The sequence below is a fragment of the Sapajus apella genome, unplaced genomic scaffold (genome assembly GCF_009761245.1).
Source record: "Sapajus apella isolate SASKATOON/1434 unplaced genomic scaffold, GSC_monkey_1.0 scaffold2, whole genome shotgun sequence".
NCBI lineage: Eukaryota > Metazoa > Chordata > Mammalia > Primates > Cebidae > Sapajus > Sapajus apella.
In genome coordinates, this window is record NW_022436942.1 from 48,963,827 (window position 1) to 49,035,915 (window position 72,089).

General features: G+C 35.3%; 1 long non-coding RNA gene and 1 pseudogene across 2 annotated transcripts; both read right to left on the bottom strand.

Moving 5' to 3' along the window:
* Window positions 1-23,100: 23,100 nt before the first annotated feature.
* On the bottom strand, window positions 23,101-43,395 carry LOC116564370. The gene is made up of 4 exons (XR_004274866.1): window positions 43,253-43,395; window positions 35,952-35,955; window positions 23,220-23,225; window positions 23,101-23,112 (listed from the first exon to the last, which is right to left on the bottom strand). It is a non-coding gene; the product is annotated as an uncharacterized LOC116564370 (long non-coding RNA).
* Window positions 43,396-71,428: 28,033 nt separating this feature from the next.
* LOC116564375 lies at window positions 71,429-71,995 on the bottom strand (annotated as a pseudogene). Its single transcript, XR_004274868.1, has one exon. The product of XR_004274868.1 is annotated as a cytochrome c oxidase subunit 6A1, mitochondrial pseudogene (transcript).
* Between the last annotated feature and the right edge of the window lie 94 nt (window positions 71,996-72,089).

The window sequence follows — 72,089 nt, forward strand, 5'->3', positions numbered from 1 at the left end:
TGTCTGTTTATTTTGTTGATAGTTTCCTTTGCTGTGCAGAAGCTGCCTAATTTAATTGGTTCTCACTTGTCAATATTTGTTTTGATACAATTGCTCTTGAGGACTTAGTTATAAATTCTTCACCAAGGCTGGAATTCAGAATGTTTCCTAGTCTTTCTTTTAGGATTCTTATAGTTTGAAGTCTTACAGTTAAATATTTATTCTATCTTGAGTTACTTTTTGTATATGGTGAGATGTAGGGGTTCAATTTCATTCTTCTGTATATAGCTAGCCAGTTTTCCCAGAATTATTTATTGAATAGGAAGTCTTTTCCCCATTGCTTATTCTTGTCAACTTTACTGAAAATCAGATGCATGTATGTATATGCCTTTATTTCTGGGTTCTCTATTCTGTTACATCCTTCTATGTGTCTGTTTCTGTATCACTACCATGCATTTTGGTTATTGTAACCTTATAGAATAGTTTGAATTTGGGCAATGTTATGACTCCAGATTTGTTCTTTTTGCTTAGGATTGCTTTGCCTATTTGGGCTGTTTGGTTCCATTTGAATTTTGGAATAGTTTCTTTTCCAATTCTGTGAAAAATAATATTGATAGTTTTATTTAAATAGCATTGAATCTGTAGGCTGCGTTGGGCATCATGGTCATTTTAACAATATTGCTTCTTCCAAACCATGAGCATGAAATATTTTTCCACTTGTTTATGTCATCTATCTTCCTTTTATCAGTGTTTTGTAGTTCACCTTGTAGAGACATTTCACCTCCTTGTTTAGATGTATTCCTAGCTATTTTAATTTTTTTGTGGCTATTGTAAATGGGATTGCATTCTTGATTTGGCTCTGAGCTTGAATTGTTGGTTATTGGCATATATATACGCTACTGATTTTTGTTCTCTGAAACTTTACTGAAGTTTTTTTTATCAGTTCCAGGAGTCTTTTAGCAGAATCTTTAAGGTTTTCTAGGTATAGAATTATATCATCCATGAAGAGAGGTCGTTGACTTCTTTTCCTATTTAGATGCCTTTCATTTTTTTCTCTTGCCTGATTGCTCTTGCTAGCACTTCTAGTACTATGTTAAATAGGATTGGCAAGAGTGTATATCCTTGTCTAGTTCTTAAAGGGAATGCTTCTTGTTTTTGCTCATTCAGTATGTGTTAGGTTTGTCATAAATGGTCCTTATTATATTGAGATATGTTCCTTTGATGCCTAGTTCCTTGAAGGCTTTTATCATGAAATGATGTTAGATTTTATTGAAAGCTTTTTCCCATGCCTGTTCAGATGATCATAAATTTTTGTTTTTTAATTTTGTTTATGTGGTAAATAACATTTACTGATTTGCATATGTTGTGGCATCTTTGCATCTCAGGAATGCAGACTACTTGATCACGGTGAATTAACTTTTTTTTTCCCTGCTCTCAGGATATGCTTAAAGTGAGTTAAATTTTTGATGTGCTGTTGAGTTTGGTTTATTAATATTTTGTTGAAGGTTTTTGTATTTATGTTCATCAGGGATATTGGCCTATAGTTTTCCTTGTTTGTTGTTTCTTTGCCAGGATTTATGTCAGGGTGATGTTGGCTTCATAAAATGAATTAGGGAGGAATATCTCTTGATCTTTTGGAGTAGTTTCAGTGAAATTGGTACCAGCTTTTTTTTTTTTTTACACATCTGATAAAATTTGGCTATGAATTCATCTGGTCTGGGGCTTTCTTTGGTGTTAGGTTTTTTATTACTGATTCAATTTCAGAACTCAATATTGCTTTGTCCTGTTTTCAATTTCTTCTTGATTCGATCTTGAGAGAATTTGTGTTCCTATTAATTGGTACATTTCCTGACAGCATTAAACAGATAATTGAGACACAAAACTAAGAAATTCTGTACTTAAACTCAGCACTTGACCAATTAGACCTGGTAGACATCTACAGAACACTTCATCTGTCAACCACAGAATATACATTTGCATATGGGACATACTCCAAGATTGACCACATGACATGCTTGGCCATAAAGCATGCCTCAGTAAATTTCTAAAAACTCAAAATTATACTAACCGTATTCTCAGACCACAATAAAATAAAAATTGACACCAAAAAAGATTTCTTTAAACCACACAATTACATGGAAATTAAAAAATTTGCTCCTGAATTACTTTTGGTCAAACGAAATCAAGACAGAAATAAAAAAAATTATTTGAAATAAATGATAACAGAGACACAACATGTTAAAACATTTGGGATGCAGCAGCAGAAGTACTAAGAGGAAAGTTTATAGCACTAAATGCCTACCTATCTCAAAATATTAGAAATATCTCAAAATTAATGATCAAACATCACTCCTAGAGGAATTAGAAAAACAAGAACACACCAACCCCAAAGTTCAACCATCACACCCAGAGGAATAAGAGAAACAAGAGTACACTAACTCAAAACTAACAGAAGAAAATAAATAGCCAAAATCAGAGGGGAAATGAATAAAAGTGAGACCTCCAAATCCATACAAAGAATCAACAAATCTAAAAGTTAGTTATTTGCAAGGATTAAGAAGATCCATGAGCTGCTAGCTATATTAATAAAGAAAAAAAGAGAGAACGTCCAAATAAGCACAATTAGGAATGATGAGGGTGACATTACAACCAATACCACAGAAATATGAAAGATTCTGAGGGACTATAATGAACACCTCTGTAAATACAAACTAGAAAAACTTCTAGTTAAATTTTTTTTAATTTATTTATTTTACTTTAGGTGCATACTCTATCTGGCATTTCTCCCCATGTTATCCCTCCCCACCCTCCCCTCCCTACCCACTCCCCCTCACCCCCGCTGTCTCTCCCCTACCCCCTCCAACTGCCCCCTGTGTGTGATGCTCCTCTCCCTGAGTCCGCATGTTCTCATTGTTCAACACCCACCTATGAGTGAGAACAATTTTTTTTAATGTATAAATCCATCAGCCCAGCAGTTTCACTTTGGACTTCCGGTCTTCTGTTCTATAAAAACAAAAATGCTGGTATGTAAACACACACCATCAAAGATGTATATTTCGGCATTGTTCAGAATGGCCAGGATATAAAATAATAACAAGAATAAATTAAAAATCAACTTTCAACAATGTAAATGCCTTTAGTAGGAGAATGAATGGTTGAATAAATTTTGGGATGTTAGGCAATCCTTAAAAATAATAAATTTTGAACTAATTATCTCATTGGTGTCTTTCATGTATTGAGTGAAGAAAAAAAAAGAGATGCAGAAAAATGTGTTTTTTTTATGATCACATTTTTGTGAAAAAGAACTTGTGCCCTTAAATCTATGTGTGCATTTACGGACATACATAGGAGGTATGTAATTATGGGAGTGGGAAAATAAATATGAAAATGATACATTAGGTTGCTAACATGGGTTATTTGTGATGGTTGGGGAGGGGAATAATGTGAGCAGAGTAAGGAGAGAGAAAGAGACAGCAAACAAAGCAGAAATAAATATATAAAATCACAATTTTGAATTTAGGTAAAAATTTTATGTTAATATACTATATTAAGGAGATAAAAACAAAACAAATTGCAGAGCTCTGAATTTCAATAGAAAAACAAATGAAACCAGAATCCCAAGGAATAAATTTGTTAGCTAATATTCTCACGCAGAAAGTGAACTTCCGTCATTCTTGTCAGTGGAAAAGAATTAATAATATAACAAATGAGCCAGGCAGAATCAATATCAGATTTAATCACAAGGCATAATTATAATTGAAGATACAAAACCCAAATAATGAAACATAATGTAGAGTTGGCTTCACTTTTGAATCTTCCTAGGGCTTAAAATTTTCTAGAATAAATTTTCCATAGCAAAGGATTTGTTTGTCCATAACTATTAAGCCACAGAGAAAAATAAAATGCTTTAATTAATCAGTGTTTGATGCTTTGGTGGTGTTTTCGTCATCATCAAATAGACTATCTTTCTGTTATGATTAATTGATTTCTGAAGCCACAACACCCAGACTGAAAGAGCATGAAAGATGAACAGGATATATTCGTGCTTATGTCTGTAGACAGAAATTCTTGCTCCAACGAAGTACTTATCAAAGTGTGGTCCAGGTATCTTTGGGGATTTCCGAGTCTTTTTCAGGTACACATGGTTAAAAACTTCTTTTGTAATAATACTAAAACATTATTTGACCTTTATACTGTCATTATCTCACAAGATTATCTTGGAATTTTCCAGAGGCTACATAATATTTTATAACTCAATAGATTAACTCAGAAGCAGATATTGGAATTTAACTCTTTTCTATTTTTAAAATATAATAAACTGATAATTGTAAGTAGAATGCTTCCCTGAATTCTATGAGCTGTTCTAGCAAATTACTTGAACCTAAGAAAAGGGTTGTGGGAACCCTAATTTAAAATCAGTCAGCCAGAAGCATGGGCTACAACCTGGGGCTTGCCTAGGCATCTAAATTGGGAATCTATCTTTAAGAAATGAACCCTTGGTCTAAAAGATCTGACACTGTCTCTAGTAGATAGTATGGGACTGAATTGGAGGATACTCAGCTGGTGTTGCTGCAGAATTTCTTGGTTGGTATATGAGGAAAAACCTCACATACCTAGTGAAGTGTTGTGTTGAGTGGTGTGTAACACAGAGACGAAAACGCTTTTGGTTTTGTTTTTTCTGTATTTTTGGTACCATATTACATTTTTATCTTACTTAAAGGATATACAAGATTACAAAGGATTTTACAAAGTACACAGATTAACAGCCAGATTGAAGGGATGCATAGAGCAAGGTATGGGAGAAGTTTCTGCCCTGTCTGGGTGCACCACCCTCAGTAACCTCTGTGTGTTCACTTATCAGAAAGCTCACTGAAGCCTGTCCTTTTGGAATTTTCAGAGGTTTTATTAAGCAGATATGATTGATTAAAACTTTGGCCGTCAACTTGCTAATCAACTTAATCTTCAGTCCCCCTTTTTTCCCAGAGGACTTTCTAAACCAGCTCCTATCCTGAAACTTTCTAAAGTCCCCCAGCCACCAGTCCTCTCAGTACCATACAAAAAGCACTCAGTAAGTACTCCAGAGATACCAAGGACTTTAGGCTTTGTATGCCAGAAAACAGGAACCACCACCAAATATACATTTCACACTATTATGTTACCATTTTAACTTTTCCAAGTATAAGATTGATACTCTCACACTCTATTTTTGGGAGTGTAAACTAGTCAAACCTTTGGGAAACACAGCCTATTCAAAATCAAAAGCTATTTTACTATAACTGAAGTATGCCTCCTTTTCTGAATGCAATCTATGGATGTATTAATGTTGGCTCAAATCTGCAATAATAGAAGGATAGCCACATTCACTGAAGCACAGTTTGTACCACACAAAAAGTGAGAACAATCAAAGTGTTTATAAATAGAAGAATTCTGCAATAAGTTATGGAATGTCTCTTCAATGACATTCTCCGAAAGCAATAAAAATGAATGATGTTGCTTCTAGGATGCTTGTATGAGAAGCTGTCCAACATACAATTATTCTGATTATCATTAATGCATTTCAGATTTGTAAGTAAGTTACAGAACAGTACGGATGGTATATGCTTCATATATATATATATAAAATACATGTATACATAGACATTCTAGTACATGTATACGTGTGCATGGAGGGAGTATAAGACTATGGCATGTGTGTATTTCTATATCTGTTTTCTGGAAGGCTATACAAGAACCAACTAATAGAATTTCTAATAGCTGTCAAAAGTAGACTAATGGGGGCTTTTTGAGTTTTGCTTCGTGTTTATCCATCTTCTTTGAATTTTTTTAAATTACAATATGTGTTAGTTTTAGTAATACTTTTTTGTTTGAGATGGAGTCTTGCTCTGTTGCACAGGCTGGAGGGCAGTGGCACAATCTCAGCTCACTGCAACCTCTGCCTCTCCATCCATTCAAGAGATTCTCCTGCCTCAGCCTCCTGAGTAGCTGGGATTACACACTTGCACCACCACACCAGGCTGATTTTTGTATTTTTAGTAGAGATGGGGTTTCACCATGTTGGTCAGAATGGTCTCGAACTCCTGACCTCGTGATCTGCCCCCCTTGGCCTCCCAAAGTGCTGGGATTACAGTCTTGAGCCACTGTGCCCAGCCAATAATATATTTTTAAAATAATATTTTAGTTACCAAAAAAAATCAATGTAAATATTATCTTCTTTTAGGAGTTTGCCTTCAGGAAAACATAATTATGTTAGACACAAAGAGCTTTTTGAAAAAGAATAAAAAAGATAATACAGGTGGATTTGTTCTATGATAAATTCCAGCCAATAAGCATTTTTAATCATGTACTGAATGAACAGACATTACTCTATGCTGCTGCAAGGACCTGAAGATGAACTAACATGGAGAGTACCAACCCAACAATTTGCCAATATGAGCTCAAGTGTCCTTAGTCCAGGCAGATCTGCACCAAGAATAGTATAAGGTGGAAGAAAGAGGTATTCACAGTTGCTTGGAAAATCAGGAGCAAGAAAAGCCCTAGAAAAAACTTCCCCTTAGGGAACTGCTTAATATTTCATAGTTCTGACATATGCCTGGAGACAGAAGTGACAGGCAAGAAGGGGAAAACCAGACAGAGAATAAAGAAGACAGAGGAAAGAAGCAGCAACTTCACATAAGTGACAGTAACAGCATTTTCTCTGTCTAAAGAGTAAGGCTTAATACTTATTGAGAATTCACTCTGGGCTTTGGCCAAAAGAAATAAAGAATTATTACAAAATGACAGACTAATATTATATATCTATGTGCATATATTACATTATGTCTATTATACATTATATAATATATATCATGTTCTATCATCTAGATCACATATTATTATCAAATAGCTAATGTACATTTAGAGCATCATATTATTACCGTTTCAAATCTGTCCAAGCTGTTACCTAACAACTGTTTCAGAGAGATGTGATTTTTTTTCTGAGGGGGAAACACTATTTCTGAGAGACTGAGAGCCTGTTCAAAGTTTCATGGCTGGGAAGAGGTACAATGGGATTCTTGATGTTAAAGTCCTTAAACATTTCAGGTTTTTTTTTTTTTTTGAGACAGAATCTCGCTCTGTTGCCCAGGCTGGAGTGCAATGGCGTGTTCTCAGCTCATTGCAACCTCCGCCTCCCAGGTTCAAGTGATTCTCTCTGTCTCAGCCTCCCAAGTAGAACTCACCACCACGCTCAGCTAATTTTTTGTATTTTCAGTAGAGAAGGGGTTTCGCCATGTTGACCAGGCTGGTCTTGAACTCCTGACCTCAGGTAATCCACCTGCCTTGGCTTCCCAAAGTACTGGGATTATAGGCATGAGCCACCATTCGTAGCCCACTGTACTTTTTATTTAAAAATAATATATCTTTGCATACCCTACAACTTATGCAGCAGAGAGACCTATTTCTCTATTATATCCACCAAACTTACACAACAACTTCAAATTTTGCATCTCATAACTGTCACACTTTAAATATTATTTATCTAATATTTTCATTGGTTTGAGCTCTTATGTCATCACCAACAAAAGTTTCCTGAGCACCTACTGTGTCCAGGGCATTATTTTAGAGGCAATAGATATAAATTGAAAAGGAAAACAATCTATGCTTTAAAGAGATTTAATAAGATTTCATGAAATGGGAAACATATAGAAAAAGTTGATAGTGACATAATTCAAGAAATGGCAAACGGTAGGCAATCAGAAGCTGAAATGAAAGGTCAGAGAAAGGAAACTTTTACTAAGCTTTGTAGTCTTGGGCAACTTCCTTAATTTTTTTAGCTTCAGTTTCCTCATCTGTAAGGTAGGACCACAGAGACCATTTAATAAACAGACACTATTACTAATATTTTCTACTCTTCTTCCCCTTATCCTCTCTTTTTCATTTTCTCCATCATCTTTCCTGAGTTCCCAGACTAAATAACATGGAAAACCTCAGCTACTCTCTAAGGAAGAGAGAGAGAACTGGAAATCACAGGGAGGGAATTTTTGACACAGGAGAAATGGCAAGAGATATATTGCTAATATCAAATTTAGAATATGCTGTAGTAAAATACTTAACAGAATGACTCCATTTATATAAAATTCCATGAACACATTCTGTATTGGAGTTTATATGTGTTATTTGAGTCATAAAAATGCTCAATAATTAGCACATCCTTTCTACCTTCTTTCTACTCTGGCTTTGAAGCAAATGAGAAGCAAAGCAAAGCAAAACAAAACAAAACAGCAAGACAGATGAAGACCTTGGCTATTGCCATTATTGCTGAGAAAGGCCAGGTTGCAAGATTAAGTTCAGTATAGCAGCCAAATGGACTTGCTACCTATACCCTCGAAGAAAAGAAACTTCCCACCCTTATTCAGGGTCATGTTGCCTAGGACAAAGAGGCTGAGAAAAAGAAAGAGCCATGTTCTGTGTAGGATGGGAAACCCAGAGAGGAAGAGAACAGAGGAAGTGTCTGGGTAACCCAAGCCTTGCTCTTCTTTCAGTCTGACCAATCAGATCTACCTCTACCTAATGGGTACAGAAGAATGGGGGATGTAAGAGGAAGGAAGGATTTTAGAAAATGCCTTCGCAACAAAACCAGGGGGGTTGCTGAAGAGGTACACTCAGGTACACCTGCACATACACACAGGCAGACACTGAAGACAGCAGTAGCAAAACCCAGGACATGCACCGACATCCAGCTGAACTGTCCACCTATCAGGGGAGTTGATTGGGAGCAAAGAAAGAAAAATCAGATAAGCTAAAAAGAAGGGAATATCAGGTGTTCAGTCATCCTCCCAAGAGGGGTTTCCCTTGTCTTGAGCCTATATCACCAGCCTACTGGACAGCTTAATACCTTTTCTAATTTTTTAAAAAGAAATTAAAACACAATATTTAGATTTAAATGTTCATTAATTTAGTTGTGCTTAAAGTTATTGGGAACCTTGTAGTGTCTCTTATTTTTTTAAATGTTTAGAATTAACATATAACATCTGTATAGAAAAGTGTTCATAAATGTTTAGCTCAACATAGTTGTAAAAAGCAAATGGCCTTGAAACTATCACCAAGGTCAAGAAAGAATTTATATAGGCCCTTCCTCCTGCCCCTGCCTCTCCCTCAAGTAACCACAACCCTGATTTCTAACCATATTCAGCTTTTGTCTTTGGATCTGTTTTGAACTTCACAAATACTGTCATGTTGATTTTTTATTTTGCTTAATATTTTGTTTGTGACAGTTTATTATTATTTCTTCATATTCATTCTGGGTAGTATTCTACCAGTTAAAATATACAATAGTCACAGGAATTCCATTCCATGTTGATGTTTTTGGGAAAGTTTCCAGCTGGAACTTTTATAAATAATTCTGACACATTCTTATTTGTGCCTTTTGTTGTACATCAATACTCATTTCTGTAGATTGTAAATAAATAGTGATAATGGTTGTATAAAATTGTTTCATATCCACAGTTACACTTTGCAAGAGTGCAGTGGTACAATCTCAGCTCACTGCAACCTCTGTCTCCCAGGTTCAATTAATTCTCCTTCCTCAGCTTTCTGAGTAGCCTGGGTTACAGGTGCTTGCCACTGTGCCCAGCTATTTTTTGTATTTTCAGTAGAGATGGGGTTTCACCATCTTAGCCAGGCTGGTCTTGAGCTCCTGAGCTTTTGATCCACCCTCCTCAGCCTCCCAAAGTGCTGGGATTACAGGCGTGAGCCTCCGCACCCGGCTGCTTTATCAGACATTTAAGTTAACTATCCTGGAGTATGAATGTTGAAGTATTGAATTGTGAATCTCATTTGCATTGCTCTGATAACTAAAAAGATTGGGCCCATATTCATAAATTTGTTTATCATTGGTTGTCTTCTTTCCTAAGTTGCTTGTTCAGGTTTCTTGCCCATTTTTCCCTCTTAGACTGTCTGCTCTTTTCTAATTGATTATGCAAAAGTGAAGTCTGGATATAAAATTTCTGTTAGTCATATATGTTATATATATATATAATAAGTCACTCTAGGAATTGCCTGTTTCACTCTTTTACTGATGTCTTTGATAACCAAATTTCTTCTTTTTAATATAGTTTAAAATTATTACAGTTAATACATTTAATATTTTAAAGTCTACTAAAATTCCAATAAAATTTTTCTTTAGGGTTATTCCAAATTCTACTAAAAAATATTTGGCACAATTTACAATCCACTGCTAACTTTTGTATATATAATAAGAAAAAAAAATTTTTTTTTCTTTATGGAGAGTCAATTGATCCAACACAATTTATTTAAAAAGTAAGGATTTTTGCCCAAGGGCAATGAAAACTTGTGTTCACATAAAAACATGAATGTATATGTTTATAGAAATTTTATTCCTAACTTCCCAAACTGGAAACAACTCAGTTGTCTTTCAAATGACAGTGGTTATAAAAGGCTGTGGTACATTCATATAATATAAAACTGCTATCAATAAAAGACATTGAATTATTGATAGATACAACAACATGGATGAATCTCAAATGCCTTTTGTTGAGAAAGAAGCCAGGTACAAAAGATAACATACTGTATGTCTCTATTTACATGATTTCTGGTATATATGCATACACACACACACACACACACACACACGTGTATATATACACACACACATATACATATATATACACAAATGTATATGTATGTGTATATATAGTCTATAAAAGGCTATAAAAGTCTCTAAAGAATTGGCTTTCTGTAAACCCCAACCAGCAATACGTAACTATTTTGAAGCCTCCACAGAACTCTTGAGGATTTGCTACAAACCAGCCAGCAATCTCTTCCCATACAAGTTTTTCAGTGTATAAACTCCAATCTCTTTGCAAAGTGCCATACTGCTCCACAAAGAGTAAACTAGTTATTGATTATGTATTTGCTTTCTATACACTCCAATCAAGCCGTTTCCTTCTCTGTAGTGTGATGTGAACCCATATCATAGGCTTTTACTTATGATATGACTATATTATTAAAATAGAGCTTCTCTCATCTCTAAGCCCTTCCTTATGAAGACATTTGTAAATAAATTTATTAATAAATTATCCCTTTTTTTTACTGAAAATAAATCGGGTAACCTATAGATGTCTGAAGCCTCACTTGCATCTCAGTAATAATAAATTTGGTGGCTTTGAAATGAATTCTAAAAATCTCAAAATTACAAGTATTTATTCTTTTCATGTCTTATTCTCAGACTGGAATTGGCTTACTATTGACAGTAGAAGTAATATAAACACCCCTTTTCAAGATGATGGTATTCATGAATTGTATCGTCTAAGCCCAGATTACATACTTTTCTAGGTTAGAAAAGGTTTTTGTGTATCTCATTCCTGTAGCATTCAAATGTATCAGCAACTTTACTGAGATTTTTAGATTTTAAATACTTTAATTTTGTTAAAAAAAATCAGACGCATGTAAACTTAGACTTTCAATTTAGCAAGAATAAAGCTTAATATTTCAATAAGACTTTTACCTTGAAGAGAAACAATAATATAAAATAAAATAATTAGAATGTCTTTGTTATCTATTAGAATGGTGAAAATACAAAAACAAAACAAAACATAAAAACAACAATACCAAGTGCTGGCGAGAATACAGAGTAACAGGACCTCTCATTCATTGCTGGTAGGGGTGAAAATGAAATAGCCACTTTGGAAAACAGTTTCTTGAAAAACTAAATGTAGCCTTACAAGCGGGCCAGCTATCCATTTTCTAGGCATTTACTCAAAGAAGTTGAAAATTTAGGCTCACCCCAAAATCTGCACACAAATGTATACAGGTTTATTTATAATCCTCCCAAAATGGAAATAACAAAAATGTCTCTCAAACAGTGAATTGATAAACAAACTATATGTAGTATATCTATATAATAAAATATAATTCAACAATAAGAAGCCATGTGCTGTCAAGCCACAAAAAAAATTAAAGTATTATATATATACTTTACTAAGCAATGTGCATGCTAGGTTTCTACACACACATACCACACACACATTGTGTGGTATGTGTGTGTTTCTATATACATATATGTGTGTTTCTACATATATATGTAGAAACCTAACATGCACATATGTGTGTGTGTGTGTGTGTGTGTGTGTGTGTGTGTAGAAACCTAACATGCATATTGCTTAGTAAAAAAGCCAGTCTGATAAGGCTACATACTGTATGATTCTAAATATACAGCATTCTGAAAAAGGCAAAATTATAGAGATGATAAAATATTTGTGGTTTTTGGGATTTGCGGGGAAAGAGGAAGGTTGAGCAAGTGCTACACAGGGGAACATTAGGGCAGTGACAGTATTCTGCATGATATTATAATGGTGGATTCATGATACTATGTATTGGTTAAAACCTATACAACTGTAACACAAGGAATGAAGCCAAATGTGAACTATGGACTTTGTTAATAATAATATATCAATATTGGCTCATCAGTTGTAACAAGTTCACCAAACTAAACCAAGATGTTAATAATGAGGATAACTGTGAAGTAATAAAGAGGGTATATATAGGGATTCTCTGTACTGTGTTCTCAATTATTATACACCTCAAACTTCTGTAAAAATCTATTAATAAGAAAAAAAGGGATATATATATGTATATTTATATACATATAATCTTACCACCTTAAAAATATTTGCCACTGTTAATTTAAATTATCTAATATTTTAATACAGCTATGAGATATACATTTTTATTATCTTAGAAACCTTGAGTTGGGGTTTCTACATAGTAGAAATTTAATAATTGCCCAATGTGAATGGCAAAATGTTTGACTTATGACACTTGAGGGGGGTCAGAAATTCTCCAAATTCAATTTATTATTTTATTCAATTCTTATCTCAACTTCTAAGTAAAATGTCATCCTTGTTTTTATTGGAGAGTGTCGTAGATCAGGAATAGGAAACAGAAGGGTTATAGCTGATGGGGTTGGATGGGCAGGGAAAGGAGAGGGATGTCTTTAGGTGCAACTTAAGAAGGGAAGTCTGAAGGTAAATCCAACCTGCAGTCCCTGGAGGTATACCAGATGGAGCAGGAAGCATAGGTCAACCCACTAATGAGAAGTCAGTATGAAACTGGCAATAGTGTAATGATTTAGAATATAAGTGGTGAATTTGGAAAGCACACAGTGCTCTTTTATCAAGCTAGTCTAACCAGAGTGCATAGAATATATCTATGTTTTAGTTTTCAGATGTATAAGAAATTCCTAAATTGGGGAGTAATTATGATACTCTTTGACCTGGGATTTTAAGAAAAGAGTGTGAACTGAAGTTTGGGTTCACTCTGGAGGACTGTATTATGGAAAGAGATGAAAAGAAAGAAAGGGGCTTCACGACCTTCATACAAAAAGTAATTCTTGCCTAACTTTTCCAAATAGTAGCCTGACATGAGAAAAGAGTAAATAAACACCCAGGGGGCATGGGGACAGAATCAAAAACAACAACAACAGAAACACCAATTTAAGAAATATCTCTGAAGTTCTTTTCCTTTAATTATTCATTTGATTTTTGCATCTTGTATGTATTTGCAATTGTTTTAGTATAAGAAAATTGTGGTATGGTGCTCATTATGAAGTAAAATGAATACTCTGAAAGGTGTGTTTTGTTTATCCTACAATTTCATACACATTCATGGGCAATGGCTTTGGGGTATAAGAACTCCAATTTGAGAATAATCTACCTAGAAATCCCTGAGTTGCACTTAACTTGCGTTAAGACGAAGTCTCATGGCTCCAATGGTTATTAGCTATTTGATATTATACCATTAAGACTATTTCTTATCCATAAATTGGTAAAATCTACTACATAAATCTACTTTGCAAGGCTTGCTGAAGGACCAGTCACTTTATGGGATGATTTCTATGTGTCTGAAATCTATAAAATTTTAACATTGTCATTTTAAAATTAAGATTCCTTGGCTCTTATTAGTTCATGGAGATCCAATTTTAAAGGTATATTTATGGATGAGTGAAGGTAATATTTTCTAGTGAATAAAAACTTCAGAAAACCAGTCATAAAATTTTAGTTTTATACCTAGGTTGATCATGTAGTAGCTACATAACTTTGGACCAATAACTTAATGTTTCTTAGACTCAGTTTCTCATCCACAAAAGGCAGAAATTTTGTATCCTGCCATTAGTCACTCACAGGAACTTGTGAAGATTAAATAAAATAATGGATATGAAAATGCTTTTTCATTGCCGATTCCATCATTCAACATTGCTCTGCATCCTATTTCTAGAATTTTATTATTTTAAGGCAATATTATAAAATTGTTTTCTGGAATTCTTGTATTCATAAGCTGCCTTATCATCAGTTAGGTATCAGAGGTCTCTTTCTGCTCAGGACAAAATTTTAATAGCTTACTGTTTGCACTTTCTCTCTTGTTTTCATCATTTCTACTTGGAAGTTGTGCTGCCGGCCATAAAAATAAGATTTAGGGTTGCACACAGAACCAACTCTTTATTATTGTAAATGTTGCAAAAATGATAATGTATAAGAATAAGCAAACAATATAAAGTCTTTATATTTTCATATATTTAAAAGGGTAATATAAGCAAAAAAATTAAAAGTCTAAAATCACTTTTTATTCAGGCTTAAAATTATATTTATACTTATATATGAATAAACATATAACTCCTATTCTGAAAATTCATCAAAACAATAAAGATACCTTTATAGCTTTACTTAGTTCTTCATCTCTCCTCACTTTTGAAACAACAAATAAATTTCATCTTTTTTTTTTTTTTGAGACAGAGTTTCGCTTTGTTGCCAGGCGCCAGGCTGGAGTGCAGTGGAGAGATCTTGGCTCACTGCAACCTCCACCTCCCTGATTCAAGCAATTCTCCTACCTCAGTCTCCCGAGTAGCTGGGACTACAGGTGCACACCACCACACCCAGCTAATTTTTTTGTATTTTTAGTAGAGACGGGGTTTCACCATGTTGGCCAGGGTGGCCTCCATCTCTTGACCTAGTGATCCCTCCGGCTCGGCCTCACAAAGTGCTGGGATTACAGGCTTGAGCCAACGCGTCCAGCAAAAGTTCATCATTTATTCAATCAATGGAAATGATCTCACTAAAGCAGACCTGTCTTCTTTAGTTTTCTGAGTTGTTAAGACAGTCACTATTTTGCTTAAAACATTATATTTTTGAATTAATTATTTTATTAAAATAAATATTTTACTATGTCAAACAAATCATAAAGGCAGCAGATTAAGTAACTAACAAATATTTGAAAGCAAGATTGTTTACAGATAATTAATAATTTTGAATTACACATAATGAACTTACATGTAGTAAAAATGTTTATCCCCAAGAAGATCAGGTATATGTTGAAACAGACAGGTTATACAGAAAAAACTCTTCGAAAATGTTAAAGGTTAGAATTATTCTCATTAAATTTTAGTTTCATTTGTAATGAAGTAATCTTTTTACATAAACATGCATCAGTGCCACCACTCTTAATTACTGTCACATTACTCATAAGCAGAGGTTACATTCTGCACTGATGTGGAAAGAAGAATTTTGTTTAATTTGTACTAATAGCCAATGAAAATCAAATATTTCATAATTTTTAATATGTAACATTTTAATTACTGATGTTAGCAAGAAATATTTTTATTTGATTTTGCTATACGATAATTCTGCCTCTAAATTTCTACTTTGACCTCAAAAATGGTATTATGCTAAAGCTTCAGTGGTTTCAAATGAACAGATCTGATGTAAGAATTAGTACCAGCTCTATTTTAATCGTTGAGTATTGAGATTATATTTTAACATTTCTATCTGTCTTTGTGCTTTTTTTTCCCTGTAAGTTCTTCAAATGAAACTCAAAGATTATACCCTTACATAATACAGCACTGTTTAACAACTACTTTTAGCAGAGCTGGGCTTTCTGAATCAAGAAGAAAACAGTGATAATATTATATACTCCTTCTCTGAGTGTAATTTATGCAAGTATAATCTCATTGTATTTGTTATTTATTGCTGTGCAACAAAATACCCCAAAATGTAGTGACCTAATAAAACAAACATTTATTAGCTCATGTGGGTCAGGAATTTAGGAAGAGCTTAGGTGGGTAGTTCTGATATATGGTCTGTAATAGGCAGAATTCTGAGATGGTCCCCCTGATTCCTGCCTCCTAGTATCCACAACTTTATGTAATCCTCTTTTTTGTTGTTGTTGTTTTTTTTTTTGAGACGGAGTTTCGCTCTTGTTACCCAGGCTGGAGTGCAATGGCGCGATCTTGGCTCACCGCAACCTCCGCCTCCTGGGTTCAGGCAATTCTCCTGCCTCAGCCGCCTGAGTAGCTGGGATTACAGGCACGCGCCACCATGCCCAGCTAATTTTTTGTATTTTTAGTAGAGACGGGGTTTCACCATGTTGACCAGGATGGTCTCGATCTCTTGACCTCGTGATCCACCCGCCTCGGCCTCCCAAAGTGCTGGGATTACAGGCTTGAGCCACCGCGCCCGGCCTGTAATCCTCTTTTTATCAATAGAACATGGCAAAAGTGAAGGGATTTTCCAGATATGATTAAAATCTCTATTGTCTTTAAGTTAATCAAATGGAGATTATCCTGTATAGGTCTAACCTATTTGGATGAATGGACCTTGAAGAAGCAAGCCACTATGAATTCTACCACTGCAAGGAAATAGATTCTGTCAGCAAGCATCTTGGAATAATACTCTGAGCTCCTTAAAGCAGTGAAGCGTAGCCTTGATTTAGCCTTGTGAAACCCTCAAGAGAGGACCTTCCTAAGTTGTGTCTGAAATCCTGATCCATTAAAAATATAAGATAATAAATATATGTTGTTATATGCCATTTGCTGTGTAGTAGTTTATTACCTAGCAGTAAAAAAAAAAACGAATACAGGGTCTTTCCTGAAGCTGTAGTCAAGGCATCAAATCAGAGCAAAGACATCTGAAATCCTGAGTAGGTTGATGGATTCTCTTCCAAAACAGCCTATTTAATGTGACTGTTGGCTTAAGGCCTTAGTTCCTTGCCATGTGAACCTCTGCATTGGGCTTCCTGAGTGTCCTCAGTACACAAAAGTTAGCTACTACCTTTCCATAACTGCCTAATTTATACTGTGACATGGTAGCTGGTTTCCTCCAGAATGAGTAATGAGGGTGGGGACAGGAGAAAAAAAAAAGGTTGAATATGTGCAACATAGAACTCACAATTGCTTTATAAACAAATCTTGGCAGTAATGTCTCATCCTTCTACAATTATATTTGCCAGAAATAAATCACTAAGTCTATCCTACACTGAGGGAGAGGGTACAAAGCTCCAATTTTCAAGGAGGAGTATCAAAGAATCCATGGATATATCTTAAAAACTACTGTAGGAAAGTTTGATATTTGAGTCTATAAATTAAAATGACTACAGTCAGATTACAAGAGAAAAGGCATACAAATTTAGTGCATGCACATGTATGCACACATGAGTCATAAAAAATACAAAACTCAAAGAAGAGCCAGATGACTGAAAGTTTGTTTAATAGAGAAAGGAATAGAGGTTTGAAGCATGGTGACAGGTTATGGAAAGGGAAGGGGAGGAAAGGCATGGTGAACAAAGGCTGCCTTGTGATGCAGATGAAGCTTCATGGGTAGCAGTCCTCAGAAAAAATCGATGGGAGCCCATAGTTAAATGTTCTCTGTCAAACCTCTAAGAGTTTCAGACATTTAGTCTCTTTTTCTGTTAATCACTTCCTAGATTCAGATAAGGCAAATAAGGGTAGGGGGTGGGGTCAGATAAACCCTATTTGCATCTGCTGTTTATTTCTCTAATGTAGATTTCCTTTACAGATGCAAATCTCTTCCACAAAAGGACAGCTTTTCATAGCTATTCCTGTGTCTGCAACCCCTCTAAATAGCCATCTCAAAATATACCAAAGAAACATATTTTGTGGTGGCCTATTTTGGTTTCCTTCACTGCTAAACTAATATTTAGCTTTTTGGCTCTTTGGATATCATAGATGTTGGAGTAGTAGCCATTTTAGCACCATATTTTAATTCTAAAATTAGTAAGATTGGTATCCAGCAACAATTTTTTTCATTATCTAGAGACTGTTTCCTGAACAATTCACTTATATACATATGCATTTCTGTGTATTCATAAAGCATGGTATTTCATTCTTATATATTCTTTATATTAATTTGACCCAACTAGGTTCTAATCAATAAATGTTCCTATCTCAAGTGACTCACTTGTCAGGGAAGACAAGTTTACTGCCAATAAGAATGGGAAGGGAGTAGGATATCAGCAAGAGGATGAAGTTAGAAATAAGTTGTTTCATATTTTTTTTAAGCTACAGAAATTAACAATCTCATTTAAAAAAATCAAAATGCCGTGCATTTACATAAATTAGTGGCTAAACTTTACCAGATCCATCAATTTTTACAGAAGCAAAATTTATAGACATTAAAGTATTTTATAAACGTATTCATTGGGTTAAAATAAAACATGTTACTTGAGTGAGAAAATTGTTGGTTTAATTTCTTTAAACTATGTTTTCACATTAGAAAATTAAATATTTTTGTCCCTCAGAGTTCAAGGTATGTGACTTTAGAAATTAATGTATTTTTTTTTTCTCAGTGCAGAACTTTATGTCTCTGGAATATAAAACAGTGTGATTTCAACAGTAATTGTGAGAATTCAGGAGCTGCTATTTAGCTTTGAATACCAGTTTGTTTTCCCTGCATGAATTCATTCATTTATTCATTCAGAAAATAATATGTAACAGGCATCTACTATAAGTAAGGCAATGTGAAAGGCACTAGGGATATTTATATGAGATATACAGCTTCTTCCTTCAAATACTGTGGTCATGGTGCAAAAAGAGCACAGGAAGAGTGCCTTCATCTTCATCTATGTGAATCAGGAAAGGGTTTGCCAGGGTATTAGCATGTGAAGTAAGTCTTAGATGCAGAGAAAATATTTTATAAGCAAATCAATGCTGGAAGAACATTCAAGCAGAGGGAAGGCATGAGTGAAGTTGGGAAGGAGGACGAGAGAAGAAAATGCAAATAGAAATTGTCAGTGTAAAATATTGGGAAATCTCATCAGAAACCCAGTTAAATACCAATTCAAAGTTAATCTTCATATATCACAAAAGAGGTAAAATTTTTGTACTGTTAGTGCTTATTTTGAAAGTAAAAAATGGCATAGTCTTCTCACTATTCTAAAGATCCTGGAGTTATTGTGCTATTTTATGAAGAAGGGCTACTTCATAGCCTGTCAGCATATTACATTAACTTAGAGCCAAATAAAATAGAAATGACTGAGTATATATCAAATTAAATAATAGTTGTTAATACTCACTTTAGATAAATGAGCTTAGCTATGTAGTAGACACCTTCTTTCTTGGAGAAAATACACTTATTTATTATGGTCGAATCCAAATGTTTGCTTGCCAATCACATCTGTGTATCATCATTTCTCAATACAACTCAGCTTCTATTCATTTATTCATTCACAGATTACTTATTTGGTGTCTACAAAATGCTGGGATCTGCTTGCTCTTTCTTCTTTGGATGTTGCAGTGAGTAAGACAAAAGTTCTCTTCCTCAAGAAGCTTAAAATCTAGTGGAAAAAAGAGATAAAAATGAATAATTACATATATTGATGTTTGCCAAGGATTAATTTAAGCAAATAAAAAGAGGAATGGAGTTCTTGGGTAAGATATTATTTTATGTTGAAAAGTCAGTGAAGGCATCATTGAGAAGGTGACATTTGATCAGAATCCTGAATGAAGTACTCAAAGTAGAAGAAAGAGCAAGTTCAATGAGCTTGATGTGGGAGGATGTTTGGTGTAGCAGAGAAACAACAAGGTGTCCAGTGGGGCTGGAGTGAAGTAAGTGTTGGGGGAAAGTAATAGAAAGTGAATTCCAAAAGATAATAAGAGCAGGTATCCAAGGACCTTATAGGACACTGCGATGAATTTTAACTTTTACTTTCAACAAGAGTGGAAGTCACTAAAGGTTTCTGGGCAGAGGATGGATACTATATACTTAATCTGCTTTGTTGAGAATAAAAGGCTAATGACCAAAGTTGGAACTCTAGTTAAAGCAGGTAATCGATCACATCTGCCTTAGATTAGGGTGGAAGCCATCGAAGTGAGTGTTGGTTGGATACTGGAAATATTTTTGTGGTTCGAAGGGAAAAAGTCAAGGCTGGAAACAGATTTGAGAGTTGTGAGTATATACATGATAATTCAATCCATACATTGACATTGGAACATGTCGATGTATGTTCGACATACATCAAACATGAGTAAATGTAGATAGGAAAAGAAGGAATAAATGTAGGTAGAAAAAGAAGAAGCACAGTACTGAACAATTTATGTTTACTCTTCACCATATCCTGTGCTTTTATAGAATTTAAAGCTAAGTTCCTTTCTGTTCAAACTTTAGGATGCCTGGAGTACCTATAGGCAGGAAGAAGTAATAATGAGTTTTAATGAGCATACTTAAGATGGAAACATTAAAGTCTATACAGCTTTTTAACTTTTTAAAAAATAATATAATGTGGTAGATGTCTGCTGTTAACTTGGCATCACACCGCATCTTTCTATGGTCTCACAGAACTACATTTTCCCAGAATTTCCACCCTTGAATATTTCCAGGGTATAGCCAGCCAATAAGAGACAGTTACTTGAACTGGAAGGGGAAAAGAGGCCTTGATTCTTGAGAGGCTTTTGAGGCAGACTCTTGGGAGGACAGTGGTCTTTAGTTTTGCAACACCTGAGGTTTATAGCACTGAAATAACTGCTTCAGTGCTGTGGACACCAGTCAAACTGTTATTCATCTAATTTCACGTTCTTATATTATGAATTTGTCACCAAATGTGTTAAGCAAATAAAAAGCTCCAAAGTTAATTCATAATATTATTTGACAGTTCTCATCAGCAAATAAATTATGTAAACTAGGCTATCAAAACACAAAATTCATCTTATAGTCATTTATATCATTTATGTGATACCTTCATAGTCACAGTTATGAGATAAATAGATAAATATTTTGTACCCTTCTGTATTTTCTAAATTTATTATTTTTATATTGGAGTGACTAGTAGATTTTTAAAAAATATTTTATTTTAAAGAAAACTATTCAAAAATTATGTCAAAGATCTGTTTTACTAGATAGAATAATTTGTAAGTAAAATATTTGAAAATTAAATATGTTTAAGCCATATGAAGGCATTTCCATTTTATTTCATATTATCTAGAAATGTTTCTAAAATATGTATATCTATATTTCATATAATAAATTTGTATTCTGTGCTTAAAGAAATAATCTACTAAGACAGGTTTAAATTCTTCTTAAGCCTCATCCTCTGCACAAAATAAGCAAAATCTGTAAAAGAAAAAAAAGTGGGATGATTGATATAGACAGATGAAAGTTGAAATGCCATCTGAACAATGTTTCTCTCTACTTTACCCACTCATCTCATTAATGTGTCAAATTCTTCCAAGCAGTGAGCACAGAATCAGGACCTGGATATTTTACATAGACAGAGTGTTTGTTCTTCTTGTAGAAATTACATTGTTATTTGTTATAAGCATCCTAAATTAACATCCTACTGAGATCTTTATTAGAACAAATTGATTTTGAGGACTCCTTTGACATATTATTTTATAAAGTAATGAAACTTAGCCTCTATCGTTCATTGCCCTCACAAAGGTAACTAAAGGAAACAGGTATAAAATCTGACCCATGGTTGCATTCTGAGTATCACTTTTATGTTATTTCTAAATGTAACTGTCCTCTGAAACACTTCTGAACGATTTGCATGGAGTATTTGGGCCAGTTTAGAAAGAGCTGATACTTGTTTCTATCATTTCCATGAAGCCATAGGGGATCAGAACATGCTACCCCAAAATATAACACATTGGCATAAAAATTATTTTTAGCTAGAGCCAAAAAGAAAATCCACACAAGCAGAAAGAAGCCTTCTCAGAGCTTCCATTATATAACCATACGGCAGAAGTTTCTGAGAAATGAGGACTGCCATAAATCCCCTCTTTCCAGCAAGTTTTATGGTCTTAAAGAAGAATTTCAGCTTCCAGATTGTTCTGCATAAACAAATCTTGCTAAGATAGTCTTTATCGTACATCTGTTTCCTCCATATAGTTACCTTCCCAAAGTCTGCAACATCTGGAAGCCTAAAAACTTGTTTTTTGTCTTTTCAGTACTCTACAAATTATGATCTTTGTTAAGATGCTATGTAAATCCAGGTTTTAAACACCCCTTTGGGCTACTCATAACTGAATTTCTCTTGCAGGCTACACATGTTAATGAAGTATTCATTTTTCTCCTGTGGATCTGTCTTTTGTCAGTCTAATTTGCAGGACCCCAGGTAGAGGACATAAGAGAGGAAAGAAAAAAGTTTCTGCCCCCTACAAAACATTTATTTATTATATCCTCAATGGGAACTCTTAGGAAAAATCTGGGTGTCCAGTCCTCATGATTGGGGACAAGTTGCCCCTTAGCATAGGAATAATCTTCTCAATGCAGCTGCTCTAAATCTCAATTCTTTCACTGACAAAATGCTTTTGAAAACCCTTCTTCATGTAAGTGTTGATACAATTAGCAATTATATATGCAAAGGATGTAACAGTGTCTGGGACATTTATGTGCTTGGTAAAGTATTGGTGTTGTTCTTCTGTTATTGTAATATTAATAGATTATAGAAAGCAGATACAGTGCTTAATGGTGGAGAAGCTTTCTGAAAAAAAAAATTTGCTTTCTGACTGACTCATTTGGAATTGCAAAGAGAGAAAATTAAGTATGGCAAATAAGATGGGTAAAGAGACAGTAAGCTACCTAATTCTCATAGCATAAAATTATTTATTGGTAATACTAAGAGCTTCTAATCTAGAAACAAAAGAGGCAGAAGTGTGGCCATAAACATATATAAAGTTGTCACTTACATGCGGAGGGAACACTCACCACAAGTATACCATCTGAATTCTCCTGCGCTTAGTCCTTTATACTCTACTGCCTACTCAATATTCTCACTTGGATGTGTTACACTTACTTTAAACTCAACCAACTGGATTAATGCTCTTTTTATCAAAATATTTCCTTCTCCTGCATTCTTCTTGGTAATTTATGACAGTTCAGTTCATATCAAAAACAAGGAAGGTATTCTTCATATCTGTGTTCTTACTGCTCTGTTACCCAATCATCTATGTGTCGGGAGACAGGTGCCTCTTAAATGCTTATCAAATCTGTTCACTTCTTGCTAACTCCTCCATTATCACCAGATTCTAATTCACCAATATATTTACCAGTCAGACCTACTGCAATAATAATATGTTAACAATTGTTTCTGCTTCCTCTTGTCTTATTCCAAATAATTAAAAAAATAACTCCAGGTATTTTTCTCTTTAATCCTAAGATATATTTAGTTAAATCTCTTTCCCATTTACAAGCATTCCATGGTCTCCATTGCTTCTGTGATACAGTCCAAAATTTCAAACACAGCCTAAAAGAACCTACCTTTCAGGCCTACTTTTCCAGTCTAATTGTGAATCACTTACCCCAATCTTTATTAAACCTCAGGACCTTTGCACGTGCTGTTTCTTATGCCTTAAACTTACCTTCCCTTTTCTCATACCCAGTTGCCTGACTAGTCCATCCTTATCTTTCAGAAGTCAGCACATACGACACATTCTTTCTAAAGCTTTCTCTCACCCTGAGCTCTGAAATAGGCCTCCCCGTTTTCTGCTATCATAGTAACAGATTACCACAATTATAAAAATTCTTTGCTTAACTATTTATTGGAAATATCTACGAGACTAGACTATAAACTTCTTGATAGCAGTGACATTTTCTTCTGTTGGTCTCTAGACAATGCAATATTTGTTAATAGTAGGCTGTCAATAATACTGGATGAATAGATAAAAACAAACAATGAAATATGCAGTAAACAAGATATTTTTGTAGCTCGGGATACAGATGGGCCTATGGGATCTTTCTAGTGCTGCAAGTTAGCCCTTACATATTACTCTGGCCAGCTGAATTAATGTTGAAGATGTCTGCTCTTAGCATTCTTTATTGAATGCAGAATTAGAAGAAGTTACATTATTTTATAGCTATGAGACCTTGGACTTGTTACAGAACATGAAAGTTATTCAGCTGAATGTAACAGATAATGCTAGGAACAGTGATTTAAGCAAGATAGGTGTTGTGCTTTTCCCTCAAAGCCACAAATTCAGAAGTAAGCATTCCAGTGTCTCAAAGATGTCAGGGCTGATTTTCTTGTTTCTCCCCACAGTCTGCTCGAGATGGTTGCTGGAGAGCTTTATCCCATAGATCTGTATTTGTGGCAACAAAAAGGAAAATGTGCCATGGGCAAAAATGATATATCTGGTATTAAATGAGTCCATTTCCTATATAAGGTGCTTTCCCAGAAACCCCTCCCAATAAAGTCACTTATATATTATTGTCTGGAAATACCATTATATAGATACCTTTAACAGCAAAGGAGTCTAAGAAATGCTTTAGGTAGGAACTTTGCCAACACCAACAAAATTAGCTTTCTGCTACATGAGAAAGAAAACATAGTTACAAAAGGTGCTGTTGGCAGGCTCTGCCTAACTCAAAATACTGACTTTGAGTTTACCTAAAAACAAAAGATAAAAATATAGACATTTTAAGGTGTTTATTATCATTAACCAAGATTAAAGGTCACTAATACTGCATTATGGGGTTTCTGCACACATTACATGCAAAGTAACACTCCATTATTAAAATAATGTGAAATATAAGGTAATTTCCAAAGAAAGTCATTCCAGCTCCCAGATGTTAATGGATTTCTTGGGATTCATGTCCACTGACAGTTTATCCAAAATTGAAACATTCTTAACTAAAAAAGAAAAAAGAATATGAATGTTTTACTCTGGCAATTGTCTTGACTTTTGTGTTCTGAAGGAAGAAGTATAGACAGATATCCCTCCAGTGCAGCTAACTTGGAGATTCATTGATGGAGAATGATTGACTTCTGATTTCTGGAAATTCTGAATGAATGAATTTTTTGAGGTCATAGTGAAATGAGTTCATGCAATTTAATTTGATTATGTCTCTATCTAATATGTGCATGCTAATTACCCTCTGTATATCAAATGCTCTTGGAACACTAGTAAAAGAAGAAACTTTTTTTTTCCTTAAAGATCTAAAAGTCTTCCTACAATTAGAATTGATTAGAAAACAATCGTTTGTCAGGGCATGGTGGCTCAAGCCTATAATCCCAGCACTTTGCGAGGTTGAGGCGGGCAGATCACATGAGGTCAGGAGTTCGAGACCAGCCTGGCCAGCATGGTGAAACCCTGTCTTTATTAAAAAATACAAAAATTAGCCAGGCATGGTGGCAGGCATGTAATCCCAGCTACTCGGGAGGCTGAGGAATGAGAATCGCTTGAACCCGGGAAGCAGAGGTTGCAGCAAGCTAAAATTGTGCCACTGCATTCCTGCCTGGGCAACACAGCGAGATTCCATCTCAAACAAACAAACCAAAAGAAAAAAAAAACCATTTTTATATCAAGGATTTTGTGTAGGGTGTGGATGTGTAGTGTTGTGCGTTCTGTGGCAGTGCCAAGAAGAGTGCTTATACTTCCATCTTTGGACAATGAGACCTACAAACTTCTTTAGAGATGAAAGGTACGATTTTATCTTTTCTCTATCTTATAATTATTTCAAGCCCTGAAAGTCCTGGAATCATCACTTTCTAGCTTGAACGGCCTGTTGGGGGGAAATAGGGGAGGGCTAGTGGGGGGTGGCGAGTTGCGGGGGGTGGCATAGGGAGAAATGCTAGATATAGGTGACGGGGAGGAAGGCAGCAAATCAAACTGCCACGTGTATACCGATGCAACAATCTTGCATGTTCTTCACATGTACCCCCAAACCTAAAATGCAATAAAAAAAAAGAAAGGTCCGAGAAACAGAGTAATAAGTTGCTACTTGTCTCTGCATCTTCAAGGTGAAATACGCCCTTGTCTATATTTACAGAGTTTTTAATTAAAATGCCCCATGACTTTAATCTTATGCCAAAATTTTGAGAGATTTGTTTTTCTCATAAAATTGGGATTACAATGTTTGTCCGTTTTCTGTCACTCTTATAGTGTAGTATGTAATTTACATTTTTAGTAAATTTTCCTCATGTTACCTTTTTCAAAATGCTTTTTATTTTTTTCTTTCTTATTTTATTTCAGTTAATTCAGAATAATGATTTTGACTTCTTTGGTTAGTTAGGGAGTGGCAAAATGATTTCTTAAGTGTTTTTCAAATAAAATCTATACCACAAGTTAAAAAATATGTCAAAGGACTTAATTATTTTGTTACATTCTTCAACAACATTTTTATATACACTTGATAGAATGCTGAGAAATTTTAGCTAGTAACCAAAGGAAGATTTATTGTTTCTGGCTGCTGTCTTTTTCTGTGAAATGTGTAGATATGCCATTTGATTTAAACCAAGTGTGTAGTCCTCTGATTCAGAGTTTAGTCTGCCCTCAACTGAAGAACATCCGAGGGTGTGCTTTTTGTGTGCCTGACATGGATGCTTAAAGAAACTGCATATAGCTTAATAGAAATCAAAGCTTCTGAGGAAGAAAAGATTGAACTCACCCAATATTATGTGGCTACTGAAAAATGAAATGAACTAGAAAAACAGCATGATAGAATATTAGTAATGAGTATTTGTGTATTGGAAAGTAGTAGTCCTTCGACTCCTTAGATCTTTTTACTTAATAAAGTGAGCTAACAATAAAAGGTTTTCACAGATTCTTTCAGTGAAAGGCATTCAGTGACAGTGGATACAAGGTTAACTGGTTGATAAGCATTCATCATTTATATATATATATTTATATATACACATACACTCACATACATGTTTTTAACATTTTCTATGTACCTGGCATTGTTCATGGCACTGGGTTTATAGGTGGTGAGGTGAAAAAAAACAAGCCAGGTTCTCATTCTCATGGAGCTTATGACAAAAGGAGGACACAAATATGAAGCTAATAATTACAAATAATTTTTTCATTGTATTCAAAAAAGGAGCCATGGATAAAAAATACAGATGACTTTAAAATTATATAATATAATTAATCAGCATAGAGAGAGCAGATTTAGGCCTTTAAAAGCATATTTTTCCTATGACCCTGGTGTTTGTATATGGAGGAGGGAGTGGGGAGGGGAACAGGCAGGGAGAACAGCAATCTAGTGGCCTTCAGCCAAGGGAGGAAACAACTTTGCTCACAGTAGGCATCCTTAGCAAAGCCAAGGAACAGTGATATCAGTGTCTACACATTTCCCACGATTTCTAAAAATATAATCAACTCATTAACAGGAAAATACTAAAACATATAATTTTTTAAAAAAATTAATGGATGGTTGGTGCACTTGGCTGTGAGATTGAGCAGTGTCATCTACATTTGGGTAATGGCCTCTCATATTTTCCATGCCTTATGCTGCTGGGAAGATACCATGCAAAAGGAAGGCCACATATTCTGTCTCAACCCCAACCATTTATTTCCTGCCTTCCTTCATCATTATTAATCAGAATGTTTGCAACTGTGAACTGTCCTAGTTTTTATTTTTGGCTTTCTTTGCTAAGTCCAAGTATAAAGAGAACATAGAATTCTCCTTGATGACCATCCCCTCCTTCAATTACAGCAACAATTTTCCTAGAATGATTGTGCTATTGATTGCCCAAATGCAATCTGTGTGCCAAAAAATGCTTAATACTATCTTGTCATTCACAATATGCTTAATGGCAAACAGGGGATTTATAGTATGTCAAATTTAATAACCAGAAGAACCAATAAAATATGACAGAAAAGATTTCCCACTCTTTAGGAATGGAATGGTTCCATCTGTACAATGATGGCATGTAGGAAAATACTCTTATTTAAAGAATAATGAAAAAATATATATTTCTACTCAAGAAAGAAAATGTACATGATGTCATGCAGAAGGGAATTTTATAATTTAGAACATTATTCTAAACTCTTGTTTTTCTAGGTTAGGATTTCTCAAAACTGAATTTTTATATTTCTTATTAGGATTGAAAATCTATATAGACAATTTTGGCTCCCAGGAGAGTCTAAAATCCTATCATTGATGAACCCACTACCTCATTCTCAGGCCTGAATCCCAGAAAATTAGGTTTTGTAGTAGCAGTAGAAATGGTGCTGATGGATCTGGTTAGTAAAGCAAGTGAAACTCTTTATCCATTTTGCACTGTTGCTCTTCCCTGATATACACACGCACGCGCACACACACACACACACACACACACACACACACACACACACACAGAGATACTTTTGCTAAGCAAAAGTCCCTCTGCTTAGATTATTGAGCAAACAAAAGAATCACCTGGAAGTGACTAAAATAATCTCTCCTCTAGATGTTGTGATTCTCTGGTCAGACCTGGCCTAAGAGTTGTTTTTCCTTGTTTTTAAATGTGTCCCAATGATTCTGATGCCAAGCATCTAATACAATGCTTTATGAACTCTGCGTATATTCCAGGATAGTTAAACACTGGGTAATTATTGAAAACTGCTTGAACTCTTACCATGTTCTTCCAAATGCTAACTTTGACGTGATTATAGTCTATCACATAAGGTCATTGTGAAGCTCAGGTAGATTAATCTTATAAAGACATAGAACACAATTTTACACTTATAGGTGCACCATAAGTATTAGCTAGTATTGTTTGGATGGAGTTTATTTTTGGTGGTATTGTAGCTTTTGTTACTGTATAACTATAACCTAAGGAAATTTAAGAAACGAAGGTAAATATATTGTTATGAATCAGTGGTGGCCTCAGGACTCACCATCTCAAAATACAGTCAAATGCCATTGATGAAGTACAGGAGCTGGAAAGCCACCAAAGAGGCTCTCAGTCTTTTATGGAAACTGCACAGCCTCTCACCTCCATGTCTCTCTGCCTGCTTCATTCTCTCTCTCTTTGCTGACTCCCTGCTTTTTCCAAAGCATAGTGGATCACGGTCAGGACACCCACTCCTGAATTTAAATTAATCCTTCTATCTGCAAGAGACAAACTAGCCCCATTAAGTCCCATTTTTATATTCCCAGAACAAAGATTCTAGTTGATTCAGTTTAGACCTGTTGATTATCTACTCTTGGTTCAATTGGCTGTGGAGTGGTATCAGGATCTAGAGTGTAAGCAAACTGCTAAGATTCAACTGCACATGTGAGAGCAGCTCTAAAATAGAAAAAGGTGTGAGGTAGTCAGGTAGCCTTACAGGTATCTGCAAAGGGAGTTTCAATATCACTGCAATTAGTTGGTAATTCAAAATGTCCATAAAATACATTGTGAGTGCTGTTCAAATAATTTTCTGGGATAGAATCCAATTATTATTTGGATTCTGTCTGGACTTTTGAAAGTTAAAATTAGATGATTTGTCATTGGATGAAATGTAAGCCAAAGTCTTTAAGGAAAATTGTGAAAAAAGTGAATTTATCATCATTGTGGTATCTCCCCTTTCTGAACTTTTTGTGTCTACCATTTTCTGATGACTAATGTTCTTATTTGCCTCTTTTAAAGGAAAAGAGTAGCACTTAAACTTGTGTTTTAATGTGTTACTCTCAGTGATATCTGCACTTAAAAAGTATCATGGATGAGGCAGTGCAAACCTTGACAAAAAAGAATGAGTTGACAATAGTGGCAAACTCAGACGATGGTGAGAAAACTATTTTTGAGGGCTAGGCCTTTTTGGCACCCCTTGAATTATGCTAAAGTGATACTAATGACGATTTTAATGTTTCTGGTTATCTTTGCCTATTAGATGAATTCAGTTTGTTTGCAGAGTACCAATGGTTTGTGGTTGAACCCAATCACTGAGTCATTGCAGTGGCTGAAAGTTACATCCTCGCTGTAGTTTGGATTTTTGCCATATTCCTGACCAGCATTTGAACTTCAAGTTTGGCATGGAACCAGGCTATGATGGTCATAAAACAAGGCCCCATCCACTGTGGTATGTCTGACCTCTCAAGGTTCCCTCCAGAGCAATGATTCTCTGAAAATAAATGGACTATACAGCTTGATGTTTTATCTACTCATATAAGTGCCTATTTGTTTTAAATAAGTTTTCATGTTTTAAACTTTTTGTCTGATGTTTTTATAGGCACACATTAAATACACATACATTGGGATAAGAAGATTATTGCTTTTATTTTACCTGTCATTCTCTTCATCATTATAATTTAGGTTACACTGTTCCTTTAAACAGTATGAAATTGCTGATATCTGACCATTTTCAATCTACTAAAATGGCAATTTTATATATTTCAATCTAAATACTTGCATGGTCTTTTCTGGAAAAGAGATAGGATTATCAAAATATTAATATTGAACCTATAGTGCCAAACCAAAGTGTTTTAAAAATTATAATTATGAATAAAAAACGACTGGAAGAAAGTTTAAAAATACATCAGTGGATATTTTTGGATGGTAAGTAGGACTAATAGGATATTTTATTTTATTTACTCATCTTGCTTTATAAAGTAGGCATGTATCATGTTTATTTAATAACATTTACATTTGTGGTTATTGAAGTAGCACAGGTACCTTGGAAAATAGGGAAAATGATAAATAAAAAAACTCCTACTATGCAGAAATTTTTGTGGTAACTTTCTACCTACTCCATTCTTATAATTTAAAATAACATTGCCAATTTATCATAACTTCTTTTCTTATTAATGAAGATGAGTATTTTTACATGTTTATTGGCCATTTGTATTAATGGATCCATTTCCCCTGTTATTCCTGGAGCCCGCTTCTACTGCCCATTCCAGTAATAACTGGATGTTATAAGACAGGGAGGACCTTTGATCTGCTGCTGGTCCTCGTTGGCCTTTAGTGGTGGAGCACAAGTAGTAATTTTTCGGAAAGAAAAGTAGGCATTCTATATGTTGACAATAGGGAAAGTAGAAAAACAGGTCAGACAAGAGGGAAAACAAACACAAGCACAAAACTGCAAGACTGAGAGCTGCCTAAGTATTTGAAGATAGTCGTTATAGAGTTAAAGATCATAAGAAAAGTCAGGTTAACAATCATTAGAAGGCAGAGCTTAAAAAACATGCATACAGTGAATTATGTATGTATCTTTTAAAAATAGGAATCCATCTCCCCCTCATGGCTCAGACTGGTCTGACCTTTCCTGTAATTTATAGAACATCAGAAGAAAAACATGGGTCATTTTCTTCTTTCTTTTTCTTTCTTCTTCATGTCTTCCCCTATCCCCAACAGGGGACAGGAGTGTCATGAATAAAATGAAATGTAGGTTGTCTTTTGCGTCCAACCCTTTAAGAATCGATTCTATGTATAGTGTGAACTTAGAGATGTCAAAGTACTTGGCAAAACATGCTTCTAAAATAAATACCATAACCAAGCATATTCTGTAAAATGGCTAGTTTGGGCCTAGAATTTGTGGTTGGGTAATTTTGATGTGGTCACTGTGTTATTTTGTGGTCAATGAAATTAATATACTGTAGAGGAGAACCGTAATAGAGCTCAGACTTGTGTTAAAATAACTCATTTCCCTACTTCCCACAAATTGCATATTTTCTTCTTTTTCTCTTATCTAAAAATAACTAAGTAGTCTGTGGTGATTACTCTTAAAGAATCAAACTTTCATTTAAGAAAGCCTGTTTCAGATAGTTAGAAGGAAAACTGAAGTAAAAATTCTTAGCATTTAATCCCAGACTTCCTCCAATTAGAGTAACATAATTAATGGGTTAAAAATTCATTGCTTTTAATTAATTGAAACCTATCTTAACTATATTCTTCTTATTTCCTTCTGTTGGAGTCTTAGAACTTAGAACCGAGGTCTCTTACTTACCATCTTTCTCAAAACAGGAGGGGCAGAGAGGGGAATAGGGGAAGTCTCTCTTTGATAGGAAAACTTCTTCCCAAGAGAGATGCAATTGTCTTAAGCTCTCCTTCCTAGGAATGTCATCAAATGATCAGAAGGATAAACTCATGGAGAAAAGACTGAGAGATATGTCACTATGCCCAGATGGGCATTTTATTCTGAAGGCACCTCTTAGAGATTACCTGGGACACTGCATTTGTATAACAAGATAACCTTCCTTTGCAATGCATTTCCACCCCTCACCTTTACCCAGTTTATCAAGAACCTATTTTTTCTTCAGTTCCATTCAGTTCCCAAAGAGAATTATTTATAAACCCTTGTCTAGTCTCCAGACCCATTCAATCATAGCTCATTCCCTACTCCCTGTCCCTAATGAAGAAGGTATTTAAGTATCAACCATCCAATCTGTCCCTTCTTTGAGTTTTCAAGCCTTTTGTGGCTCCCTTGCTTATGCATGTTAATAAATTTGTTATGCCATTCTCTCGTTAACCTGTCTTTTGTTATAAGAGTGTCAACCGTGATCCTTATGATAGAAAGAAAAGGAATCACCCTGTTTCTGCTGCTACACCTTGCTGTTTGATAAATAGTTTTGTAGTAATAGGAGTCAAATTGTTCAAGTTGTAGAATACATTATAAGTGGGATAAACTTGAATGTTCCTTCTTAATTCCAGTGGTGTTAATCAAATTTGGTTTCCAAAAATAGAATTAATCAATTGTTCTTTAATTAAAGAAACTTCTTAATGAACACTGTTGAGCTATTCACAAATTGTAGATTACAATCTAGAAAATATACCCTTTTCTTCTTCCAGCTCTCCCTCCCTTACATGTTCCTTGCTTCCCTTTCTCATTTTCTCTCTTCATTTCTTTTTTCCTTCATATAAGATAAAGGGACAATTCACCGAAGCAATTCATTTTATTCCACAGGGCAGTGGTTTTATTTGGAGTAGACACTCCAAGTAAATAAAGATAATTTAAATGTCATCATTTTATTGACTTTCCTACTCTTTTAATTAGCAAGACAGTTGATCTTTAATCTTTTGTGAACCACTTTTCAATGAAATCAATATTTTTGCTGACGTAGATATTAAGCTCAGAAAGTCTGATGAATGAAGAGAAGCTTAGCAAAAACTGTCATGAGGCATTCACTCAGAGAAATTTACAAGCCAGAAATTGATTTTCTTCTGGTATTCTTAGTGGAAGGTCAGTTAGTATAGGTAGGTCAATAGAAACAAAAGAAAATCAGTTTTTCTGAGATACTGCTCTTCCGTAATCTAGTATGTGCTTTCCTAAGAATACTCTTCTTTTTGAAAGCTTAAATCAGAGTAACTTATGTAAAAGGAATAGCAGGCATAGGTTAGAAAGTTGAGGAAGTTGAGGAGCACAGGACAGAAAAATTAAATAGCCGGGCACAGAATGCTTTCAAATAAAATAAAGCCATGTTATTCAGACATAGACATTGCTATTATTTCAAGAGAGATGGATATCTTTACATTATCTTTCAGTAAAAGAGATAAGATATAATAGAGTGTTTACTTTCTTAACAGAGCAAATGTTAAGTCATTTTGGGAAGTGTATGTATATACTAAGGCTTTTTCCTGAATAAAGGAAGAGTGTTTATTTAGTCTAATGCTATGGCACAAAAATGCAAATCATTCTTTATCAAAGCAGAATTTTGTCAGGTAATTATAGTTCTAAATGCACACTTCAAGAAAAAAATTAAAATCATCTATTAGCTCAATTTCTTTTCTACATTACCAATTGTGTCTATAGTGTTATATGCTAATGTTTTGTGGCTTTATTTAATTTATTCATATATACAAACCCTGGAATTAATTCATGTCAGTAGCTCTCCACCTTCTCTTCTCACTGTCACCATGAATATATTTTTTAAGACATTATTTTTCTTAATTATCCTCATGCAATAAAATTTTGATATCATGCTTATGCTGTATATCTGTTTATTACTCTATACATACCTGCATTTTATACATGAAAAAGAGTAAGGGTTTTTCCACCCTCAAAGAACCAAGTTTTGTGATTTTGAAGGTAAAATGGCCTATTAAGAATGCATGATAAAAATATGTTTTGCTGAATTTGAAATCTCTGAGTGGGTGAATTCTCTTTAATGGACTGTCCAATTCATTTTTGTGAAGTGGTTTGCTTTTTTTTTCATTTTATTTTAAAGAAATTTAGGTCACATGGACATTAAAAAAACAAATATTCTGAGTAGTATCCATAAACACAATCCTGAAGAGGTGTATCTTTAAATTGACAAATGTCAGGGTGTACTAATTTCCCCAGGTTCTTTACCTCTATTCTCCTCACAGTTGGGAATATTTAAATTTATTTCTAGGTCCCTAAAAACAATGCTAGCCTCAAGCAAATAGTGCTTAAGCATTGTTTACATCAACATCTTACAGCTCAGCATGGAATCACATGTGCTACTCTTTTAATTCTGCTGCAATATTCCAATTTTGATTACCAGGCGACTACCTTGCCCCAGGTCTGTTGGGTATTGGTCCTGATTCCCTTTACTGAATTGAGATACTTTGCTAAACATTTTCTCATTTGGGTTTTTCATTGTTCTTGCTACAGTCTTCTTTTTCTTTCCTTTTCCTTTTTTAACTGCTGTCTGCACTATACCACCCTTGCCCCTACTATTGTCTCTGAACTGGATTCTTGTCCTTGGTTTCCAATCTCATAGTGTTCTATTATAAAATTATAATTGGTGTTAAAATTATAATGATGATGATTAGTTGATAGTTGTAGATATTGTTGTTTGCTATGCCTTGAAAGAGCCAGAGTGAACTGCAAATATCTTAATGCTTGTTTGTATTCTTAATGCAAAGCTCACTTGTTGGTAAATCATATGAGAATAGAATGATCTAGTTTTTCCTGTTGGCTTTTGCTGTGGAAAATTTAAATAATTGGCAGAGAAAATAACTAAAACTGACTAGTGCTATTTCCTGAAGGGATTAGCTTAATATTTACTTAAGAAAATTGAATTGACTAGATCTTTATGGTGGGGAAGCCATTACACAGGCTGATGAATGAAGACATTTGTAAAAGAATCTTAGGAAAAAAAAATCTTATTTGTTTTTGTAGGCCCTGAGTTTTAAGTTTCACCCTCATAAAAAGTTTGTGCTTTAAAACATTTATTGAATTGAATTGATGCATACTTTAGCATTTCTTTCTTCTATCTTTAAACTGATTCCTTTTTCTCTTGATTTAACCTGGTATAAAATAAAATGATAAAGACTATTCTAAAATGAACATAAAAATATTTTTTAAAAAGATCTGGCCAGGCATGGTGGTTCACACCTATAACCTCAGCACTTTGGGAGGCCAAAGCAGATGAATCATTTGAGGTCAGGAGTTTGAAGCCAGCCTGGCTAACATGGCAAAACCCCATTTTTACTAAAAATATAAAAATTAGCCTGGTGTGGTGATGTACACCTGTGATCCCAGCTACTTGGGAAGCTGAGGCAGGAGAACCACTTGAATGAGAAAGGGAGAGGCTGCAGTGAGCCAAGATCATGCCACTGCCCTCCAGCCTGGGCGACAGAGCAAGATGCTTTCTTCCTGCCAAAAAAAAAAAAAAAAAAAAAAAGAAGAAAATCAATCAATCAAAAGGATCTAATACTCTAATACAAGCATGTAAAAAATCAAGCAACTGCTTAAAATATGATGCTATATTATCTGTATTTTTATTCATGTACATTCTTTGTGATGTGGATTTTAAAACTGGTAATGGATTTTGTATGTTAATGGTGGGATAGGGGAAAAATTGGGGAGGAGGTTTTCTGTTGTAAGTCAGCTAGGAAAGTGAATCATTTCCACCTTCATATGAAACCTTATCTTTTGAAATTTGTCTAGCAGTATTTGCTCTTTTGGTTGCTTGTATCAAATAGACATAAGCGGGTCTTGATATATTGATTCTTGATATCTCTATGATTTAAAATCCAATGCAAAATCTGCTTGCAATCATTTTTCTTGAATATAGCACTCTGCAGCTGTGATTCATGGAAACATATCTGAACTCACTATTCTAATTTTCTCTGTTCCCAAGGCCAGATCACACTGTTCTGAAATGATGACAATGATGCCTTTGTTTTCTGGAGTAGTATTTTCTCTAGATTAAAGCCAAATATATGTATTCAAAGATATTAATGAATTAATGACTTATGAATCCCTGATCAATTGTTAGGGAAAAGGGCATACTTATGCAGGGGCCAAGGTAATACTTTCCTTTCTCTCTCTGAAAGTTTGCTGAAAAAGCAACTGACTAAAGGCGAATGAATACAAGGAAAGACATACAAATATATTAATATGCATGGCGGGGGGGGAGTGCAGAATGATTATCCTGTCACACAATAACGTACAGATGCATACGTATCCTTCTCTGAAGAAATGAAAATGAGGAAGTATGGATAATTGTAGGGGAGTAGTAAATGATTTTTAGGGAAATTTAAAGGGCTTATGATACAAATGGTCTGGGATAAAGTCCAATGGGCTTGCAGAGCAGACAATGACTTGTGACAAAGTCTGTCCAAGTGTGGTGATAGACTCATTTTTCTTCCTACAATATGAGTCCAGTTAATGAGAACGTAGGAAAGGGAGCAGAAATAACTATTTTATGCTTTGAATGTTTCAGAATTTAGGCAAGTATGGAAATTTTAGAGAACAACTTCATCCTATGCTTTGGGAAAAATAGAGAATTAAGAGATAGGATTGGGGAAAGGTTAGCGAGAGCTTGAGTGTTCTCCTTAAATTTAGCATGTCAAAGTGCCGTGCTTTAGAGTATTGGTTTTGGAGACCCAACATTCCCCTGTCTGAAACTTTCCTAGAAGTTTTAGGTCATAAAAGCTAAATAAGTTGCATGGAGAGAAAAATCAAGACAGTAGCTGAATCACAAAGGATCCAATCAAATCAGTATCTCATTTCGGGGAATATGCCTAAGTAAACAGTTGTATCACATTTTAGAAGACCTAGCGGGTAAGGTCTCAAAGCTAGGCTTTTATATATTATGTAAGCAAACATATTTTTATCCCATTTATGCCTGAGTTGCAATATTTTCAATTGTAAAATCAGACCTTGGAGATGACCTTGAGCTGTAGGATATAGATAACTCACACATGCTTAGTGTTCCAATAATGGAACACTAGGCATAAATGGTTTTAATAAGAGGTGTCTCTATAGAAACAGAAGAAAAACAAAGGCCATTGTCAAGAACAGTCTATAAGTTAGTCCTTCTAGAGTCTGAAGGATAAGCAGCTGAGAAGACCAGTGAAACAAATTAAATTAAATAAATTTTTCCCAATATGGCCAAAGCCCTTACAGAGTTTTATAGAAAACAGGGTAGCCAATTTACATTTTAAAGCTCAAAGAGAATTTAAGTTTCTTTAAGAAGGTGTTTGAGTATGTTAGAAAAAGATTGAAAATGGACATTGATGAGACATAAAGTAATAGGATTCACTACGTAATTTTACCAGGAGACTAATTTCATTTAGATATGTAGCTTTCAAGTTAGCCTCTGTTTTCAATTGGATGATGGAACTCAGGGAAAAGCCCACTGACAAATAGTGCAAAAAAATGTAGTTTCTAGGCCTTAATATTTATGTACATAAAAAAACAGGTGCATTGAGAGGGCAGGGCATCTAGATCCCTCTAAAGTTATGGATCCTATTTTTACATTGAATCCTGGGTCCCCCCAAAAAATGGAAATGCTGCAGGATGGTGCTATGCAACACCTCCACAGTGCACCTTGTTGCAAAGACATTCTCCCAAGGTTCGTGGGCCCAATAGCAATCAGCCCACTCTGTGATTGGCATATCAGTCATGGGAATCCTATTTCTCAATGGCAAGTTTTCTCATAACCTCCAAGTGTTCAAACCATGCCTTTCATACCTAACTGTGCAAAGGAACGAGTAGCTACCAGTAGTAATAATCATTCACTACAACTGTTGTCAGTCAACTCCAGAACTGCAGCCCTTGCCAGTGACTTGCCAGCCATGGCACACCCACAGGTCATGTTCTTTCTAGTACAGAGTGAAACCTGGTGCCCCCCAAAGGCAAAGAGATCAAGTCACTCAATATAAAAACACAGCAGAGCTTTAGATCTGAGAATAACATTCCTGCTACCCTTGAGATTCCCTGAGGACATTTTTCTGTGTTCCTCAAGGGGTCTCAGAACCTTAGAAGTCCTCTCTAGATTCCTTCATGTACTATCAAAGATGGCAAAGAGGAAGGCCTGGTAGAAGTAAATGGGAAGATAATTCTTACAGGATCCAATTTGGGGAGATTTTAAGCTTTCTAAAAGGCCAATGAGGTTTTACATTTTTCTCCCCAAAAATTATGCCAACAGGAAAGGAAGCAAACATAGGGACCACAAATATTAAAAAGCATTTTCAGACAGCTTAAAAAGCTTCCCAGAAGCAGAATCCAAAAGAGAAAAAGCAGAAAATTCTAAAAAAATAAAAAATAAAAAATAAAGTTATAGCCTGAATATCAGCTTTTAGTTAAGCTGGCTTTTACAATAGAGCTCTTTAAAAAAATCTGTAAAAACCTCTTTTCATATTTCAGCCAGGACAAACAGCCAATATTCTTGGCTTGTGAACTTTTTTATGTCTTCTAAACCAAAGGTATCTTTCCAAGTGACTCACTATAACCATAAGCCTTAACTATGGTTATGACTTAACCAAGGACACATGAAGCATCTCCAAAGGTACAAAGCAGCTTTGACAAGATCCAGAAACTACCCCAAAAACAACTCAAAAAAGGGAAAGTTTCACTAGCTGCAAATGGGGTACAACTCACATTTCTGTCCAGTCATATTCTCTAGGGTCTCAGCTTCTCAGCTCACCATCTACAAAGGCCTGAAAACCCCATATGCCTACAGATGAAAGAAGACAGGAAATCAAAAGCTGTCCATGGAAGGGAAAAGGATCAATAACAAATAGGTATTCTGAAAATCCAGAGTCACACAAATATTAAACCATGTTTTAATCATTGTTTCTGAAAGAACTTATATTGGCAAACACTGATTCCCTGACCTGGAATAGAGCTTGGGCCATGTGAATCTTAGTCTCTAGACTACAGCTGAAGTGACTTTATTTGTAAATTCTGCAGGAAATTCCAAGCAGGCAGTTTAAGTGTACAAATAATTTTAAGTTTGTCCTGGTCAGATTTCTGCTCTTTAATTTTGTCAAGAGAATTTCTAAGGGTAGCCATAACATTATTATGTGTCTTTAAAAAAATAATTTGATCTTGGAAATACTAATATGGTAATTATTTAGAATGAGAGCTCTTTTAAAATCTTTTTTTCTTTTTTAAATTTAGGGGTCTTTCTAATTTAAAGGATCTATCTTTTGGTTGCCGCTGATTAAAAGTTCCAGTGGTGTACTTATTCCAATAGCAATGCAATCCAGTGAGTCTCTTCATGGAAAGCCTAGGAGGTAATTTTATAGGCTTAGAATAAGTTTTTTCCATCTACACAAGACATGTTTCCTGGAGACAGCATAGGAGATGCAGTCCCAATAATTTTGCCCTAAAACAATTCGCTCCAAGGAATAAGTTAAGGCAGCAAAGAACTTGTTGCCAAAGACAATTAAGGATAGTGTTTGTGCATCTAGTTCCCCCAATATCCCACAAATTTGTGGAAGGCTGCCAGTCACAGGTTTGATCTTCCCCAGGGCTAACTAGGCAACGGGTTTGGAATGATCGAGTGCCTTATGGATGAGATTTCTTATTAAGATAAACTCCCCTGAGAGCCTAATGCGTTCAGAACAAAGAGTGTTCTGTTGAAAATCTTATGTGTCTCAGGGTTCCCATTTTTTTTCAGACTGGCCACTGGACCATAACCCCAAAATCACACCCCCCAGATAATAGAGACCAAGAGAGAATGTTCCTACTTGGTCACAAGTCAGGCTTTCAAAGACATAAAATAAGATGAGGGAGAAACCTTGTTTGGTCTTTATTTTGGCGACCCATGCACAGCAAAGTTTGCCTAAACAGATGCTGGTGTGGTCAGAACCACAAAACTGACCATTATGAAGGACCGGCTCAAACAATGGGCATATTGGCGTTTTAGGCCTGTGTTATACTCTATAATAACCCTCTATGACAGAACAACACAGAAAGACAAAGGCAAAGGGAGAAATATTATTTCTGGGAGGAAATGGATAAGGCAATATCATATTCATACCAGAAATGTATACTAGCTACACCCAAGACTTGTCACACAAATTCTTTTCTCCCTTAATCAAGATTTTAGAGATGGAAATAAGACAAATAGTGATTTTTTTTTACCATCTGTTCAACCTAATCAGAGAGAGAAAGAGAGAGAGAGAGAGAGAGAGAGAGAGAGAGAGAGAGAAGCTGGGATCCCAGATGGTAAAAATTATTAAATTATTAAATTTCTTACTCTTCTATTGGTTTGTCAAGTCCTGAGCTCCCTTGACTTTGCTTCCAGGAGAGCAGAGAACCTTTGGTATCCTGCTGAGAGTGCCAAAACTTTAGGGGCCAAGGGAAAGTTTTACCCTTGCCCTCTGAAGGTTCACTGAAAGTCAAGTGACCGACAAAGGCACATTGACAGGAGAAATGGCATACATATTTATTTTTAGGCATCTGTTTCTGAGCCCCAACACTTAGGTCATGCCCTTAGTCTTTGGGGACGTTTTCAAAGTAGAATATATTATAATGTAGTTGTACTATTTATGTTTATACCACCTACTCACATTTAACCTTTTCCATGAGACCTGTTTTACCTACAGCCTCTACTATGAGAAAAGTCCTTCAGTGTCCATGCTGACTCTGCTGTCTATGACTTATTTGATATGGCATTGCACCTAATCCAGGAGTCACTAATTTATACACTAACTTGTGTGTGTGAGTGTGTGTGTGTGTGTGTGTAACCCAGAGTTAATAAATTATATTCTCCTAGTGAGACTTTGAAATAAAAATACAGAGTTATTGACTGTTCAGCTGAGTCACTACAAGGTAGATGCAAGGCAAATTACAAGGAGCCAGACTCCACAAGCAGGTAGAAGAATGAGAGTGGGGACTTTATCTTGGCATCACTCTAACCTGGTCATGATAGAGTATGCTGACACACAGTAAGTGAGCAATCAATAAATACTTGGTATGCAGGGAAACTCAGAAGTGCCATGCAAATAGGACCATGTGAACCATACAAGTTACGGGAGGAACAACAAAATTTTTCTTTTCTTTTAAAAACTTTTTTTTCTATAGGCTCTTAGGGTACAGGTGGTGTTTGGTTTGGTTACATGAGTAAGTTTTTTTTTGTTTGTTTTAGACTCTAAGTTCTGGAGTACATGTACAGAACGTGTAGGTTTGTTACATAGGTATACACATGCCATGGTGATATGCTGCACCTTTCAACACATCATCTACATGAGGTATTACCCCTAATGTTACCCCTCCTCTATATCCCACCCCTGACAGACCCCAGTGTGTGGTGTTCCCCTTCCTGTGTCCATGCGTTCTCACTTTTCAACTCCCACTTATGAGTGAGAACATGTGATGTTTGCTTTTCTGTTCCTTAGTTTGCTGAGAATGATGGTTTCCAGCTTCATCCATGTCCCTGCAAAGGACATGAACTCATCCTTTTTTATGGCTGCATAGGCTTCCATGTGCCAAGACATGCTTTGTAAGTTGTATTCCTAGGTGTTTTATTCCCTTTGTAGCAATTGTGAATGGGAGTTCACTCATGAGTTGGCTCTTTGTTTGTCTATTATTGGTGTATAGAATGCTTGTGATTTTTGCACATTGATTTTTGTATCCTGAGACATTGCTGAAGTTGCTTATCAGCTTAAGGAAATTTTGGGCTGAGACAATGGGGTTTTCTAAATATGCAATCACTTCTATGGGTGCATAGTAGGTATGTATATTTTAGGGGTATGTCAGATATTTTGATACAAGCATAGAATGTGTAATTGTCACATTAGGTGTATCCATCACTTCAAGCATTTATTTGTTTGTATGTTATGAACATTCTAATTATACTCTTGAGGGGGTGTTTCTTACTAAAATGAATGAGCCATTTCCTATTTAAACCTAATCCGTGTGCTCATGCTTTGGATTGCATTCCCTCCAGCATTCCCAAAGCATTCGTTCTGTAGTATTCCTTCTTTCTCAATTTTTACCACTGCTACCTCCACTGTCTTCTTTCTGCAATTATGTAAACATATTCAAGCATCTTCCTTTGTCCACCAGCTCCTAATAAGCTTCTCTTTTCATTTGTCCTCCTTTGCCACACCCTTAAATCTCCATGTTCCTAGGAATCTGTCCTGGATAATTTACTCTATCCATCCATTCCCTGGACTATCTCATCTAATCCCATAATTTGTAACTTCATATTTTTATATTGATGATTCCAAAATCTATATCACCAAACCTGCTCTCCACCCTCCCCTCTCTCTCTCTCCCTCTCCCTCTCTGGATCTTCAGACATTTCCACTTATTAGTGGGAGGCCCCAGAAAGTCCACAGAGACACCTGAAAATCAGTGTGTCTAAAACCAAATGCATCACCTAGTGTGCAATATAACAAAATAACATCATAATGACACGATCAAATTCACACACAACAATATTAATCTTAAATATATATGAGCTAAATGCCCCAATTAAAAGACACAGACTGGCAAATTGGATAAGAATTAAGAACCATCGGTATACTGTATTCAGGAGACCATCTCATATGCAAAGACAAACATAGGCTTAAAATAAAGGGTTGGAGGGATATTTACCAAGAAAATGGAAAGAAAAAAAAGCAGGCTTTGCAATCTTAGTCTCTAATAAAACAGAATTTAAACCAACAAAGATCAAAAGAGACAAGGGCATTATATAATGATAAAGGGATGAATGCAGCAAGAGCTAACTATCCTAAATATATATGCATCCAATACAGGAGCACCCAGGTTCATAAAGCAATTTCTTAGAGGACTACAAAGATACTAAGACTACCACAATAATAGTGGGAGATTTTAATACCCCACTGTCAATGTTAGACAGATCAACAAAACAGAAAATTAACAAGGATATGCAGGACTTGAACTCAGGACCAAGTAGATCTAACATACATCTACAGAAGTCTCTACCCCAATTCAACAGATTTCTTTTCAGCACCACATCACACTTAGTCTAAAACTGACATAATTGGAAGTAAAACTCTTCTCAGCAAAAGCAAAAGAATGGAAATCCTAGCAAACACTCTCTCAGACTATAGTACGATCAAATTAAAATTCAGGATTTAGAAACTCACTCAAAACTGCACAACTACATGGAAACTGAACAATCTGCTCTGGGCTGACTACTGGGTTAATAATGAAATTGAAGCAGAAATAAAGATGTTCTTTGAAACTAATGAGAAAAAAGACACAATGTGCAAGAATCTCTGGAACACATTTAAAGCAGTGTTGAGAGGGAAATTTATAGCACTAAATGCCCACAAGAGAAAGCAGGAAAGATCTAAAATTGACACCATAACATCACAATTAAAAGAAGTAGAGAAGCAAGAGCAATCAAGTTCAAAAGCTAGCAGAAGAGCAGAAATGACTAAGCTCAGAGCAGAACTGAAGGAGAGAGACACATGAAAAACCTTTCAAAATATCAATGAATCCAAGAGCTGGTTTTTTGAAAAGATCAACAAAATAGACCACTAGCCAGACTAACAAAGAAGAAAAGAGAGAAAAGTCAAATAGACCCAATAAAAAATGATAAAGGGGATATAACCACCAATCCCGCAGAAATACAAAGTACCATCAGAGAATACTACAAACAACTCTATGCACATAAACTAGAAGATCTAGAAGAAATGGGTAAATTTCTGGATACATACACCCTCCCAAAACTGAACCAAGAAGATGCTGAATCCCTGAATTGGCCAGAAACAAGTGCTGAAATTGAGGCAACAATTAACAGCCTACCAACCAAAAAAAGTCCAGGACCAGACAGACTCACAGCCAATTTCTACCAGAGGTACCAAGAGGAGCTGATATCATTCATTCAAAATTATCCTTTTCTGAAAGCACTCTGAGGCTGGGTGCTGTGGCTCATGCTTATAATCCCAGTGCTTTGGGAGGCCAAGGTGGGCAGACCACTTGAAGTCAGGAGTTCAGGACTAGGCTGGCCAACATGGTAAAACCTCCTCTCCACTAAAAATACAAAAATTAGCTGGGTGTGGTGGCATGCACGTGTAGTCCCAGCTACCCTGGAGGCTAAAGCAAGGGAATTGCTTGAGTCCAGGAGGCAGAGGTTGTAGTGAGCTGAGATCATGCCACTGCACTCCAGCCTGGACAACAGAGTGAGACTCCATCTCAAACAAACAAACAAACAAACAAATAAATAAAAGTACTTTGAATGATCCTCAGTTTCTTGCAACCAATAGAACACCTTCTGAAAAGAATGCAGCAAACACAGGTCCAAATTTGTTAAGAGAAATTGTTCACCTGACTTTGTCAGTTCTGGGCACCAGAATCTTCCTGAGTGAAATTATCAAGTTTGTCATCTTCTAATCTGGCATGTGCCTATGAAGTCCGCCTAAAGAGTTTGTTGACATGAAGCTTAATGAAGCTCCCCCTCCCCTGAAACAAATAATCTGATAATTTTTCTTAAGGTTTACCACTCCTAGTAAAAGATAGGATTCTACCCTTGTGCTAATGTGGTATGAAATTTCTCTTTTGTATCCTATGCTGTTTGTGCTCCACATGTCCCAGTCTATTATGCTGAAAAGTCTAGCTCTTGCTCTAGAAACCTTATTGACAACCACATTTAATTTATAGTTTTGGCCTATTAATTCCTGGAATGATGAAATGATGCCTATCTATGTTTCCCTAGCAGAGGCTTTGATATTAAAAACCTCAATGACAGTTAAATTCATTGTGAGGACTGCTATATTTCTCTCAACCACCTAACCTTGGAGGTGATGAAGGAAAGAAATGGAGATTGGTACAGGTCCGTGAGCAAAAGAAAACTTGTGAGAGAGCTTTAAGAGACAGTAATGATTGAAGGGATAAAAACAAAACACACTTCATTTCCACCCTCTGAAGTTTTGATAATTTGAAACTATGAAATAAACTGACAATAACGAGGAGAAAAGCATAGCAATAACTTAATGTGCAAGTGCACAGGAATTACACAAAGTATGAAACTCAAAGAAGGGCCAGGTAGTTGAATCTTAAATACCCTTTATGTAGGAGAAAGGGAAATGGGGGTGTAGGCAATTTTAGAGAGAGAAAAAATGATTTTTATGGGAGATAAATGGGTCCAAAGTAGTCTGAGACAATGTTATCTGTCTCAGGTTGGGGAGTCAACTGTAGCCTTTCATCTTGCAGTATGCTTTAATTTCTATTAGTGAATGAGAAAATCTAGGGAAAAAATTCACAACTGAGTATCTTGTGGAAGATTTGGATTTTAGGTGGATGGGGAATTTCAGAGAAAGCCCTTTCCTTGATATTTTTGGTCCCTAAGTGCTCTCTGAACTACAAAACAGCGTATTTGGGGTATTGTTTTCTGACCTTCAACATGATATAGGGAGGAAAACAGAGCTTTGTGGAGGGGATGGATAGAGTGGCACAGATCTGTGACAGAGAATTTCTAGGGCACCCTCTCTGGCCCCATATTGTCTTAGCTGAGTCCAAATCCAGAGTTGTAATCAGAAGCAGCTGAGCCACAAATTGGGGTACTCAGAGACTTACAAAATAGGCCTCACATATACCTAAGATCTCACATATAAGCTGTATGAATGTGTATTGTACATTCTGAAGTACAGATACTGAACTTTTGCCCCATCTCCAACCAATGGGAGTCTCAAATAATACAAAAGGAAGTTAGATGAACTCACAGGAACATGCTACGGTTTATTTATTGCATTAGAGAATTATAGCAAAGACAACGAACAACCTAAATCAGGGGAGCAGAATTAACTAAATAAATGAAAAGATTAAAACAAACCCAACAGTTAATAATAATGTATTATATATTTCAAAATTATTAAAAGAATAGATTATTAACCTCATCAGAAAAAAAGATAAGCTGATGAGGTGACAAATATGTTAATTTGTTTGATTGGATCTTTCTACAATGTATAGATGAAAATACCATATTGTCTCCCACAAATATATGAAATTATTATTTGTCAATTGAAAATAAATTTCAAAAATGAACAAACCTAGTAAGTATTAAAGATGCTAGACTTACAATGGTTATTATTTTTTGACTTTATTATGTGCAAAAGCAATATTCATCCAGTTTGTACCACCACTTCTAATTGGGTTACGTCTGGATAAACCCCACTGCACATTTTTGACTTATAATATTTTCAACATATGATGGGTTTATCTAAATGTAACCCCTTTGGAAGCCCCAAATTATCTGTGTATTAGAGATAGAATGAGAAATGTTGGAAGCATGAAACAGGAAGTCACACTCAGGGCAAAGAATACATTATAAGTGCATGAATTTGAAAAAAATGAATTTTCACAATATCAGTTTTCAAATAAAGCATTCAGTGGATATATTAAGCAGAGTAGATACAAACAAATCAATTTAATAAGCTTAAACATTATTTTTAGGAATTCTTCATAAAGGAATCAGGGAGACACAAAGAAAGAAAAAGATTAAGACAGAAACTGAAATAGGGGAACGAAGGCGGAAGAGTCAGAATTTAGTAGGAGTCTCAAGAAAAGAGAAAATATCACATGTGGGAAAATTTAAGTAAGTAATGGCCAAGTATTTCCCAGAAGTACCAAGAGACATGAAACTTCAGACTGAAAGAAATCAAAGTGCGAGATGGGATTAGTAAGAAAATCTCACTCCTCAATCTATTAAAGTTAAATTTAAAGATATCAAAGACAAAGAAAAAAAGGAAGAAAGAAAAATAGGACCTACAAATGAATCAGGAATCAGTTGCACATCACATTTCTCATTAGTAACACCCAGTACAAGAAAACAATGGAAAAGGTTTTTCAACGATTGAAAGGAAAAAAAATTGCATTTTTCTACACAGCCATAAAAATCATTTAAGTATGAAGAAAATTGAAGCTATGTCAGGCCTATACGGTGTCCACAAGTATCTTAGTCTAGACTCTCCCAGGAAATCAGAGCTTGTGTGCAGGTAGTTTATTTTGGGAAGTGATCCAGAGAAAATGAGGAGACTGGTGAGAGGAAAATGGAAAAGAGGGAAACACCAGTTCAAGGGTACATTTTAGAGTTAGTCAACTCTTTGGCGAACTGGGCTGGATCTCAGCAGGACCCTCAGAGTTACTGTGTAGAATGTATTTTGTTTATACAGCTTTTTCATTCCAACAGTAAGTATGAAACTGGTCGGTTTGAGAAAAACATTAGTTTATTAGAAGAATAAACAGTCCATTTAATTAAGAGGTGTTTCATAACATATTGGAAAAAACACATACTTTTAAACTTTTGACTTACTAAGGTGATAAATTGTTGTTCTAATATTAAAGCATTCTTTTATATTTACTGTACTTATTTACAGTGTAATATTTTTGTGACATAGTGAATTTGACGACTATTATGTTAGCATCTGTATTTGTATGTGAGATTTGGCTATAATATTTTATAGGGGGGGCCATATATGTTAGATTTGGAATCTTTGGATATGCAAATGTCATCAGATGAATTAAGAAGCTTTTCATTTTTGTCAACTTTAAGCATTGAAAGAACCAACCTCTAAATAATGCAGGGCCATGCCTACTTTTGAAAGTAGTTTTTGACAGCAATTCTAATTTTATATTTGAATGAATTACTTTTTCTGATAAATTCTCTATTTTAGCCACAGTTTAAAAATAAAAATTTCAAATCATGTTTTTCCTGCTTTGAAAATTTCTCTATATTCATAATTACATTGTTTCAGAAATCTTTTAAAAAGTAAATTGATGATAGTATTAATATCTATCTAACATAATAAAAAACACATGATTGTCAAGAATATATATAAAATCTTATATAACTATCATTAATCTTGACCTCTCTTAGGCTTAAATTTTATAGGGGTTTATTTTATTGTTTTACCTGTGTAAAATCTACACAGACTAGCACAATCTAGTCACTCATGGAAACTATTTTTCTAATGTTTGTACATCAGCTGTTTTTTGGGGTAAATTTTTTCTTGGTAGTTTTTTTTTTTAGAATTGGTGGCATTTTTAGTTAGAATTAATAAGACACAAGAAGCAACTTCTCCTTTGCCTATCCTTTCTCTAGTTATAAGTGTCATTTACTACATGTTAGATGAAGTAGAATAATGGAACATACCTGAATCATTTCTCACAAGTGTGGGTTCACAAGTGTAGGAACCCACATAAAAACCTATGATCTCATGTAAATATCTTTTAAGGATAATTAAAAAGAATATGTAAAATCTTGAGTATCTAAAGATATGTAGGATTTGTATTTTCTCTATTCATTATGGGAAATCTTGTAATTCATGCTATAAATTGCATTAAAACAAAAATTTCCAGTGATAATTTATGACAAATTTAATTATTCTATATTCTGTGCTATATATTCTAATTAAAATAAAGTTTATGAAATTTTGGATACAAGAACTTTTTATCTTTGTATTTCCAATTAAATATGCCAAATACTGAAAATTGTATTGCTGAATGACTAAATAAAGGATAAGTGAGTTCAGTATTTTTAAATGTCAATCTTGTATACTATATACTTTATGCTACTTTTATCTAAAATATTTAATTCTCCTATAATTTCAACCATCTTATGTGTGATTACTTGATACTATAGAAGTAAAATCGAAATCCTTATTATCTCCCAATTTATATGAACAAATAGTTTTCAAAGTAGGATAATGATAGCTTATACTATTTATCCTGCTCTTACAATCTAGCCTTCTAAAACAAACCTTGAAAGGAAGAAGAAAACAGGTTACTCCCTAAAACTTCTGGAAATGAAGAAAAGAAAATCTATGTTGTTCTAATATTTGTACTTTCAAATTTTGATAGTTTGGTAATTTTTATTTTTTCTCACTCTCCATTTAAGTATGAAGGTGGTCATCTCAATACGCACATGATTTACAAGAGTTTTAGTCCCTGTGCACTTCTTGCTATGTTGTGATTTACCAATCCAATTATTTGGAAGAAGACTAAAAATTAAAGCTATGCTTAATTGAAGTTGGGTTAGAATAAAAGAAATTTTATTTCTGTAATTCCAAATATCTATATTACTTCCCTGGCATCATATTTTGGGGTATTTGTTTCTGTGCCCCAACAATACCACACTAATTGCATAGAGGTATAAAAAACATATAAATTGTGACCTCTGCTTTCAAGCTCATTAGAGACTAGTAAAGCAGCAGACATATTAATTTAAATAAATTATTAACTTATGGGTAATAATTCATGTAATTCATATAATTCTAAATAAATTATTAGCTCTTTGACAATACAGCCTCTAATATGGCCTGAAATATGTTGAGATAATAGTAATTGTGAATTGAATGAATAAAGGAATACATGCATAATTAAATGAATGAATTAAATAGCTGTTGTACAATGCATACGAATTTAAGGGGTGAAGGGTCACTTCTGGCTGAGATTATCAAAGAAAACTTCATATAAAACCAATATTTGAGGCAAGTGTTGAAGAACGAGAAGGATATGTGATGGAAAGAGGTCATGGCCACATTAAATAATAATGCTTTACATTTGCAAAATTTCTTTTTCATCAAAAACTCAATATATTTTTAAGATTAAAAATAAACAATAATTCAATTTAATTACATGGTAGCTATTAAAAAACTAAAACATTTTTGTGTACCAATACATGTTCCCTAGTGAGAAAGAATGCCCCTTGATGTTTTGGGAAAGTTATATTTTCATAGCATTTTGTGTTAAGCAGAATCTGGCATCTAATAACTGGAACCTGGGCATAGGTTTTCTTACAAAAACGAATTTTGCAGATGTAATTATATTAATAACCATGTGGTCCAAATCTAATCACATGAGCCCTTCAAAGAGAAGAGAGAAGTGGAGTAGGCCAGAGAGATGTGACATGAGAAAGACTTGATTCACTCTTGCTGGCGTTGAAGAGGAAGGAAGGTGGCTATGAGCCAAAGAATGTGGGTACTTTCTAGAAGCTGGGAATTGCATTCAGCTGACGGTTAACAAGAAAATAGCAACCTCAGTTCTACAATTGCAAGATGTTGGTTTCTTCCCTAGAGTCTCCAAAAAGGAATGCAACCCAGCTGAAACCTTGATTTTAGCCCAATGAGACCTTTGTTAGGCTGTTGACATGCAGAACTGCAAGAAAATAAATTTTTGTGTTGTTTTAAGCCACTAAAATTGTAGCAATTTTGTTATAGCAGCAATAGAAAGCTAACACACTAAATACTATGAGAATCAGAATATAACAGTGATGATTGACATTGAAAGCATATATATTTTAAGTAAAAATTTTAGCACAACAAAAACTTGGTTTCTGCTTAGGCTTGCTTCCTCTAAAGTGGTGCTTAATATAATGGGTGTTCAATAAATGCTCATCAAAGGAGAACTTTGAATGGAAATATATAATGTACCATGTATTTGTTATTTCTTCAGAACTGTATTGTACATGAAATAGTCAATATAAAATATTCTGTTAAATGTAAGCACTACATTTTAATTCAGTTATTTCAGAAAACATTTGGAAGCTGCATACTTTATATCTTTTAAATTTCCTGTCTTGTCAGATCTCATAACCAAAGAAATACCTTCAAAACTCTGCTGTTCCACAATCTATCCTCTATTTTTCTACATTATCTTTCTTGAGACCCTTTCCTTCTACTTAATCATCTCCAAGAAGCATAAATGAGATACTGTAGTGAGTTAGTCATTCTAGTTTTTTATTAATTCTCTGCATCCTTACTCATTTTTGCTTAGTAGCTATGATAGATGGGAAGGGTTAAAAAAAATCCGTCAAGATTAAGGAGTTTTTGAAAGCTATAGTTACCTGCAATGGTGAATGTGGCATGCTAAATTTGCAATTTCAAAAAAAAAAAAAAAGAATTTAAAAGGCTGCTTAGTGTAGTAATTGTTTTGGCACATCCTCTAACGCTAACATTTTATATCATAAGAAAAAAATAATTCTGCTTAAATTACCGTTTGGCCATTTCAGTGTATAGGATCCAGATGAAATGAAATAGAAGTCACTGAAAAGAATTGGAGTCAAGCATTGTATTAAAATAAAAATTATTCTCTGTCTCTGCTAATGTTCAATAAAAACCTCATTTGAAATAATTGTTCCAGAATGCTATTAAAAGTTCCTCTTCAATCAGCATTTCTGCCAAAGTAATTTTAAAAACTCCTTAGGTTTGTGGAACTACTCAGTTTAGGTGGGATGTGGCTTCGCTGTTCCTGACCAAACCTGATCCTGTAGGCTTCACTGTTTTTCTGAATTCCCCAGGATCTTTTTGAGATGGAGTTTCGCACTTGCTACCCAGGCTGGAGTGCAATGGCCTGATCTAGGCTCACTGCAGCCTCCACCTCCTGGGTTCAAGCAATTTTCTTGCCTCAGCCTCCCGAGTAGCTGGGACTACAGGTGCATGCCACCATGCCCAGCTAAATTTTTTTTTGTATTTTCAGTAGAGACGGGGTTTCACCTTGTTGACCAGGATGGTCTCGATTTCTTGACCTTGTGATCCACCCATCTCGGCCTCCCAAAGTGCTGGGATTATAAGCTTGAGCCACGGCCCCCGGCCCCCAGGATGTTTAAGACTCTGAATGACCAGGGTTTGGTGTAGGCTTCTAAATTACTCCATGATATGGTTTGGCTGTGTCTCCACCCAAATCTCGCCTTGAATTGTAATAATCTCCATGTGTCAAGGGTGGCACCAGGTGGAGATAATTGAATGATGGGGCGGTTTCCCCCATACTGTTCTCATTATAGTGATTAAGTCTCACGAGATCTGATGGTTTATAAGTGGGAGTTCTGTTATATAAGCTCTCTGGCCGGACGCCATGTAAAATGTGACTGCTCCTCATTTGCCTTCAGCCGTGATTGAGGCTTCTCCAGCCATGCAGAACTGTGAGTCAATTAAACCTCTTTCCTTTATAAATTGCCCAGTCTTTAAAGCTATGTCTTTATTAGCAGTGTGAGATCTAATACACCCAGGTCAGATTCAAGTAAATGTAGTTCAGCCTCAACCCAGGTTTGAGCTATCAATGTACTCTAATCCAGACTAAATGCTCAGTCTTCCATGTATTCATCTGTCCATCCATTCATCCAACCAATGGGGAAAAAATAAGACTTTCCAATGCATAAGAGTGTAAATAACACAAATTACGTATTTGGTAGTGCCATATTAGCCATTTTATTATTGGATTTGGTGACTTCATATGCTAATTTATCTATGGTAGCCTCAGGATTTTTGTTTGTTTTTCTCTTTCTTAGAAAATATGCCCTGATTATTTGCCTGGAGAAGAGGTGTACCATGTTTTGGAGATATTCATGATGTACTTCCACTTCTGTGGGAAATCAAACCCTATAGGAAAGGCGCTCCAGAGAACCAAGATCAAGCAATAGTTTAGAATATAGTTCCTAGGCCTCCTTAGAATCTACTGATTTTGCCTTATTTTCTTTTTGCATTTCTATTTTTTTAATTTTGATTTTCCAGAGAGAGAAATTCATTCTTTGTCTCTCTGTCTCTTAATCCTCTACAATTAGAGATGAACGAGAGTTTATTGTGTTACTTTTGCTATCTTGAGAAGACCAAATGGGATAATTGAGGCTTTGGGGAATGCTTTTCTATTTTCCCTGATGTTTTTTTCTCTATTGTAAGAGGGGTTGCCTCTTACTATAGTTTCTGTGCTTCTTTTAACATCTGTAAATACCTGGAGAGCTAAGATAAGGGGACTGATTTATGTGAAAAAAAGAGATTACCATAGCCAAGGTTTTTTAGGCAAGAGACAAAAATACTGTATCTGGGCTCCCTGCAGCTAGGGATTTTGCATTATAGTAACAAATAGCATGCATTTCCTTTTGAATAGCTCCCTGCTGAACTTGAGCAGCAGTAGAATATAGAAGCAGAACATTGTATGGTCTCAGCATGACTAAGAAGAGAAAAATAAAATTTTCATCCTAAACATTATAAATGTAACAAACATCTTGACATTTAAATACAGCTGACAGTATAAGGCCCAAATGTTTGGAAAAAACATTAACTCCTTGTTTTTTTCAGTTTAAATTGTTTTGGCCCTGGTAGAGATTTCAAGGAAAGTCATACATTTATTATAGATAGGTGATATAACTATAAGATTAATTTGTACTACCTTAATATTCTCTTTCCTGCGTTTATTTATTTGTTTTTTCACTCTACATATAACAAATGGTATAAGTAACTCAGAATCAGCTTTGGAGAAAATTGCAAAGTGTGTGGCATTTATATTTTTTATCTCTGCTATTATCTGGTATCCTGGTGGCATTCTGAATGGTCCAACTTCTGGAGATTGAGGGGGGAGTGTGTGGTTCTTCCAGGATAATAATCCTTATGAATTTAATTAAGGCTGAAAGGCACAGACTTTTGGGGTGGGGGAAATTGGACATTACATAAATGAACAAAGGTAGGTGGTCACCTTTTCCGTGTATAAATATTGATCTTGTTTATGAAACCAGAAACATATCGAATATTCATTGTGTTGTTTTGCCTGAAAATAATGGAACATTTTTACTATGGAAATTAGCAGCAGTGGTAGTGTTGTACTGGCCCGAGCATAGAAAGTCAACACCAAGACAAAAGTATGCCAAATTGCAGGGTCTTTATTGCCAGTGGCCATGGAGGACTCGCATCTCGCCAACCCATGGCCCTGAAAGGAGGGTGTCAAGACCTTTTATACCTGTAAACCACCTTGGGGGTGAGGGGAAGGGGCAGGGGCAGGGATGGGGTTGGGGGTGAGGGGCTTCAGACATTCCGAGGGCCAGTGGATTCTGTAAATCACCTCCTGGGTGGAGATGAGGGTGAGGGGCTCTGGACATTCCAAGGGCCAGGGGTCTTTGGACATTCCGATTGTTACTTAAGTGGTTCACAGAAGTCAAGATAAGCATTGGTTTACACATTGTCTGGGTAGGGTGGAAATTACAGACCTTAATTACTTATTACAAGTCACAGGGGCCAAGATGGTGTGGGTTTGGACTGCTTGCCTGTCACATTAGGGGTTACAAAGAGCGGTTTGAACAGAAAGCTGAGGTACGGTTGAGGTATGCAGTTTTATGGGGCTTTTACCATGTCACAGTAGCATTTTATTATTCCAGGTGAGTTCAATTTTCTTTTTATAAATTATTTTGTTCATCTATATTCAAATTATTCACTGACTACATGTAATTTCCTGTCATGTTTTAAATTTCTAATATTTAACAATTTACTGTCTGTATGATTAAGAAAAATTACAAGAGCTCAGAAGTAGAAAGGAAAAAGGTAATTTTTCTGTTTACCAAAAGCGGTTTTCCTAAAATATCTTCCTCAAATAACTGACAAGTACTACCAAAAAATAAAAAAAATAAGTTACTTGTGAGTTTCCATGCATTTACCTTGAACCTTAAATGGATTTTTCTATGGCAGTAATCCTCAGCTTATCAGTAACTATTAATGGATATTTTAAAAAATGTGGTGAGAAAGCATTTCATTCAAATTGAAACCTTATACTCAGCAGTAGCTCATCATCCTGAGACAATCTTTGTGCGCAACCCACTGTGATTAATAGTAAAATTCCTTACTCTCTCTGTGTGTGTATGTGTGTGTGTTTGTGTGCTCTGTAAGGGTGATAAAGGAAGCAGGGGGAAGAAAATAAGAACGGCATAGGGGAGGAAGAATAAGAAGAGTCTATCAATCTGAGATTTAGGGAAAATAAAAAGAGCTTAAACTTGACTAAAATCTAAGACTGTAACCTGGCAATTATGAGTTGGAAGGTATTCATGCAATTTATGAGTAACCCTATTTTTGGCTGAAAACACTGCTTGAAATTCAAAGAAATCACTGCTTGAAAGCAAGGCCAGGTATATTGGCACATTCACTAAAAAACAACATTTCTACCATGCTTCCAGCAGCTCTTCATTACTGAAAGGAATGCAAGTGGAAAATCTCCCTCATTTGGGACTTCAAAGATAGCTACCTATAGGCATTTTACTTTTTTAGTGTTAAGATGAAATCATACTACATGAAAAATTAATTTTTTTCTCTAAGATTTGTAATAGGACAGCTTAATAAATTATGATATTTTCCTTATGGGTTAACTATTTCTAACATGTGCTTACACTGTATTTTATGAAAATGTTTTTCTGAAGGTACAATGAAGCTATTCTAACTCTCCAGTTCTGTAAAATTCAGAAAGAAGCTGTTTAAATTGAAACATCATGTCTTTGGTTCTTCCTAAGCATCTCTCTGACATTTTGAATAATCAAAATCTCTGGTGAAACCAGTTTCCCCATTTGCTTTGAACATGGTTGATGGTGATATGAGGCTGCTTTGCTCTTGGAATTTCAGGGAGCTGTGGCATGTTTATGTTGAAAGGTGAGGGCATTCTAATTCCTGGAGAAACCTTACAATCAGCAAAATGAGTGGCTGGGACATGAAACGGGTATTGAATAACTTTTCACTGGAGCCACAAAAGAATGAATCTAAAAAGAAAGAGTTAGTAATATGGGTGTGTTGCTGGAATGCTTCCTTAATCCCAGGCAGCTGTCTTCGGAATGGGTGCCCTCTGTCGTAAGAGTTACTATTGGAGAAGAAAATCCAGAGCAGATTTCAGCAAATATGCAGTGAAATTGGGAAACCAAAATATATATGCCACCTCGAAGTGTGCTGCTTTGGCATATTTTGAGATGGCTATTCAGAGGGGCTGCAGACACAGGAATAGTGCAGAAAAGCTGTTTTTTTTTTTTTTTTTTTTTTTTTTTTTTTTTTTTGTGGGGGAGATTTGTATCTGTAGAGAAAAACTACTTTCATGAAGTAAACAGCAGATGCAAACAGGCTTAATCTGAGATTTCTTTATCTGTCTTGTCCAGATCTAAGAAAGATTAGCTCTCAGTAAAAGAGGACTAAATGTCTGATACTTTTTCTTTTTTTTTGTCTTTGAGACGGAGTTTCGCTCTTGTTACCCAGGCTGGAGTGCAATGGCGCCATCTCGGCTCACCGCAACCTCCACCTCCTGGGTTCAGGCAATTCTCCTGCCTCAGCCTCCTGAGTAGCTGAGATTACAGGCATGCGCCACCATGCCCAGCTAATTTTTTGTATTTTTAGTAGAGACGGGGTTTCACTATGTTGACCAGGATGGTCTCGATCTCTTGACCTCGTGATCCACCCGCCTTGGCCTCCCAAAGTGCTGGGATTACAGGCCTGAGCCACCGCACCTGGCCAATGTCTGATACTTCTGAGAATCTGATGAGAAACTTTTACAATGGGCTCCCATCTATCCTTTCTGATGGCTGCAACCTGAGAAACTTCAACTGCGTAACAAGAAAGACTTTGCTTGCCATGTTCCCCTCCCTTTACCCCTTCATAACTTGTCACCACCACCCTCCAGAAACCTCCAACCTCCAATTTCTTTCTGTAAGAAAATGCTATTCAATCTTCAACTAACTGGCCTTTTGAGTCTCCTATGTCGCTTGATCTCTGTGCACAGGTGCATGCAATAAGCATGTACACCTTTTTTTTCCTATTAATCTGTTAATTGACATTGTAAGGGTTCGTTGCAGGGGTTCAAAATGGTACCCAAAATGAAGGCCTCACACTACCTCTGACCTTCTCCTGGCATTCTGTCTCTGATGTTTCATTCTCCCCTGAGGCTAGCAATAGAAACTAGACTTCCTCTTCCCCAAGGCAAAAAATAAAAAACAACCCCTTTTCCCCAAAGCTAGTTATAGAACCTAAGAACGTTACTCTATTTTTCCTCCTACCTTTCTGTATAAAAACTGGCTATGGCTGGGCACAGTGGCTCACACCTGTAATCCCAGTACTTTGGGAGGCTGAGGAACACAGATCATGAGGTCAGGGGTTCCAGACTGCCTTGCCAACATGGTGAAACCCTGTCTCTACTAAAAATACAAAAATTGGCTGGTGTAGTGGCAGGTGCCTATAATTCCAACTACTCGGGAGGCTGAGGCATGAGAATCACTGGAACCTGGGAGGCTGTGGTTGCAGTGAGCCAAGATCACACCATTGCATTCCAGCCTGGGCTACAGGGCTAGACTCCATCTCAAAAAAAACAAAAAACAAAAAACAAACAAGTCTATAAAGAAATCTCTGTTCTGCTGTGGGCAAGTGTACGCAGACCTATCTGAAATGTCCAAGGAAGCTGAAAGTTGGAAGAAAGAGACAAATCCAATTTCTCTGAAAGAAACATTTAATAGGGACTTATAGACAGAGGACATGTCTGTGTCTTTGGTGGTGTGATACAAGATGGTGGAGCTCTGCACCATTACCCCTCAGGCCCAGGGCTTATACACCAGAGGGAAAGAGTAATTCTGAAGGGATGTGTAGGACAGTTGAAGACCGTTACACCAAAATTGTTTTGACTAACAATAGGATTTACAGTAAACTATGCTCTCACACAGGAATAGTTGATAAATTGGAAATCTTAGAGGCCTCCATGGAACTGGGGTTAATAAGAAGTCATTATGGTGAATTTGCATCTGAGATGGAGTTGTTTTAGCTTTCACTTGACCTACCTTGTTCGACTATAGGTCATAAGACCCTCATTCCAGAGGAAAGAATGCTGCAGAAAGGCTAAGAAATATCTAAACGGGCAGGCCTTACTGGGTTACCCCACTCAATTATAATTGGATCAAAAGCATGTGATCTAATACTATTTCCACATGGCTATCTATACTTTGTTGAACCTAAGCATAAAAATGGACAGTTAGTTTCCCTTGCATCTTCGTTCTGAAGGCTCCCGTGTCACATAAAACTATAATCAAATATGTATACCTTAAAATTAATATGCCTTTTGTCAGTGGTTTCTAGTGAACCTTTGCAAAGGGGCCATTTTTCCTTGGCCGCTATATCACTTTGCTTTATAGACTCACGTTATCGAACCTTCAAAAGGGGGGAAGAAGAAAAATTCCTTTTGTTTCTACAATAACAACCATCATTCCCTGAGATTCAATTAATCTATCAGGGTACTCCTCAGACAAATCTCAAAATGTTCTCAACACAGTTCTCTAGGTAGCCGCTACTGATCAGAGTTGGCATAAGAAAGCCAATGTTTGTCTTCCAAGGTCTGAACAAATTAGTACAATTTAACTCTATTAGATTAAGAGTTGCCCATTTTTTCATCTTTTTAGTAGTATATTATTTACCCAAATTGTCAAAACATGGACTGGAAGAAACAATTGTGTGGCAAGTATATATTAGGTACTGCTGTTTTTGCCCTCGGTCTTTAAATCAGGTCAATTATTTGCAAATCACATGAGGCTCTTATTAAAATGTAGGTTCAGACTTAGTAGGCTGGAAAAGGGAAGAAGCGTCTGCGTTCCTGACAAGATGATGCCAAGCTTGCTGCTTGGTCCTTAGACCACACTTGGAGTGGTGAGAATAGACAGTTGGTTCTCAATCTTTGCTGCACACTGAAATTACCTGGGAAGTATTGAAAAAATATGGAAACTTGGACCTTCTTTAAGAAATTGAAGCTTAATAGGATTGGGATGTGACTTAGTCTTTGAATTTTTATGAACTCCAGCTAAATTTAATGTGCAAGCAAAGCTGAAAATCGCTGCTTTAAGTTCACACAGTCTCTGCGTTTGGTACTTCATTCAGGCTAATAATAAAAATTAATTGATTCTATGGAGCTTACCTCAAAACACCCTCCTCCCCCTCCAGCTTCACTAATTTTGATTTGGCTTCTACCTCAGTTTCACCCTGGTCTTTATGATCTTTATCCCAGTTTTTGCTCATCGTATCTGCGTTTGCTCTCCGCTAGCCAAGCCTGGGCTTTTCTCAGGATACTTCAGCTAGGTTTCTTTCTTCTTAGGTCCCTGGCTCTTTCTAGTACGAAATCCCTTGCTTACATGTTGACCTCTTTAAAAATGGTAGGTACCAAGGCCTTATTACTTCTGAATCTGTAAGGAAGTCAGAGATCTTTCTGAACCTTAAGAGCTCAGAGGCTGTAACTTAAAATTAAGATTCAGATGATTCTCATTATTTCCACAATAATTATAAAATGATACAGCTGGAGGAACACAACGGTTATCTGTTTCAATACGCTTGTGTCAGATATACCCATGGGTAACCCCCAATAAGTAAGACTCCTATACACCTTCAGGAGGTGTTACTGCCCTTGAATAAAGTGCAACCTGTGACTTGCTTCTAAATGACAGAATGTAGCAAAGATGATGGGCTGTCACTCTTACTCTTAGCTCTATGACTCCACCTTAGCAGACCAGACAATTCTCTTGCTTTCCCTGGAGAAGTCAATAGCCATGTTGTAAACTGACTGTAGAGAGGCCCACAGCAAAGAACTGTGGGCAGCCTCCAGTGACAGTCAATATGACGCTGGGTCCCTGAGTCACACAGTCACCGGGAAATAAATGCTACTAAGAATCAGAATGACCTTGTAAGCAGCTTCCTCCCTAATTACACCTGTAGATGAGACTCTAGCCCAGCCAATACCTTGATTGCAAACTAGTGAGATCCTGAACAGAGGACCCAGCAAAGCAGTGACAAGATTTTTGATTTATAGAAATTAGTAGATAGTAAACATGTATTGTGTGTAGCAATTTATTACCTATCCATAGGAAACTAATACATACTCATTTTACAAATCAGGGAATGCCTGGAGCTTATATGACTTATGAACAATATCCTGTAAATTAGCAGCAAAGCTGAACATAGAACCCAGTATTCAAAACTATCAGTCTGGACTGCTCTTCTTTTTAACATTATAAATCAATAAATATATGACCAAATGTGGAAGAATAATTAAATGGAATTCAAATAAAATAAGTAAAATAATAAATACTTATACAAAACAACATTGTTGATTTTTCCAACCAATTATTTCTTTTATTTTTGTTTGTGTTTGCATGTGTTATGTGATGTAAAATAAAGATTCTGCTTTTGGCTTTGATTTGTTTTCAAGCCTTAGTCATTATTCGATAAGGATATGTTATATTTTTGAAAAATCACCAGCAAAATGTAGAGACAGAGGAAAATATATCAGCACCATATAGTTGTCAAGAAAAACAAAAGCATATCTTCCTATAATCAAAAAACGTATTGAACAGAAAATTTTGTTTAAAAATGAAAAACAAACAAAACACTTGGAATACTAGAAAATAAAACCTGTTTATATATTGAATGAACCAAAATGAACTTTACTGGGCATTCAGAAAATACAAATTAAAAGTATTATTTCATTTTTTAATGTAATACATTTTGTATTGTCAGAAAAATAGCTATTAGAAATTTTTTGCAATAATTTGGTATGCCAATACGTTCTTTCCCTGTTGTCTTTTTTTTTTTTTTTTTTTTTAAGGAAAAAAAAAAATTAAAAAAAAAAAAAAAAAGAAAAAGAATACAGGAAAGGAAGAAAGAGGAAGAGGAAGAGGGAGAGAGAACAGGGGTGTTGCTTTATTGCCCGGGCTAGAATGCAGTCTAAAACTGGGTATGCCTGTAATTGTGTTTAATAATAGAGACATAAAAAAAAATGAGGGAATAAAATAATTAACAAGCAGCCAACCAATATTTCATTTAAACCTGTAAATACGTGTGATGTAGTCCTGATAAGAGTGTATATTTTGTGTATTTAAAGTGGAGAGTTCTATGAATGTTAATTAAGTCTACTTGTTCCAGGTCTGAGTTCAAGTCCTGGATATCGATATCCCTGGATATCCCTGTTGTCTTAAACTTCGATTTTTTTTTTTTTTCAATTCAGTTCAAGAAACAAATATGAGCTTTTACTAAGGGCCAGGTGTGTTAGTCATTGGAGTTGCAGAGATAAAGTAGATAATATCTCTTTCCTTATAGAGCTAGTCATCAAATGCATACTCTCCTCCATGCTGGTATTACTAACAGTGAGAAAAATGATAGTCATCACAGGTATTTGGCTTATGTGATTATGAAGAGTGAGGTTGATTGCTGGCTTAGTGTTTAGTATAATGATAGATTCTTAAGAGTATAAAAAGAAGCTGAATATATTGTCTTTGCTTCTTAAGCACATTATCAAAGGGCTTTAAAATAGAGGAGCTGTTTCCCCTAGGCAAAATAGTGAGAACCTATCTCTATAGCAAACAGAAAACTTAGCTGGGCATTGTTGTGCATGCCTGCCTATATTCCCAGCTATTCAGGGGCCGAGGGGGAATGATTGCTTAAGTCTAGGAATTCGAGGATGCAGTGAGCTGTGATTGTACCACTGCATTCTAGTCTAAGTGACCGAAGGAGATTCTGTCTCAAAAAAAAAAAAAAGGGAGTTGTATTTCCCCTCCAGTGGTAAGAAGTTCACATCCTTTTATCTCTTAAATATCACGGTATCGTAATAACTAGAAGTGATTCATGAACAATGAAATTTACCAAGCAGATTATCACTCCCACATTTATTTGAGAGTTTCATGCTGGGAAGATCACAGGCTGTACTTAGTTTTAGATAGAATGTCATTTGATCTCTGGTCATATACCTTCTATGTGGACTTGGAAAAGTCATTTAACTTCTCTCGATGTCTGGTTCTTTATCCATTAAATGTGTGCTTTGCAGAGTTGTAAACATTAAGTTCTAAGCACGTGACACATTGGCACCTGTTAGAGACTGAAGTGCTGGGGTCCATCCCACAGAACCCAGCTACATGGCAGATGAATAAATGCACTCACACAGAGAATACAGTGAACAAGTAGGCCCAGGGGTCGTGAGCTTCTCAGAGAGGGATTGCAGCTACATGACACTCACCAGCTCACCCCTATATAAATATAAATATTTTCATATTTATAAAATATAAAAATATTTTTTATAAATATAAAAATATTTGTTTTATAAAATATAAATATTTTAATATTTCATATATTATATATAATATATTACATATATTCATAAAAATATATATTATATATAAATATATAGTATATAATATATAAATATATTATATATACACACATGCACATATTTGATTTTATATATATTTTGATTTATATATATTATATGTGTGTGTGTATATATATGTATATATATATTAAATCAAAGGTAAACACTGAATAGTGCAGTATCCTCATTTAAAGATAATAGAGCTGGTTGATAAACGTAAGAAAACATCATTGTAGAATTGCTATTATACAGTTTATAGTTCTTACCCATTTTTATATAGAAAGAGGGCAAACAATATTGGGAAACATAAGAAATGAATAATCTGTAATGAAAATTTAAAAGTGTATTTTCTAAAGTATTTTGGTTTGGCCAAGAACCATCTAATGGTTGCTCTACTCAAGAGAAAAGGAATAGTTATGAGACCTGACTTGGAGATTTGGATCCTGAAGTACAAAACCTAGAGTCATTCAAGTAGTAGGTGTTTTCACAAAGTGAATTACAACTAAAAATTATCTGATAAACTTGCAGAAACCTGAAAGGAAAAGACACAACACTATTAAATGAAAAAGGACAGGAGTTTGACTTCAGTTGACAAAGCACATATTCACGACCAAACATTTAATTGTTCTCCTAACAATGGCAAAATAAAGGCAGGAGGGAGCAGGGAGAGGAAGGAAATAATAATTTATATGATTTGTGAATAAAAAATGTTTCAAGCAAAAATAAGTTACATTTGAAAGTGCTTTTTCAATGTCAAACGTTTTCTAATGGCTGAAAAATGATGGAAAATACATTTTATTTATAAACATAATTAGACTCAAATAATCTACCACTACATTGTCTGTTGGCACAATGCTGTTTATTACTAATTATTTTCTACTGCTCATTGTGTCCAGATGACTACATGTATAATGTAAGCATCAGCATGTAATAAATATAGTCATTGGTTTTCTGCTAATAGATTTGTATGAAAACAACAAACCCTCCAGAATGCTTCAATGATCTCATGAACACTGATTTGTCCACCAGCCTAATCACTGGCTAGATCAGCCCTTTCTGCTTCTTTGAAACAGTTATGCAATATACCTAAGATGATACCATGGCATAATAGGATATGAAAGTAGTTTCAGCATTATCAAATAAGATTATAATATGGTCAGTAGTATGAAGTGTATTTTATTGAATAAAACTTTTAAGAAAAGCTGACAGTATCATCTCCATGTGTCAATTACATAGAACTCTTCCCATTTCCCTGAACAAGCCATGTTTACCTATGCATCCACATATCCATTGAATGGGATCCTTCTTTAACCATAAATATTCTCTTTTCTTGTATATGCGTGAGTAACTCCTAACAATTTTATGTGTTAAATATTCATTATTTGCCACAAACCATCTTCTCATGGCAATTTTTACAGGCCTATTTTGTAGCATTAGTTATACTCTAGTCTACTCATTTGTTTTTAAATTGTCTTTCATATTAGAGTGTAAACAGGTCATTATTTTGTATTATTTACCTTTGTATCTCCTATTCCTAGACTTTGCTATTATAGTAGTAATCAAAATGTTAAAGGATTCTTGAATGTCATAACAATACATAGTGCTTAGAATTTTTAAAATTGCTTTCAAAGATTTACACAGTGCTTAGAATTTCATATAGAGTCTTTTCATATATTAGCTCATTTAATATTTTTAGACAACCTAGTGAGATAGTTCTGTTAACCAGATATGTGATTAACTAGAACAAATATAGTATTTAATCAGATTGCATAGCATGATAGTAATTTCTAAACCTAGCAAATTACCAAACTCGCCAGTGCAGATTTCTTACAAGTTAAACTCTAAACTAAGTATCTCTGTAGTAAAAAATGCAAGAGGTAAAAAGGGGTATATTGGATACACACCACCACAGATAAGATCAGGCTATACATTTTATTTAGTAATTTCCTTGTTTCTACCTAATAATAGTTTGGAGGTAGATTTCAGTAGCTTCGCAGATCTACTTCATTCTTTTCAGTGCTTCTTGAGCATGCCAATATATGGATGCACACTATTTAACCAGGTCTCTATTTGTTTTTGTTGTTTATTGCAGGTGAGTGTTGCGCTTATTTGTTTTGTTATTTTGAAGAAAGCTGCAATGGTTATGTATATATACAAGCTAAAAGCCATCACAATTTTTAAATAATGAAGGTATTTTTATTCATACTATTACATAGTTTTATAGTTGCCAAGTACAAGAGTAATATCAATGATAATAATGGCTATCATTTTAAGCATTTTGCTAGCTACTTTATATGAACTGACTTAGTACCTAGAGGCGACAATTATCATTTTTTTGCAGAAATATATTTTAAAATAAATGTATTCAAACATAAAGTATGTGTGTGTGTATATATACGCACACACACCCACACAAATATATATATATATATATATGTATATATCTATATATATATATATCTTGTTTGTTTGTTTTTGAGACAGAGTTTCGCTTTTTTTACCTAGGCTGGAGTACAATGGTGTGACCTCAGCTCACTGCAACCTCCACCACCCAGGTTCAAGTTATTCTCCTGCTTCAGCCTCCCAAGTAGCTGGGATTACAGGCACCCCCAAACATGTCCATCTCCTTTTTTTAATTAATTTATTTTTTTGGAATTTTTAGTAGAGATGGGTTTTACCATGTTGGCCAGGCTGGTCTTGAACTCCTGATCTCAGGTGATCCGCCTATCTCAGCCTCCCAAGGGATTATAGGCATGAACCACCACACCCAACATATATATATATGTGTATATATATATATATATTTATATATCTGCACAGAGTTTACATACATTCTGAGTATATTTGGAGATAACATTACCATAGGTGGATTGCTGATTCCAAAGATACTCAAATTTAAAATTCTGATAGATGTTACAACTGATTGCCAAAATTTTTGTATCAGTTTGAAATCCCATTAAGAAGAATTGAGAGTTTCTGATTCACAACACATATGCTTACAGAAGTAATATATAACTTTAGTTTTGGCCCATCTTGATAGTGAAAATTGGGATTTTTTTTTATGTTATACTTGAATTTCTTTAATTATGAGTGAGGTTGAGCATCTCTTCATATATTTATTGGCCATTTGTGTATGTGCACATGTGTGTGCCATCTGTTCATATTCTTGGTTTATTTTTATTTTATATTGTTAGTCTTTTCTGCATTTTTCGTAACAGCTCTAGTATAAGGAAATTAGTCCTTTTGATATTCTTTACAAATACTGTCTCCAGTTAGCACTTTGAAAGAGTATTTTAAACATACAGAGCATGGGTATCTCCTCTTGTACCTCGATAATGACCTATTGGCCCTTTGGAGATGAGAACTAGGAATCTAAAATTTTGAAAAACTTTTCCAGGTGATTCTAAAACAGCTGGCCCATGGACAGAGTTTGAGAACTATAGGCTTATATAGCAGGCAAAGAAACAGTTAAGTTCAAAAACCTGTCTTGCTAGAGAAGTTATTTTTGATAGTAGCATGCAAGAAGAGTCATGGAAATCATGACTCACTCAACCGGGAATCCTTTCCTCAAGGGTACTAATCTGGAAGTTATTTTTCCTGACCCAAGGATCATGACTATACAAACTCCTCTTGACATTATAGCATGGTAGAAATATAGAAATCTTCCAAGAAACAGACTGTTGCTAATTTATTTCTAGGGTACTTCAGAAGAATATTTGCAGAGTATTTAGAAGATATATATATATTTTCTGCAATGGTATAAGACAAACGGAGATGCAAAGACTGAGAATTATCAGTAAATACTAATACGGCCTGATCAGCAATAGCTGACTATAGAGGGCATGTTTATCCTGGATGAGAGATAAAACTCAGAGCCGTGCTAATTCTTTAATGATGAAGGTATGCTTATTAATAATATCACATAGTTTTATAGCTGCTCTATAGAATAACAATAAAAATAATAGCTAACATTTTAAGCAGTTTGCTAAGTACTTTATATGAACTGTGTTAATACCCAGAAAGTGCTCATTATTGCTTTACAAAGAAAATTGAGGTTTAAAGTAGTTAAATCGTTTGCCTGAGTTTTCTCAGATGGCATGTAGAAACAGTAGGTTTTGAACAATATAGCTCAAGATTCTGTACATGTAACCCCCATTCTATGCTTCTGAAACTTCACAATTCATTATTCATAAAGTAAGGTGAATAACATTAAGTCATCCTTCAACAGAGTGGATCTAGACTCTAGGAAATATTGTTTTTCCTCTTCTCTCCATAATTTTTACTTTGACCTATAAAAAAGATTTACACCAATCTTTCCAGGAAAATGAGAAAATTTGACGAGTCAGTGTACATCATTTTTTAGTTTTCTTACTTTTCTTCCTTCTAAATGTGGCAAGCCTTATTCAAATCATTTATTTGTGTTAAAGACTATGGCTCATATGTAACATTCCCCTAAAGCTATCTCTTTTGCTCTCTTGATACTAGCTATATATTTTTTTCCCCAAACTAGAGGAGTTTTATATTGTTTCCACTGTCTGTGAAGAGAGAGAACTTGGTTTCACCTAGCAGATGCAAGCAGAGTTCACCTCTCTATATTCCATATTCTCTACCTGGGCTTATGTGGATAAGCAGTGTGTGTGTGTGTGTGTGTGTGTGTGTGTGCGCGCGGGCATGCACGTGTGTAGGCATGCATGCCTATGTGCATGCACATGTAAGTACGCATCAAAGAAAGCCTAATGTTGTTCCCAAATCCTCACCATATTCTCAATTCAGTTTTTCTAGTAATAAATCTGATACTGTAAGCTTGTCCAACTGAAACACTTCTGTGCTTTTTCAATTGACTAGAATTTGTTGGAGATGATTCAGGAACAATTAGTGCCTCCCATTGTAACACATGGTTTACAAGTGGGAATCCTTTAGAATATGAGTAAGAATTAATATTAGATGAAGAGTGTATCTCATGGGAAGATAAATACATTTTGTTTCGCTGTAGTGGCCAGTGCTTCCAGAGCAGATGCTGGATTTTACAGGTGCATGCTGGTTTTAAAGGTCAGACTACTGGGCTGCACGGGCACATCTTTAGTATGACCTCAGACACATGTCTGAGGCTGCATTTAGCAAAAGAAAATGTTTTTAAAGGGTTGAGAATGCTTTGTCCAAGACTTTGTATTAGCAGAGCCCTGGTTTGAGATGGGTAAATACATAAAGATTTCTTCCCTCACATTACAAATCTCTCTTAGGAAGCTTAATATAGAATAGCAGCTTAATTTCTCCAAGGACTTCTGAAAGCCTGCACTTTGGTATCTAGGTCTTCTAGTTCATTTATCTGTTAGTTCTGGATCCTGTTTCAAAGCCATGGTGAAGATAACTACTATCCTATAGAGATTAGAATTTGGAATGACAAACGGATAGTGAATATTATTCAAGTTAAAGGGAAGTACATGGTAAAGAAGAAAAACAGTTGAGAAGTAACATGTAGCAAAGGTTTTCTTGATCTCTAGACGCATAGGCTCAAAGAGACCTAACATCAAACTAGGACCAAAGAAATGTGTGGGCACTTGAGCACCTAGGCAAGAGTACCTGCTTAGATAATTACTTATCAGTGGCCTTATGAAAGAAGCTTTATGGTAATAGCCAATGTTTATGATACTAAGAAATCTAAAAATAATTTATGGTCTTATTGGTTGGAGATAGAAAATATGGCATCCACATTCAACATTAAAAAATAAATCCTCTTGCAATCATAGAACATCTGTGTTCCAAATGGAGTTCAGATTCAGTTCAATTTGAAGGGCTGCAAATACAAGACTTAAACATGAATATGGAAATGTTCCACATGTGCAGGGTTTAACAGAGCAAGAAAGAAGGCTCAAATAAGTCCTGGAAACTCGGGTACCACCATTGCATATGTCTACATATTTCAAAGATGATAGAAGAGGATTAAATATTGTTTATACACTGTTGGTGGGAATGTAAATTGGCAAGATCTCTACAAAAACAGTATAGAGATTTCTCAAAGAACAAAAAATAGAATTACCATTCAATCCAGCAATTCCATTACCGAGTATCTACATGAAGGAACAAAAATCATTACATCAAAAAGAAATCTGCACACAGTTTTATTGTGCACTACTCACAATACCAAAAATACGGAATTAAGCTCAGTGCCCATCAGAAGATGATTGAATAAAGAAAATGTTACATAAACATATATACATACATATATACATGTGTACATATACATATATAAACATACATATATACATATGAATAGGTACATATACATATATACCTAGAAAATGTATATATAGATATATACATATATCTACACACTCACACATTCTATGAATACTACTCAGCCATAAGAAGAAGAATGAAATCATGTCATTTTTTTGAGCAACATGGATGGAACTGGAAGTCTTTGTATTAAGCAAAATAACTGAGAAACAGAAGGTCAAATTTGGCATGTTTTCACTTGTAAGTGGGAGCTAAACAACGTGCACACATGGACAAAGAGAGCAGAAAAATAGACACTGGAGACTTGGAAAGGTGGGAGGGTGGGATGGGGGTAGGGAATGAGAAATTACTTAATGGGTACAATATATAGTATTTGGGCAATGTTTACATTAAAAGCACAGACTTCACAACTATGCAATATAGCCATGTTACAAAACTGCACTTGAACCTCACAAATGTATACATTTTTTAAAAAAGAAAGCAGGCTTAAAAATTGCTACTGTCAGAAACACAGTTCAATGCATAAATGGCTTTTTTTCCTGAATGTGGGAGACATGGTATACATAAAAATTTTCCCAAACATGATTAAATTTCCAGATTATAAATTACAAACATGTGGGTGAAAAAATGTTTTCCTCTGTCTTTAATATTTTCTTTCTCCATCTATATTCTGACTTTTTCTTGCATCGGAAATATGTGTCCTGAATGGACTACATACTGGTTTATGTAAATAAGATTTTGCTATGAGCTAGCCACCTGCGTCTAGATTATTGCTTGTGCATTCTAATTGTTGTGTGAGTGGTGCTAGTGTCAACATCTTCTTTGACACTTTGGAGTCTTCAGGAAAAGTGGAATGTATGAGAGTCAGCATTTATTCAGTTCAACTTTGAAGCTCTAAAGGATCTTCACCCATTCCTGAAGTTGGGGCTGGGGAGACAGCCCATGTTGCAATCCTGATAAAAAGAGTACTAGTTCTATTCTGGTGACTAAAATGACTGATTAGTCATTTTCAATTAATATTTTTACTGTCATTTTAAAGTCATCTATTAAAGAATTCATAAAACACAGATGCAAATTGTCATGTATTACATTCTATTTGTAAGAATTGTGCAAAAGAAGCAATTCTATATATAGAGAGGCAGATTAGCCATTGTCAAGGACTGAAGGTAGAAATGGGGAGTGATTGCAAATGGTCACAAATTTTCTCTTTGGAGTTATGGAAATGGTCTAAATTGATGGTTGTACAACTCTGTAAATTTACTACAAATCATGGAATAGCACACAAACTGATGAATTGTATGGCATGTAGATATAACTGCTTCAAAAATAATAAAAACAAAAACTTTGAGCTCATCAAGGAGTACTATAGATTAATATCTTAGCCAGGTGGATCCCAAATGAGAACTACAGGCAAAAGACTGGTTACCAGGGTGGCCAGACCAGATAAATAGCTTTTCTTAGGACAGGAGTTTTCTTGACTATGTGCTGTGTAAGTTATACTGGCACTCATTATAAAAGAGCCTAAAACCAAGAAGCATAGGTTTTTATATTTCTGTTGTATTCCGTAGCAAAGACAAAGCATGGAACTGCAAGCACCCTTCCCCCTTTGTTAGTAACTGTGTAAAATTCTGAAAGGTAAGTACTATTACCATTACCATTACATCGATGAAGAAATTGAAGCACAGAGTTGCATAAGGGTTCAGATACTAGTAAGTACAGGTGGAATATCTCACATCTGAAATGCTTGAGACTAGAGTGTTTTGGACCTCAGATTTTTTTGGCCTTTGAAATATTTGCATATGTATAATTTGTCTTGGGGATGGGCCTCAAGTCTAAACATGAGACTCATTTATGTTTCATATATGTCTTATATACATATCTAAAAAGTAATTTTGTGCAACCTTTTAAATAATTTTATCCTTGAAACAAAGTGTATGTATATGAGATCAAGTGTGAAATATTCCAGTTGTGGCATCATACTGGGGCTCAAAAAGTTTTAGATTTTGGAAGATTTTGGATTTGGGGGTTAGAGATGCATAAACTGTAGTGAATGTGAGACTCAAACCCAAAGTCAAATGGTTCCAAATCCTAATTTTTTTTTTTTGCATTAAAATGTAGGTCTTGGGATTTAAGGCTCAGAGTTACAGAAGAGTGTAGATACAAGAAAGTAGTGAATATGAAACTCAATTCAAAAGTTATATGGCTCCAAGTCCTGATTTTTAAATGTATTTTAAATTTATTTTTAAATTTGTTGTGGGTACACAGTTGGTGTATATATTTATGTATATGAGGTACATGAAATGTTTTTATAAAGTCATGCAATGCATAATCACATAATAATCACATCAGGGTAAATGGGGGCACCTATCACCTCAAGTATTGATCCTTCCTTTGTTTTACAAACAATCCAATTACACACTTTTATTTTAAAAAGTATAATAAATTATTGTTGAACTGAAGTCATCCTATTGTGCTATCAACTATTAGATCTTATTCAATCTAGGTACCTATATATATATTTTACCAATTGACCCTGCCCACTTCCACCCCACTCCATTACTCTTCCTAGTCTCTGATAACGCATCGCTCTACTGTCATCTCCATAAGTTCAATTGCTTTAATTTTTAGCTCCCACAAATAAATGAGAACATGCACTGTTTGTCTTTCTGTCCTGGCTTATTTCGCCTAATGTAATGTCCTCCGCTTCCATCCATGTTATTGCAAATGGTGGGATATCATTATTTTTAAGTCTTGATAGTAGTCCATTGGGTATATTTACCACATTTTCTTTAACTGTTCATCTGTTGGATACAGGTTGTTTTGAAATCTTGGTTATTGGGAATATTGCTGCAACAAACACAGGAGTGCAGATATCTCAGTGATATACTTATTACCTTTTTGAGGGGTGGGGTTGCAGGGATATACAGAGCAGGCGATTGCTGGATTGTATGGTAGTTCTATTTTCAGTGTTTTTGAAGAACCTCCAAACTGTTCTTTGTAGTGGCTGTATTAATTTACATTCCCACCAACAGTGTATAAAGTTTACTTTTTCTCTACATTCTCACCAACAATATTGCCTTTCTCTCCAGAAAAAGCCATTTTAACTGAGGTGAGATAATATATCATTGTAATTTGGATTTGCATTTCACCGATGACTAATGATGTTGAGCACTTGTTAATATGCCTATTTGGAATTTAGATGTCTTCTTTTGAGAAATATCTATTCAGATCTTTTGCCCATTTTTTTTTTTAAGTTTAAGTTATTTATTTAAGCCATCTCCTGCCACAAGCAAAGGAATGGAAGATCAGTATACCAGTCATCATTTGATACAGGTAAAGAAGGTGAGCCTAAGGTCCCATACACTTTTTCTGGTCCACGTGCAGAGTAATGGTCCAAACCAGTGCCGTGGTCCCTGGTGCCCAGATAGTGGTGCAGATTCTCTTTATTCATCTTCGTAGCCAGTTGGAAGTGGATTCGCATGAGAGTTATGAAATAGGGTATGGTTACCATCTCCCCAGGGAAACGGCTTGGTCCTGATGCGGAGATGAGGGTAGGCGACGAACTCGGGTCTCTCGTGCTGTTTCAGCGACTTCAGGTACACATTCAGCATGCTGACTCCCACCCCGGGGAGTGCGACGAAGAAGGTGAGCATCTTCCACATGTGAGCTGAACCTTCTCCGCTATAGGCTGCACTCGACATAGGCCGCCCCAGCTGTGGGTGGGACCGACCCAGCAGCCTAGAAAGCCGAGACGCAACAACTACCGCCATGTTCTACCAGGACCTCCGCAGCACCGGAAGCGGAAGTAGAAAATTGGCTCTCCTTTTGCCCATTTTTAAAATTGAATTATAAGATTTTTTTTCACTTTGAGCTGATGGAACTCCTTATATATTCTGGTTTT